We start from the raw sequence: 72,089 nt of genomic DNA on the forward strand, positions 1-72,089 counted from the left end.
AATTGCACTAATTCTTTAATTTCCTGCTTAAATTTTTCAAAGTTCTGATTCACAATCTCATCCCTTCTTACAATCTCCTCCAAAAGAAATTCAATTATGTTAAAATCAGTTTTCTGAGACTGGAGATTTAGAACTTGTTCACGTAATTTATTAATGGGGGAATCCCCCCCCCCCACTGCTTGTTTGTCCGGCTTTGTAAGTTTTAATGCCATGTTTCCACACAGACAAACTTTTTTAGAAAAGAAAAGAGAGGCAAAGAAGAGAAAAAAAAAAACTTCTTTCCAACCAAGATCACTATCAGATCTCCAGGAAAAAGAAAACACAAAAGTAGAGCTTTATCTTCAATTGTAGCCAAAGGTATTTATTCCGCTACTTTGTATCTTAGTAGGAAACGGAAGGACTCTCCCTTTCAGCCCCTTCTCAAGCCTCGGCAGTTGCCATTTTTAAAAATTCTTTTTTCCTTTTCCTTTTCTTTCTTCAATAACTGTTATAAAATAAATGAAATACTTGCGATTCAGGGTCACAGGTCCAGCTCACATCCTTTTTAATTATTCTGTTAATTTTGTAGGCTTGTTCTTGTCGCCTAGCTCTGCATAAGCAGAGGTCTCCCAAAGCCTGGAGCGGCGGCGAGGGAAATAGGGAGCTTCATCTGCTTCGTCCCCAAAAGTAAAAAAAAACTTTTGGGGCTATGCAGAGAGCTCTACCTGCCCCCGCCGGCTCTATCTCCATTTCCACATGGAAACAGAGTTTTTTCGAGCCGGCTTTCAGTTATAAAGGCGGCTCTTTACAGGCAATGGGGCTGGCGGTCCCGAGGGATCGTCTGGCGGCAGCGAGAAGCAAACCGGAAGTCCGGCGCCATCAACTAATGATGACTATTGGGGGCGAGTCGTTGGCCCCCACGGATGGGGTTCGCAACTTGTGCGTCCTCCTGGACTCACGGCTGTCTTTAGAAGAGCATATGATGGCCATGGCCGGGAGGATTTTTCATCAGGTTTGCCTGATTCGCCAGTTGCGTCCCTTTCTGGATCAGGACTTGTTACACACAGTCACTCACACTCTTGTCACCTCACGCCTGGACTACTGCAATGCTCTCTACATGGGGCTCCCCTTGAGGAGCACCCAGAGGCTCCAACTGGTCCAGAATGCGGCCGTGCAGATGGTGATGGGAGCGACGTGGCGCTCCCATGTGACCCCCCTCCTGTGCGAGCTGCACTGGCTCCCAGTGGTCTTCCGGGTGTATTTTTATCTTGGCTGTTCACCGCCATGAGTCCCCTGGGAGTAGGGCGGTATATAAATATGATAAAATAAATAAAATAAATAAAATAGTTTCTATTCCCTTAAGAATTTTCAAGGAAAAGTATCTCTTGAATTGCTGGTTAAATATCAATATGGCATTATATCACTGCATCTCAAAGCAAATTAAACAGAACTATTTTTAAAAACAACAATAACACAGATTAAGTATAATGTTTGATTCAATAAGGGTAGAAGGGGGAAAGAGCATTAAAACAAACCAATTGTAGCTAAGATTCATGGATGTATGAAGTTCCCAAAAGGTTTTCAGAAGTATTCAAAGGTTGTGTGAATTTCATGGAGTGGCCATTGCGTAGAGTGATCCAGAGCAAGATGACAATTTTGCCAGATGCTTCAACAGGTCAACTGACGTCCCAGTAGACATATTTTCAGAACCATCTCAGTTTCCTCCATGTTGTAGCCTGAATCCAGTTATAGAAAGAAACTTGACTCAGTTCATTGTAACTCTGATTTATGTTACAATGGCTTAGCATTCTATATGATCCTGCCACATGTTTAGCTTGCCATTTGTTGCACTGAACTGCTTGTTGTTTGAAACAAGCTTTGCTCAACTTTAACACACAGAACAGAACTCAACGTGGTCTAAAATTCATGAAATTGTGGTGTGTTGATTTTTTTTGCCTCAAAGCATAAAGTATAGACCTCTATGTCCATTGAAGCCAGGAATCAGGGCAGGCACTGTGAGGAAAACAAATTCTTAGAGGAGTAGAGAGTATTAGCAATTTCTGAAAGTTTCTTTTCATTCAGCTTCTTCCCTATTTGAGAAACATCCAGTTCAACAACAGTGCTGGAGATGAAGTCTCCTTCTCAGAAAATGGCCTGGGATCTGCTCGTTATGATCTTTTCAACTGGGTTCTGCTCCCCAACAAATCTTTTGTCCCTGTGAAAGTTGGAGAGATAGATCCCGGGGCTCCTGCAGGACAGGATTTCACCATTAACTCTGATGCAATTGTCTGGGCAAAAAAGGTGAGCTGTAAGGTAAAATAAGTGCAGCAAAAGAGTCATTCCCTTCCAGGGATTCAAAATATCTCCCTTACTGGAGAACGGGTTACTGAAGCAAAAATTTGGCAACCGTTTGATGAAAAAGCTGTTTTGCATGCAACGTATTTGAGATCTGATTTGTGACGGAGCAAAAAGAATTGAGATCAGGAAGAAATTCTGCCTGAAACCCAGGATGCAGATAGAGCAGCCAAGAGTGGTTTCCATGGACCATTCCCATTCAGTTGGATCTCCATCGCTGTTTGCTTCAGAAAAGCTATAGCTCAATTCACGGCCTTTCTTTTGCATGCCAAGCCCCAGTTCCAAGCCCCAGAATCCATTGGTGGTTTAGAATAGCACAAGCCTTAATCCCCCCAGCAGCTTTTCCTGATTTGTGGTACATTAGAGTTAATCGTTGCTCTTGAAGATATTCTAATGATGGAAAGAGAAATATAGAAAAGAATAAGTGAAGCACATTCATTGCTGAAGACATCTCATGCATTTCTCTTTTCTCTTGTAGAAGGTGCCCTTTGCCAGGTGTGGCATGAAGAGGTGCCAGGCAGGAGAGAGGAAAAGAGTTCCAGAGGGCGAACAGGTGTGCTGCTACCAATGTGACCCTTGTCCAGAAGGGACCATTTCTAACCAGACAGGTAGAGCACACTTTCAGTGTAGATCTTCCTGGGTCAAGGAAACCAGACAGAGACAGAGACAGAGACAGAGACAGAGACAGAGACAGAGACAGAGACAGATACAGATACAGATACAGATACAGATACAGATACAGATACAGATACAGATACAGATACAGATACAGATACAGATACAGATACAGATAGAGGGAGGGAGGGAGGGAGGGAGGGATGGATGTAGGTAGGTAGTTACGTAGGTAGATACTGTATTTTGCATCGGCTCATTCAGACTCATGAGTCGATGCAAAATACAACGTAGAGAACTTAATCCCCAAAGGTGGAAACATCCTTGTCTCAGACTAGCCTATTACCAGAATATTCAATATTGAAGAATTATTTCTTCTTTTTGATATTCCGTGATGTGAAAAGTACTCTTGATTTCAGATTCTGCAAGCTGTGATCCCTGCCCAGAAGACCAATATCCCAACAAGGACAAGGACCACTGCATTGCCAAGAAGATCCACTTCCTTGCCTATGAAGATGCCCTGGGATATGCTTTAGCTTTGCTCACACTTTCTTTCTCTGCAATCACATTGGGAGTCCTGGCAATTTTCCTTAAACATCGTGACACACCAATTGTCAAGGCTAACAATCGAGATCTCACCTACATCCTTCTGGTCTCCCTCCTGCTCTGCTTCCTCTGCTCCTTCCTCTTCATTGGTCGACCAGGGAAGATCACCTGTCTCTTCCGACAAACTGCCTTTGCCATTCTCTTTTCCCTTGCAGTTTCCTCCATTTTGGCAAAAACTGTCATGGTGGTTCTGGCCTTCATGGCTACCAAACCAGGAAACCAAACTAGGAAACTCTTAGGAAAACCACTGACCAACTCCATTGTTGTAGCCTGTCCCCTGGTCCAAGTAGTTCTTTGTGCCACCTGGCTGGTAACCTCTCCCCCATTTCCCAATTTGGATTTCCATGCCTTGACTGGGGAGGCCATTTTGGAATGTAATGAAGGCTCAGCTTCAATGTTTTACGCTGTCCTCTCATACCTGGGTTTCCTGGCCTTTGTGAGTTTCACAGTAGCTTTCCTGGCTAGGAAATTGCCCGACAGCTTTAATGAAGCCAAGTTCATTACTTTTAGCATGCTGGTCTTTTGCAGTGTTTGGATCTCCTTCCTCCCCACCTACCTGAGCACCAAAGGGAAGTCCATGGTGGTTGTGGAGATCTTCTCCATCTTGGCCTCTGGGGCTGGTCTCTTGGCTTGCATCTTTTCCCCTAAATGCTTCATTATCCTATTCAGACCCCATCTTAACTGTAGGGAGAATATGATAAGAACCAAAAATCTCTAACTGATGCATGCCTGGGAATGTTTTAAAATTTTTCTTTGCGGCATATTTAGTATCTTATGTCATTTTAAAAACGTGATGACCAGAAAAAGAGGAACACGTTCATTAAATAACACCTTATCAAGTGGTATAAGTGATTACAATAAGAATCACTTGTCTGAGGTGGGCAGATATAGAAATTGAATGAATCAGTCAATGAATGAATAAAGGGACCTGCTATCATCAGTAATAATGCAGCTTTTTTATCCCATATCCCAGTTTTCCACATTGATGCCCAGTGAGCTATGTAGAAAGAACACTTGCTGTTACATATAAATTCATTATTCCAAGAAGGATATTCTCTAATTTTTATTTCTTTTAATTAGATCTTTCACTATATTAGTCTTTTAAAAGGTTAGATTCCATATCAATGTTTCTCTGTGTATATAATTGTTACCATAGTCTTCTGAAACTTTGTAGAATTTCCTGTTTCGATTCCTTTCTTTTTTCATAGTAAAGATTAAATTCTCAACTTCCTACCCAAATCTGCTCATCAATGTGGTGGAGTTTTGTGGTTGCAATTAGAAAATAATATCACTACTTCCTGGAGGAAAATTAAGGGTAAATTTTATTCTTCAATCCCCTCTTGGCTGGTCCCACTCGAAGCTATAACGTATAGGCCTCTATATAACAAAGAAAATCATCTCTCTTACCGGGAACTTTTGGACCCCCATGGTAGTCTGAAATCAAGAAAGGAGTTGGAGTTGCAGGGAAGACAACTGGATTGGTGGGCTTATGCCCAAGTTTGCTCGAAATTTAAAAAAGATAGGGAACAAGATGGTATTAATTTGAATCAGCATGATCTGGACAATATCATTCTAGGAAAAGAGGACAAAATGTTATCAAGGATATATAAACTTTTAATAGACTATTGGATAGGGGATGAAATAGTTAAAGACTCTATGATTGCCTGGGGGAGAAATATTGTCTATCCAATTGATTTGACAAAATGGGAAGAAATCTGGCTTAAACATATGAAATTCCTGTGGGCAACATCATACAAAGAAAATGTGTACAAGATGCTGTATAGATGGCACCTTCCACCTGCTCGTCTTTCTAAAATGTATTCAAATCTCTCACCAAACTGTTGGAAGTGTGGGGAGATTGGCACCTATTCCCACATGTGGTGGACCTGCTCCAGGACGACTGAATTCTGGAAAATTATACAGGCACGGATCATGGAAATCACAGGTTATAACCTAATTCTGAAACCAGAGTACTATCTACTGAACATCAGGCCAGACAACATAGGCACAAATATATGGTGTCTGTGTGTATTTATCACCACGTCAGCAAGAATATGTTTCGCTCAACATTGGAAGGGGAAAGACCTGCCGGCTGAAGATTTGATTTTGGAGAAAATTTTGGATTATGTGGAAGCCGACAGACTGACTAAAGCATTGAGAGATCAAAAGGACTCCGTATATTTCCAATGTTGGGACAAATGGTACATTTGGTTGAACAACAGATGCCCAAAAAGTCAAGTATAACCAGGATTATGTTTAATATATGTTAAATCTGACTGAAACCTACGTACCGTAGAAAGTGTAAATATCATGTAAAGTTCCTGTCGCGATCATTTGTTTGACTATTTCTTTTTTGTGATGTATTGTTTTAAATAAATAAATAAATAAATAAAAAGAAAAAAAAGAAAATAATATCACTACACACATGTTATTTTAACAATCCCTTTTGCCATGTCATATCTCAGAGCTTCTCAGTAAAGATTATGTTTTATGATAACTGGGTCCCCTGAGAGAACAAAGAGATGCACTGATATTTATACATTTCAGAAAGGAGAAAATGATGTAAGAATGATTCATTCTTGAAATGATTCAAGCATGTATATTCATAAGTAATACTGTAATGGATTTCAGGTTTCTTCCTACTCTTTTGTTACCTACCGAGAATTTAGTTAAAATAAACATATGCATCCGGGGATTCAGAGGCTGCTGTAGGGATGTTCTGAGAAGAATTACAATGGGCCTCAGGGAGATGCAAGAACACTTTTTTAAAAAATTCTCAGCTTGTATATTACCTCACTGTATGGCATGCTGGCTTGACAGCAGCAGATAGAAAAACATTACAGAGGGTGCTGAGCACGGCACAAAACATTGTGGGCTTTTCCCTGATACCACTAGATGAGATCGCTAGGGCTCACTGCCTTAGAAGAGAGAGGAAAATTCTCAGGGACGACTCTCACCCGGGTCATCACTTCTTTACCCTCCTACCGTCGGGAAGAACCGTTTTTATCTGTGGGCTGTCAGACTCCTGGATGCGAAATAACATCATAACTACGTAGTACGATGGACTTGCAGGGCCAGTGCAGCATGAAACATGTTCACACTGGTGCAATAGGACTTGGTGTTTTGTTAATATGATTTATTGGCTTAGGGATTTTCTGTTTTCACTGTGAGTTGTATTGTGTTTGAGGGGTTAACTAAGGGAGCTCCACCAATCTCATTGTACATATGTTGTGCAGTGACAATAAAGGTTATTATTATTATTACCTACTCCCATCAAACTGAAAACTGATTTTCCCCACCGTCTGTTTTTCCTTTTGACCTCTTAGAGGTCAACTTCCTCATAGCCGTAGCCCATTTTAAATAAGGCAAAGTCAACGACCAGCTAATTTTGCCAAATTGCCATTCTTGGATATTTTTGCTGCTCATTGAAGAGAGTTGTCGTCTTTGAAGTCTTAGGTATACATTCTGTAACTATAAAAACCGTATTTTTTATATATTACGAAAAGCACGGGCTGCAAAAGCTGGTGCACCAACTATGGAAATAGCAGGCCCATAAATACCTTTGACATTTAACATTCCTATGAGGTAATCATATCTACTGTGAAGTGGGGAGCTTTCAGTGGGGTACCGACTTTTGGGCACTGCCTTGGACTTGTGTTATGTGTAGCTTTGGACAACTGGAACTGCATGAAATCTAGTTAAATGCCTAATTGCAGAGGGCCCTCCTGAGGCTGGAAAGTATGAAGAGACACTCTCCACACAATAAATAGCATCTCTTTGGTAACTACCCTGTTTCCCCGAAAATAAGACATCTCCTGATAATAAGTCCAAATGGGCTTTTGAGCGCATGCGATAAAATAAGCCTCCCCGAAAAAATAAGCCCTCCATATCTTGTTCCATGTGCCCCAAAATAATAAGACCTCTCCGAAAATAAGGCCAAGCGCTTATTTTGGGGTTCAAAAAAAATATCAGACAGGGTCTTATTTTGGGGGAAACATGGTACTTGGGGAGTTGGAACATAGCCAAGCTCGAACTGTTGCTCTGTCCCAGTCTTCTCCATCTTCTTCAATGTTTACTTCAGCCTTGACTGGCTTCGGGATTTCGGAATTGATTAGGCTGAAGTGTTAGGCAGTTAGCAGCCCAACAGTCCTCCTTTCCACATCAGAAGCAGGCCTGTGTGGAGCGACACTGGCCCTCTCTAGTGGCCGACGGAGGGCTTCCTCCCTCTCTGCGCATTGACAGGTGCCTTTCCTTGCCTCAGCAGGGGTGGCTCTCTTGCATTGTGTGCTGCCTGTATTCCAACAGGTCCAGTTCTACCGTGGTAGCCAGCTGATACCACACATGGAGGTCAGATACCCCTCCCCACATCTCCATCCCACTGTTGCTCGACCGAAGGGCTGCGAGCCATGGTTGGAGACTTCCACTCTATCAGCTCTTCCCACTTGGCAACCCTCCTGGCATTCCATTTGGTTCCCCAGGTTATCGCTACTTCCAGTGGAATCAGGGGAAACTCCATCTTGGCAGCCTTTCCCATGCTGCTCATCCATTAGGCTTTTGGGATCGGGTAGAGGAACCTGGCCACAAATCCTTCACCTTGTGTCGGTGGCTGCTCCAACTGCTTGGCTCTCACCTTGGACCGGATCATTAGTAGCTTCATTCCGGAGTCCACTGGGATCATTGCCAGAGCTTCCTGGGGAAGAACTGCTTCAGTGTGGCCTCAGCTTTTTCTCCGTTCCTGACGTCACCATGCTACAACTCTCTTGGAAGTGCCCAGATGGGCTGCATTCATAATGTGAAGGTTAAGGAGAGTTGGTTTAATGGCAACAATCTTACTAGTGAACCCAACAAAAGGAGTCCTTAAGGCAATTAAGTCCCAGCAAAATGAACTCTGAGGTTTCCTGCACAAAAGTTTGCTTAGTTAAACATTAGATTCCCATTCCCCCACCCACAAAGTCTTCACATTGTCCAATAGTAATATTTATTTCTGTTATGGGAACAGTTTACTTCTCCATCGAGCACCTGTGTCAATGACCTTGGTATGGTACAGGCTCCTGCGGTCTGTGAATGGCTTCTTGGCATTCCATTCCCTCCCCACTTTTCTTTGGGAAGATGATGAAGCTAACAAGCATTGTCGCAATAAAATCTTGACAATAACTAAAGCAGTTATTGCATCTATTGGTATGATTGCTCACACTTCCTAAGGTACAGCTCACTGCCACCATGCCCCATTAGCACCCATTCTACCCGAAGATACCATGGCACAGGTCAAACTCCACCTTGTGTGCAGGTGTTAACTTTCAGTTATTTCAAAAGTCAACTTCACCTTGATTCCCAAGTCCATCTGCTCTGTGGATTAGCAACAAGAGATACAAGCATGTTTTTCCCTGTCTGGTGTACAAACAACATCTATTGCCCAATGGATAGGACAATTGCTTTCCCTTCCAATTATAGAATAACAGTAATTCTTAATATATTCCCTATGGATTTCAACCCACAAAAATATTCCAAGGTTAAACCTGCTTTAAAAGATATTCTCTGAGTTGTCCCAGTGGTGGAGGATTTTGCCTGGTCTTCCAAAGAGCTAACTGCAGAGTTTGGTGAGGCTCAGCTGGCCTTTGTGTCAAAGCCCAAACACAGGTAAGAGAAAGCATGATTGATACAGTATTTTATTGAGGGATTAGTCTTGTGACCTTATTAAAATTCATATAAAGAATGGTTGCTGGAACTGGGTATGTCGAGTCTGATGAAAAGAAGGATTAGGAGTGACATGAGAGCAGTTTTCCAATATCTCAGGCGCTTCCCCAAAGAAGAGGGAGTCAAGCTACTCTCCAAAGTACCTGATGGCAGGACAAGAAGCAATGGGTGGAAACTAATCAAGGAGAGAAGCAACTTAGAACTAAGGAGAAATTTCCTGACAGTGAGAACAATTCATTAGTGAAACGACTTGCCTCCAGAAGTTGTGAATGCTCCACCACTGGAAGTTTTTAAAAAGAGGTTGGATAACCATTTGTCTGAAGTGGTGTAGGGTTTCCTGCCTAAGGAGGGGGTTGAACTAGAAGACCTCCAAGGCCCCTTCCAACTCTGTTATTCTATAAAATAAAACACCACACCTACTCTAATTTCAGAATAGGACAGATAGGAAGAAATAAAGTGATAAAGTACAAATGTGTTCATACAAAGTGACATCAGATAAATTTGACTTGAGGCCATCCAGAAGGCACGGAAGCTGTCTGTTGTGCTACAGCTCTGATGGTATTTCAAATACTCCCTGCCATTCAGCTTCTGCCCAAATCTTGATTTCTGATCTAGGAGGGAAGGTGAGAAGAATGACTGGGCTGCCTCTCCTGCTGCTGCTGCTCTTCTGTCTCCTGCCTCCAGTTACCGCTAAGAAGATTCATTCCGTATGTCCATTGCAGAAACATGTAAAGTTTCGAAATCAGTGGGAATTTTACAGGCCTGGTGATCTGATCATTGGAGGGAATTTGCCCCTGGAAACTTTTGTGGAGTCCAAATCACCAGATTTTCAAAGGGACCCATTGCGGCTTACTCATAAATTCGCGTAAGTTTCACCTGGAGGGAAAAAATGTAGGTGATTGTTTCCTTTTCTTTGGATTCAGAGCCTCTTTTAAGAAATTCTAGGGATCCTCAGATCTTTGTCCCTTTCTCAATAAAGAGGAAAGCTCAGGAAATAATCTAGAATTCCTTGTCTTTCCAGAACTGATCCTGAGGACAGAGAAGAACAATAGTATATACCCAAAGTATATGCAGGGGGCAGGACCTGCTTTTCCAGATGTTTTCATCAGGATGATTATCAACCATATAAAAGTTGGGAGGGGAAAAATCTTGGAAACCTTGCTGGTTTAGTGACGAAGTTGACTTATAATATTAATTTGGACATAGTCATATTAAAAAAAAAACTCATTTTTTTTAATCTTTTTCCAATGTGGATATTGTCAAAACAAACAAACAAACATCCTTCTCAGCTTTGGAATCAGCAGAGCTCTTGAATAATGGCCCTTAGTAAATCTGGGCTGTGGCCCCCACTGGAGTCTTCTCCTCAGACCTGTAGAAGCTGCTTCAAGGGTGAAACAAACTGAGTAGGGAGGAAGAGGAGCAATTGAGGAGTAGTTCAGCCACTGGAGGAAAGTGAAGAAAGGAGGGAGGATAGAGGGGTATAAAATGATGTGGGAAATGGACGGCCTGGCTTTTCTCCTTTCTTGGAAATCCATCCAAATGCAATCAAGGAACATCCTTAAAAAAGCCAAAACAACCCAATGGAACTTGTCACTTAATGCTGCAAGAACACATAAGAAAGACTAGGCCAACTCCGCCGACACACAAGATCTTTCCTATAATGTTCCCCAATCTTTTTCTCACTATAGATCCCTAGTCAAAGAGTACCATCAGTTCCTGGCCTTGATGTTTGCTGTCAGGGAGGTGAATAAGCATCTAGTTCTCCTCCCCAACATCACCCTTGGCTTCCGCATCTATGAAAATAAGAAGATGGAGAGGAATATTTTCTTAAACAGCCTCTCCCTGCTCTCCACACGGCACCAAATGGTTCCAGGTTACAAATGTGACAGGCAGGACCCTCTGCTCTCTGTCATTGGAGGTCACAACTCCGAATCCTCAAGGCAGATGGCCTCCATCTTCAGCATCCTCAAAGTCCCATAGGTAAGGAAGCTGCACTGGATGCAGTATGGATCACACAAACAACCAAACCACACACAGAAGCCAAGGATGTAAGCAAAGGTATTTGGGGGTGGGGGACACACCAGGGGTATATAACTTGGATAATTCACCCTAAAATTGAATTGATTTTTCTATGTGTGGGAAGTTAGCACCCACCCCTCTTCTAGAAGAATGAAATATTCTGGGGAATATTAAATAGGCAGAATATTATATTTCCCTCAATGAGAAAAGGAGAAACATATTTTTAAAAAGAAAGCAGCTTCCTGCGACTCCCAGCCCCCTACCTTTCACCTCCAGGGTGATGGGATTAAGACATGGCCCTCACAATATGACAGGATTATCTCTCTACTCATCTCACCACATGGCACCTGGGAAGATTACATCACCCAGCAAGGCTCAACCAACCCTGTGACAGAGGGAGCCTTCAAAGTTAGCTAAGACCCCTGCCCCCTGGGAGTCTGACAGCCAATCAGAATACAAGCTCAAATTCAAAGCCGAACAGAGGGTATAAATCTCTCGCTCGCTCTCTCAACCATATACTTTTTGCCCAGGATCTCAAACCATGTGGTTCTGTCCACCATTAAAAACCATCTTTCCAATCAGCCACCATGTTTCCAGTGATTTTCTCCCCACTTGGAACTGAACCCAGAAGGATATTTCTTCCAACCAATGTTATATGTCAAGATACATGTTTATACAACTGCAAAAAGATACCAACATAATTTTGAAAAGCTATATTTGCCAAGAGGCATTGCTCCCTGACTTTCATAAAAGTTTATCATCTTTCTGCACCTGTCGGTGAAGAATCAGGTAGAGGTTTTGTTCCTTTGACTTATGATCTATCGCAACCAAGCAAAACAGGTAGGCTCTTCCTAAGAAGGGAGGAAGGTGAAGCTTGTCACTCAAACTACACAATGGTGAGCTTTAAAGTTACCATAAAACTTAACTTTGTTTTTGAAAGAAGATTCTCACTTTCTCTAGCTTGGTGTTGGCTTTGAGTTCACTCAAGGAGACAGAAGAGTTTATCCTTCCTTCTTCCGGATCAATCCCAGTGAATCTGCTCAGCATGAGGGTTTAGTCCAGCTGCTCCTGTATTTCCACTGGAACTGGGTTGGGCTGGTGGCCAACAAAGATGACAATGCGGAACATTTCGTCTCATCTCTGATACCAAAGCTCAAGGAGAAGGAGATCTGCCTGGCCTTCACTGAAATAATGAAATTTGATTTTTACACTGATCAAGATCCAAATTTATATTATATTTTCAACATTTGGTCTAAAGGTGAAGTGATTATTTTCTTTGGAGACTACAGTAGTATTACATATGTACATATAGTTTTGTTTGCTTATAAAAAACAGAAATACGCATCATTACTGAAAGTTTGGATCTTCACATCCAATTGGAAACTTAATGTGATGAGCTCTGAATATATATTGCATGTTATAAAGCCCTACCATGGGGCTTTGCATTTTAGGGACCACAGCAGGGATGTCTCAGAATTCAGCCATTTTCTCATGTCTTTAGACCCTTTGAAACCACAAGGAGACATCTTTCTCCCTCTATGGTGGGGAAGGATCTTTGGCTGCAACATTTACGAACCAGGAGAGATCCCTTCAAAGGAGGTAAAACCATGTACTGGAGAGGAGAATTTACAGAATGTGCCAACTTACATGTTTGAAACAAGCATGACAGGTGAAAGTTACAATATCTATAATGCCATTTATGCTGTGGCACACGCACTACATGCAATGCATGGATCAGGAGCACGACCAGCTATGATGAGACTTGGAAAGAGGATCTTAGATGTCCAGTCATGGCAGGTAATCTATGCTTTTTAATCCAGTCCACAGATCCTTAGAGCCAACATAGAGAGGAAGTACCCCATGTGTAGAACATAGAATAATAGAGTTGGAAGGGACCTCGGAGGTCTTCTAACCAACCCCCTGCTCAAGCAGGAGAGTTTATATCATTTCAGACAAATGGATGTCCAGCCTCTTTTTGAAAGCCTCCAGTGATGGAGCACCCACAACTTCTGAAAGCAAGCTATTCCATTGGTTGACTGCTCTCATTGTTATGAAATTTCTCCTTAGTTCCCGGTTCCTTCTCTTTGGTTAATTTCCAACCATTGTTTCTTCTCTTGCCTTTTGGTGCTTTGGAAAATAGTTTGACTCCCTCATCTTCGTAGGAGCCTTTCAAGTATGGGAACACTGCTATCTCCTCACCCCAAGTTTTTCTTTTCATTAGACTAGATGTAGCAAATTCCTGTAACCATTCTTCTTATGTCTTAGCCTCCAATCATTTTTTTGCTCTTCCCTGCACTCTTTCAAGAGTCTCAACATCTTTTTTATATTGTGGTAACCAGAATTGGATGCAGTATTCCCAAGTGTGGCCTTACTAAGGCTTTGTAAAGCGGTATTAGAACTTCACGTGATTTTGATTCTATCCCTCTTTTAATTCAGGCTAGGATTGCATTGGCTTTTTTTGGCTGTTGCCACACATTGTTGTTCCCTCCATGTAGATGTTGTTCTGTTGTGGAGTACATGTTGAACACAATTTGTCAGCCAGTAAAAACCCACCTACTGGTTATGCTATCTATCTCACATTTTATTAGTTTGCCAAGAAATAGATTGTGGTCTACTTTATCAAATGCTTTATTGAAATTGAAGTATCCACAGCATTTTGCTGATCTACTAATTTGAAATACTTTGGCCACCTAATGAGAAGGAAGGACTCACTGGATAAGAGCTCCAGTTTTGAATCATTTCTAAAATACTTTGCTCCCTTATTGGATGTTGGTCTTTTGTTGGAAGTATAGATGAAAACACCACTTGTGTTCCTAATTCTTTAACTTGCTTCTTTAGCTTGCTATTGTTTTTAGATTCATTGTTCTATTATTGGTGCCCCCGCATGTAGAAGAAGGAGAAGAAATGTGTATTAATCCATGGGGTTGATTATTTTAGCAAGGTTCTCAGTGGTATCTTTGATTTTTGTTCCAGGGAGACAACATACCTGCCTAGATTGACTGTTCAGTCTGTAGACTATAGCTTCATTTTCAAGGAAAAAATAGAATTTTCAAGGAAAAGTATCTCTTGAATTATTGGTTAAATATCAATATGGCATTATATCACTGCATCTCAAAGAAGATTAAAGCAGAACTATTTTTAAAAACAACAATAATACAGATTAAGTATAATGTTTGATTCAATAGGGGTAGAAGGGGAAGGACAAATAAAACAAACCAATTGTAGCTAAGATTCATGGATGTATGACGTTCCCAAAAGGTTTTCAGAAGTATTCAAAGGTTGTGTGAATTTCATGGAGTGGCCATTGTGTAGAGTGGTCCAGAGCAAGATGACAAGTCTGCCAGATGCTTCAACGGGTCAACTGAAGTCCCAGTAGACACATTCTCAGAACCACCTCAGTTTCCTCCATGTTGTAGCCTGAATCCAGTTATAGAAAAACACTTGACTCGATTCATTGTAACTCTGATTTATGTTACTATGGCTTAGCATTCTATGTGATCCTATCCCACATTTTTCGCTTGTCATTTGTTGCACTGAACTGCTTGTTGTGTGAAAGCAGCCTTGGTCAACTTTAGCACACAGAACAGGACTCAACGTGGTCTATAATTCATGAAATTGTGGTGTTTTGTTTTTTTTTGCCTCAAAGCATAAACCCTCCATGTCCATTGAAGTCAGGAATCAGGGCAGGCACTGTGAGGAAAACAAATTCTTAGAGGAGTAGAGAGTATTAGCAATTTCTGAAAGTTTCTTTTCATTCAGCTTCTTCCCTATTTGAGGAACGTTCGGTTCAACAACAGTGCTGGAGATGAAGTCTCCTTCTCAGAAAATGGCCTGGGATCTGCTCGTTATGATCTTTTCAACTGGGTTCTGCTCCCCAATGAATCTTTTGTCCCTGTGAAAGTTGGACAAATAGATCCCGGGGCTCCCGCAGGACAGGATTTCACCATTAACTCTGATGCAATTGTCTGGGCAAAAAAGGTGAGCTGGAAGGTAAAATAAGTGCAGCAAAAGAGTCATTCTCTTACGGGGATTCAAAATATCTCCCTTACTGAAGAACGGGTTACTGAAGCAAAAATTTGGCAACCGTTTGATGAAAAAGCTGTTTTGTATGCAACGTATTTGAGATCTGATTTGTGACAGATCAAAAAGAATTAAGATCAGGAAGAAATTCTGCCTGAAATCCAGGATGCAGTTAGAGCAGCCAAGAGAGGTTTCCATCAACCATTCCCATTCAGTTGGATCTCCATCGCTGTTTGCTTCAGAAAAGCTATAGCTCAATTCATGGCCCTTCTTTTGCATGCCAAGCCCCAGTTCCAAGCCCCAGAATCCATTGGTGGTTTAGAATAGCACAAGCCTTAATCCCCAGAGCAGCTTTTCCTGATTTGTGCTACACTAGAGTTAACCATTGCTTTTGAAGATATTCTAATGATGGAAAGAGAAATATAGAAAAGAATAAGTGAAGCACATTCATTGATGAAGACATCTCATGCATTTCTCTTTTCTCTTGTAGAAGGTGCCCTTTGCCAGGTGTGGCATGAAGAGGTGCCAGGCAGGAGAGAGGAAAAGAGTTCCAGAGGGCGAGCAGGTTTGCTGCTACCAATGTGACCCTTGTCCAGAAGGGACCATTTCTAATCAGACAGGTAGAGCACACTTTCAATGTAGATCTTCCTGGGTCAAGGAAACCATTCAGTTGAGAGAAATATCAATTTTGTTGTCATTTTTTGTAGATTGACATTCTTCAACATAGTCATGATTTTCAGGAGAACCTCTCTATTCCTGGATCTAAACTGGCCTCCCCTCCTCCCCGCACCAAGCCCCCTTTCCTGCTCCTCAGCAATTTAGTGCAGGGCAGTTTCAGAGCACAATTCATAAGTTACCCACTGGGCTTTCTAGTCCTACTCTTACAACTAACTACGTCCAGGAAAACCAGATACCAAACTTTTCAGGAAGCAATGGGCTCGAGGTTGAGGCTTTGCTTTTCATTATTTAGGGTGTGTTTTTCTGTCAGTGCTATCAGTCTCCCAGGAGAGAGACAGATCTGTTGGAGAAGAGGGAGATCCATCTAACTCAGTCTGCCTACCCTTCCCTGCAAAGATATAGAGATAGAGATAGAGATAGAGATAGATAGAGAGAGAGAGAGAGAGAGAGAGAGAGAGAGAGAGAGAGAAAGATGGAGAGATAGAGAGAAAGAGATAGAGATAGATAAATAGATAGATAGACAGAGATAGAGATAGATAGATAGATAGATAGATAGATAGATAGATAGATAGATAGATGATAGATAGATAGATAGATGATAGATAGATAGATAGATAGATAGATAGATAGATAGATAGAGATAGAGACAGAGATGATAGATAGATAGACAGACAGACATACTGTATAGATAGATAGATACTGTATTTTGCATTCTCATTTAGAATGTGTGTTTGTGTGTGTGTGTGTGTGTGTGTGTGTGTGTAAAGAAAGAATCAGACATTCTGCAAAGTCCAGAACTAAAATAATTAAAAATTTATTCTACTAAGCTTTCGTCAGCCATCTGCTGACATCGTCAGAGTATTAAACTACCATTACAGAGAGATCTACGACCCATGCAATGGCCAAATTGATTAATGACATATAAAAGCAGAGATCTCTGTAATGGTAGTTTAATACTCTGACGATATCAGCAGATGGCTGACGAAAGCTTAGTAGAATAAAATTTTAATTATTTTAGTACTGGAGTTCACAGAATGTCTATTTCTTTCTTTACAAATATACCTGGAATTCGTATTTTTAGAATAGTTAGTAATATATATGTATATGTATATGTATATGTATATGTATATGTATATGTATATGTATATGTATATGTACATTATGTATTCTGAATGAGTCGATGCAAAATACAAAGTAGAGAACTTGATCCCAAAAGATGGAAACATCCTTGTCTCAGACTAGCCTATTATCAGAATAATCAATATTGAAGTATGATTTGTTCTTTTTGATATTCCATGATATGCAAAGTATTCTTGATTTCAGATTCTGCAAGCTGTGATCCCTGCCCAAAAGACCAATATCCCAACAAGGACAAGGACCACTGCATTGCCAAGAAGATCCACTTCCTTTCCTATCAAGAGACCTTGGGATACACTTTAGTTTCTCTCACTCTTTTTCTCTCCATGATCACATTGGCAGTGCTGGCAATTTTCCTTAAACATCGTGACACACCAATCGTCAAGGCCAACAACCGAGATCTCACCTACATCCTCTTGGTCTCCCTCCTCCTCTGCTTCCTCTGCTCTTTCCTCTTCATTGGTCAACCTGGGAAGCTCACTTGCTTCTTCCAACAAACTGCCTTTGCCATTCTCTTTTCCCTTGCAGTTTCCTCTGTGTTGGCAAAAACTGTCATGGTGGTTCTGGCCTTCATGGCCACCAAGCCAGGGAACAGGTCAAGGAAACTCTTAGGAAAACCACTTACTAACTCCATTGTCTTAGCCTGTCCTCTGGTCCAAGCAGTACTTTGTGCCATCTGGCTGGTAACCTCTCCCCCGTTTCCCAACTTGGACTTCCATGCCTTGACTAGGGAGACCATTTTGGAATGTCAGGAAGGCTCAGTTTCAATGTTTTATGCTGTCCTCTCCTACCTGGGTTTCCTGGCCCTTGTCAGTTTCACAGTGGCCTTTTTGGCTAGGAAATTGCCTGACAGCTTTAACGAAGCCAAGTTCATCACTTTCAGCATGCTGGTCTTTTGCAGTGTTTGGATCTCATTCCTCCCCACCTACCTGAGCACCAAAGGGAAGTCCATGGTGGCCGTGGAGATCTTCTCCATCTTGGCCTCTGGGGCTGGTCTCTTGGCCTGCATCTTTTTCCCCAAATGCTACATTATCCTACTGAGGCCCCATCTGAATTGTAGAGAAAATATAATGAGGCACAAGAATCTCTGATTTGTCCTGGGATTGGGAAATTTTACTTGGATTGGGGGATTTTGGACAGTTGTCCCTCATAAGGTCCCAATGATCATCTGAGTAATATACATTGATATCAAAGGTGTGCATATTTATTAATTAAACAAATTTATATCTAGTCATTCAACTCACACACAGCTGTGACTCTGGGCAGCTGAAAACAAATTTTGTTAAAATCCATCATATAATAAATCCATCATATAATACATCCATGATATTTTTTAAAAAACCCGTAACCCACCAATTTACAGCAGGAAAGTTTCCCACTTTAATCACAGTGTCTAAAATGTGCTGGATTGTGTTGGGTGCCTAGGGAGCAGGAGGGCAAGACTTTTATTTTACAAAAGGAAAGGTTGCTAATTAAAAAAAAAAGAGAGAATGAAATTGTAAATTGTGAATATCTTCAAGTAGTGCACAAATTAAATCTGTACTAAAAATAATATAGTTTATATTAAAACTATTTAAATAGAAAACAGTATTTCCTATAACCCCTTAATTTACCCTATCTACTTTTTAAGTGCAATTTCACTATATATTCACATCTTTATATTATATATCTCAATAAATTTATTCATTGTTGACTTCTATGTTTCTGCTGTCTTAATTATAGTTTATCATTGTCACTCTCCAAGGAGCTACCCTCCTTTTTCTATGGAACTCAATCTGCCTTTTATTTTATTTTTATTTTCTGCTTTTTCTTTCAGGTTTGTCTTTAGTTTTTCTTTGCCTCTTCTGTTTGTTCCTTGAGGGCCTTCTTCAGCCTTCTCTTCTGGCTCTCAGCTCCATCTGAGAAAGCATCTGGAACAACATTTACCTCAGTCAGTTGCCCAATTGATAGACCAAGAGACACAATTGTGGTTTTAGAAATAGATTTTCCTCCTGTCAAAATGACAAAATTACTCCAGTGTTATGGGGATAATGGACATTTCCCTCTCCTGAGATTCATCAAAGACTAGTAATCATTACTTCATCTCAGTGGATTTCCACAAATTAATCCACCTTAACCCTAAACAGGTTACATGGTGAAAACATGTTTATCTACAAGCTCCAAATCCTATATCTGGGTCCTTTTACAGTTGGAGCTTAGATGAATGCTTATGTGAAGATTGAAAACTCCACTTGAACTCTCTGAAGTCACCAGAGCATCACAGTTCCTGAAAGACCCTCCTTTGACTTCCTGTAGTCTCTTTCTGTATCCAATGAGTTGGCTTTTAGTATGGCTATGGCTCTTGCCTGCATCTGTCCAGATGGACCTGAGGCCAAACTGCTTCTGGAAGAGAACTTTCCAAGAACAAAAAGACTATTATAGACCCGGAGATCTCATTATCGGTGGAAACCTACCTCTCTCCCTTACTAAAGTTCTACAGCTCCCACGTGAGCCTCCTGCTGATTGGGATACCTATTCTTTGTAAGTGTTTCTTGATTGTCTTTTTTCTTGGGGCAATGTGAAAAGGATAGTTTTGAACATAGGACATACTTAAATCCCACTCAGCCTCCGTTGACGTAGGACCTTCCTAGTTAGAAGACATTGATTCTCTTTGATGAATCAATCTGCCTCTAGTCCCCTTTTCAAGCCCTCTGACTCTTCAGTGATAAAGAATAACTTGTCACACAAGGGAGTCAACCTTTTCTCCATGTTTCTGTAGGTAAGGTGCACATTGCAAAGAAACCAGTATGGACTAAACTTGGGGAGAAATAATATTAGGTCCTTCTGTCTTATTTCTGCATCGAATTCATCTTCCTGTCTCATTATTCTGATGATTTGTAATGCCACCCTTCATGCTTGCATTGCATTCTATGTAGTGAAGGTCTGACTTTTATCCCATCAAGCCTGGCTTCCCACCAATCACCTGTTAATCCTGGGCACTTCTGGTCAGTGGAGCAAGCTCTTTGGAGAATCCCCAACAGAAAGAGTTCCACATTCTGACTAATTGAAAGGGCTTTTTCTACATGGGGGGGGATACATCTTCATATCAGACATTAATACAATTGAGAGAGACCAGAGATATTTCACGAGAAGAGTCCCCCACTCCTCTGCTCACAACAGAATACCTTATACCCCCAGGCTTGAAATTTTGGGCTTAGACAATTTTGAACTTTGCCCCCTTTGGTCTGACTTAAGGATAGTACATAAAATTATCTGCTACAATGTCCTACCTGTCAATGACTACTTCAGCTTCAACCGCAATAATATACGAGCACACAAAAGATACAAACTTAATTCACACAATAGATACAAACTCGATTGCAGGAAATACAACTTCAGCAACAGTGTGGTCAATGCCTGGAATGCACTACCTGATTCTGTGGTTTCTTCCCCAAATTACCAAAACTTTAACCTTAGACTATCTACAGTTGACCTCACCCCATTCCTAAGTGGTCTGTAAGGGGCGTGCATAAGCGCACCAGCGTGCCCACCGTCCCTGTCGTAATGTCCCTTTTTATTTGTATCCATTTCATGTTTATACATCCATTTCATGTATTCATAATCATGTATATACTTTTATCTGTAATCTTATATATGCTTGACAATAAATTAATTAATTAATTAATTAATTAATCATTTCTAGCCAGCAAAAGTCAACCTGGTCAGAGATTCATTCGATTTATAAAGCCTCCTAATTCAAAAGGACTCTGAGAACATGATAGGGTGCCAGATTGTGAAAAAGTGCTTGAGAACATAGGACAGAAGATGACATGACTGGAGATAACAAAATGTGTAGTTTTGTCAAGATAGCAATAGCAATAGCATTTAGACTTACATACTGCTTCACAGTGCTTCACAGCCCTCTTTAAGTGGTTTACAGAGTCAGCATATCACCCCCAACAATCTGGGTCCTCCTTTTACCCATCTTGGAAGGATGGAAGGATGAGTCAATCTTGAGCCTGGTGAAATTCAAACTGCCAAATTGCAGGCATCTGGCAGTCAGCAGAAGTAGCCTGCAGTACTGCACTCTAACCACTGTGCCATCATGGCTCAGCCACATTTCCTTAACTGGACTGAAAAGTTCATTTTGGAAAAGTCAATACTGACTTGAACTGAGCTCATGATGTAAATTATTTATTTATTTATTTATTGGTTCAATTTATATGCCGCCCTTCTCTGGAGACTCAGGGCAGCTTACAATGCATTAAGCAATAGCCTTCATACTTTTGTATATACCTGCTTAGTAGGGCTTTCGCCCCCCCCCCCAAGCGGTGTTCTTTTTTATACAAAGTCAGCTTATTGCCCCCACAATCCGGGTCCTCATTTTACCTACCTCGAAAGGATGGAAGGCTGAGTCAACCTTGAGCCTGGTGAGATTCGAACTTGCAGTAATTGCAGGCAGCTGGTGTTACTTAACAGCACTTTAATCTGCTGCACCACCAAGGCTCATAAATGATAATTTATGGACCAATTTACTTAAATTTGCTGTGGAGAGAGGGAAAGGAAGCTTTGTCATACACTGTTGACAATAATAAAAAAAAATAACTTACTGATTGACAGTAACCCTGTATTCCGACAGCAGTAAAACAAATCAACCAATTTGTATTGATCTGTTCTATGATTAACTCCTAGAATCCTGGTAATGCTTTCTTAACCAAATAAACAGTACATCTCCCTCCTGCTCCTGTCTAATTTTTGTCATCTAACACTTGTGACAAAGACCTGTTCCTAAGAACTACCAACACATTCTGGCTTTGGCATTTGCCATTCAGGAGATCAACAGAGACCCATATCTCCTCCCCAACATCACTCTGGGCTTCCGCATCTATGAAGAGAACCAGTATGCAAGCATGGTCCAAGATGTCAGCCTGTCTCTGCTCTCCAGTGGGGGAAAAGTGTTTCCTAACTATAAGTGTGACACACTGAACCTTCTCTCTGTCCTTGGGGGTCTCAACTCCAGAACCTCATACCAGATGGCAACCATATTTGGCAATTTCAAGATTTCTCAGGTACTTGGACACACAACATGATGAAAAGGTGAATGCTGTAAGATCTGCCCTTGTATGGTTATTGCCAACAATTCCCAGTCATTTCTGTGACCAGAAGAAAACATCTCATGAAGGTGCAAAGTTGTGGAGATGAAGGTCCAGAATAGGATACCTGGCTAGTCTAAATAATCTGAGGTTAGTAACAAAAAATACAGGTTCCATTTTCCTTGCTTAACCCCTTCCTTTTTCTTCCATCTCCACCCTCCCTTCAGCTAGGATACCGCTTCTCTGACCCTGTTCTGGGGGATAAGACTCAGTTCCCCACCTTCTACCAGATCGATCCCCAGTATGACCTACAGAATGCAGCCATTGTCCAGCTCCTTCTCTATTTCCAGTGGAACTGGATTGGGATTGTCGTTCAGAAGTCAGAGAGCAGTGACCATTTCATCTGGATTTTTGATGCAACACTCGCCCTGAATGACATTTGCATACAATTTGTAAAACAGATCTTGCCCCGAATCTCAATATTCAATGAATTGAACAGCGAACAAATAGATCTGCTTTGGACAATTTTGAGCAATGATGCTCAGGCTGTGATTGTCGCAGGGGATTCAAATACTCTGCAGAGCCTTATATTATCTCTCTACTTTTATGAAGAAGTGAAGCACACCGCTTTTGGGAAGGTCTGGATCCTGACCACCCAATGGGAATTTTCAGCTATTGGCTATCACTACGAGTGGGGGAAACTAAAATCCTTCCATGGTGCTTTGTCTTTCACAGTCCACACAAACCCGGTGCCAGGATTCAAAGATTATCTCTGGGCTCTGAATCCACACGAACCCCACGGAGACGTCTTTCTCCCTGAATGGTGGGAAGTTGTATTTGACTGTCAGGTTTTGAAGGCAGGTCTGGCCTCACCTGATGGCCGAAGGGTTTGCACAGGGGAGGAGAACCTGGACACCCTCCCGGCCTCCGTCTTTGATGGAAAGATGACCGGTTTCAGCTACAGTGTCTACAATGCTGCCTATTCTGTGGCACATGCATTACACACTGTGTATATGTTGGAATCACAACGGGCATTGAAGAGGGGCAGAAAGAAGCCACATCTTCACCTCTCTATGAAGTCCTGGCAGGTAACTGTTCAGATCTTCTCTGCTGGTTTGTAAGTCCATGCTTAAACTTCAAAGACAAGACTGGATTTATTAAGAAAGCATCTGAACTGAAATAGTCAAGGTAAATAAATGAACAAATAAATAAAGAGGAGACTGTACTTTGATTGTAAGATTGGTGATCAAGACAAGGGTCAGGGTTAGGCCCAAAACCTATAGTAAAGGGAATGCATACATGTATTAACTGCGGCTAGAATTGTATTTGCACAAAACTGCAAGAGTGAAGAGATCCCGACTGACAAGAATGTTATTAGGAAAATGTTGGAATGTGCAGAAATGAATAGGTTAACCTTAGCTATACAGGAGAAAGAGCAAACTGAATATTATATGACGTGGGAACTATTTTATGGATGGCTGGAGAACAAAAACAGAAACTAGAAATAAATAGAAATGAGTGAAATATAGAAAATATGTAAAGACAAAGATGTAAACAATATGATGACTTTTACTAATATTTTTGATAAGACTCTTGTGTTTAATATTACTATTATATTCTTACTGGAAGATATTTTAAGAGGGAGAAATGAATAGGTTTATTATGCTTATTATTATTAGTGTAAGATTAGAGAATCAATATCAGAGAACTAGAGATTAGAGAACTCATCAAATTTGTAGGTGACACCAAGCTGGCAGAAATAGCCAACACTCCAGATAGACTCAAGATACAGAAGGATCTTGACAGATTTGAACATTGGGTGCTATCTAACAAAATGAAATTCAACAGTGAAAAAAGCAAGGTTCTACATTTAGGGAAGAAAAACAAAATGCACAGGTACTGTATATGTGGTACCTTGCTCAATAATAGTAACTGTGAGAGGGATCTTGGAGTCCTAGTGGACAACTATTTAGATATGAGCCAGCTGTGTGTAGCAGCTGCCAAAAAAGCCAAAAAGCTGTGTGTTCTGGGCTGCATCAACAGAGGGATAGAATCAAGTGTTAATACCACTTTATAATGCCTTGGTAAGGCCATACTTGGAATATTGCATTCAGTTTTGGTCGCCACGATGTAAAAAAGATGTGGAGACTCTAGAAAGAGTGCAGAGAAGAGCAACAAAGATGATTAGGGGACTGGAAGCTAAAACATATGAAGAACGATTGCAGGAACTGGGTATGTCTAGTTTAATGAAGAGAAGGACCAGGGGAGACATGATAGCAGTGTTCCAATATCTCAGGGGTTGCCACAAAGAAGAGGGAGTCAAACTATTCTTCAAAGCACCTGAGGGTAGAACAAGAAGCAATGGATGGAAACTAATCAAGGAGAGAAGCAATTTAGAGCTAAGGAGAAATGTCCTGATAGTTAGAACAATTAATCAGTGGAACAACTTGCCTGCAGAAGTTGTGAGTGCTCCAACACTGGAAATTTTTAAGAAGATGTTGGATAACCATTTGTCTGAAGTGGTGTAGGGTTTCCTGCCTGGGCAGGGGGTTGGACTAGAAGACCCCCAAGATCCCTTCCAACTCTGTTATTCTATTCTAATATCAATGTAATGAATATTGTGAATTTTGTTTGCCATTGCATAGAGATATTTTCACCCAGAAGACATACTGTTTAATGGAAGATGAAATGTTCAAAATAAAAAATATATAGCAAAAAAAAAGAAAAAAGAAAAAAGACAAAGGTCAGGGGTTTGGGTTAGGGGCAAGAAAAATAATGAAGGACATCAATGCCTCTTGCAAGAACTGGAGGAACATGCAATATCAGTGCATCTCATTCATTACTTCATTAATGAAGTTATTCATTAACGATTTAACCAAAAACATTTTGCAGAGAAGTCATTTGGAACCAGAGTTTGACTCATTTATATTTCCAAGCACCTTGTTTTCCTTTGGGAATAATTTGTAGTTTCAGTCCTTGAAGCTGAATATCCAGCAGCTCCAGAAATAGAACTTTCCCTCAATCTACAGCTTAGTTGTAACTTTGATATAACCAGATATCATATTTTACAAAGTTAATTAAATCTCCTTTCAGCAAGATATTCTTCTCTCCCTTCAAACTTCCATTTATGGGGAAAATTAATTTTAGTTTTTTAATGTTTGCCCATTTATTCATCAAAGGTGATTCTCTCCATCAGCCAACAGCACACTTGCAATTGTGTGTCTGCAGCAGTGCGTAATAAACTCACAATGTTGTAGTGGTGGTGGGAAATAGGAAGAAACAATAAGAAATATTATCTATGTTCACCACACTGAGTTACTTGTAAAGTAATAAAGACTGGATAAAAAGTAATTACTACATAAAAGAAATGAAGAGATTGCATGTAAAAATCTTTTGGGGAATTGCTGAGTTCATCAACTTTAACAATGGCTGGCTTTTATCTTTCTTTCCTTTCTGGGATACAGAAAAACATTTATTATGCATATTGCAATTTAAAATCTCTTTATATAAAGTCATGGACTTTTTGGTTGTCTGTTGCTTGTTTTGCCATTCCAGATGCATGTCTTCTTGAGAAAGGTCCTTTTCAATAACACCGCTGGGGAGGAAGTCTCCTTTTCAGAAACTGGGATGAAATACGCAGGATTTGATATCCTCAACTGGGTCGTCTTTGCAAATATGACGATCCTTCGAGAGAAAGTCGGATGGGCCAATCCGGAGGCTCCTTCAGCTGAAGGTTTCAGCATCAACCCTGACGCCATTGTACGGGCCAATCAGGTAGGGAGTAGATGTTGTTTCCAGGGTTCAGGAAAGCTGAGAGGAAGGACCAGGTTGTTGTGACTCAAATTCTATTCAGGGGAAGGAAGAGGAGGGCTGTATTTATGCACACGTCGAAGCCAAGCTGAACATTTCTAAGCTCTCCGTCTCAAAGCTAATCTCACTCTCCTTTCAGACGAAGCCTTTCTCCCGATGTGTGAAGAGCTGCCTTCCAGGACAAGCCAGGAAAGTTGCAGAGGAGAAGCCCACTTGTTGCTATGGATGTGTTTCTTGCCCAGAAGGGACCATTTCTAATCAAACAGGCAAGTTGCTTGAGGAGGCCCTCAAGCAGGAATGAGGAGGTCTGGTGTGGCTGCCTGGGGAGGAGTGATTTAGATTTAGATTTTTAGATTTTATTAAAGTTCTATACCGCCCTTCTCTCAAAGGACTCAGGGCGGTGTACAGCCATATTTAAAACACATATAAACCACAAAATTTAAGAACAATTTAAAAACAGATATATAAAATTTGGCCCACGAAATTAAAAACTAACAAACACCCCAATTAAGAATTCCTATTAGGCGAGCCCGGCTTGTTGGGATAAAAGGGTCTTCAGGGCATGGCGGAAGGTATGCAGGTCAGGGATCATACAAACCTCTAGGGGCAGCTCATTCCAGAGGGCTGGTGCCCCCACAGAGAACGCTCTCCCCCTGGGTGTCGCCAATCAACATTGTTTGGCCGACGGCACCCTGAGGAGCCCCTCTCTGTGGGAGCGTATTGGCCGGTGGGAAGCTATCAGCGGCAAAAGGCGATCTCGTATATATCCTGGTCCTAAGCCATGGAGCGCTTTAAAGGTGGTAACCAACACCTTGAATCGCCCCCGGAAGACCACCGTGAGCCAGTGCAGTTCGTGCAGGAGAGGTGTTACATGTCGCCCCCATAATCACCCCTGCACCCGCATTCTGGACTAGTTGGAGCCTCCGAGTGCTCTTCAAGGGGAACCCCATGTAGAGAGTGAGAGAGAATATGAGGTGGCAAATCAGTTGAACAAATCAACATGAAAGTCATTCAGAACTTTTAAGAGTGGTATGTTGAATGGATCTTTTAAGTTGTTAGCAGTTTTCTATGTGTATTTTAATATTTTATTAAACACTGACCAGAGTCAGAATAACAGATTTACAGAGTTGGAAGGGACCTTGTAAATCATCTAGTCCAAAGCCCACCCAAGCAGGAGACCCTATACCATTCCTGAAAGATGGCAGTCCAGTCTCTTCTTGAAAGCTTCCAGTGATGAAGCTCCCACAACTTCCAAAGGCAACTTCTGTAACATGGGTTGATTGTTCTCACTGTCAGAAAATTTCTCCTTATTTCCAGGTTGATCTCTCCTTGTTCAGTTTCCATCTATTATTCCTTGCTGGTCTTCAGGTGCTTTGGAAAATCGGTTGACCTCTCCTCTCTGTGGCAGCCCCTCAAATATTGGAACACTGCTATCATGTCTCCACTGATCCTTCTCTTTCCTCAACTAGTTCCTGTAACCATTCTTCATATGTTTTAGCCTCCAGTCCCCTAATTATCTTGGTTGCTCTTCTCTGCACTCTTTCTAGAGTCCCAACAACTTTTTTATAGTGTGGTGACCAAAGCTGGATGCTGTATTCTAGGTGTGGTCTTACTAAGGCTTTATAGAGTGATATTAGTACCTCACTTGATCTTGATTGTATCCCTCTCTTAATTCAATTTAGGATTGCATTGGCTTTTTTAGCTGCCGCCCCATATTTAATTGGTTGTCCACTAAGACTCCAAGATCCCTCTCATGGTTACTGCTATTAAGCCTGGTTTCACCCAGTCTATATGTGTACTTTTGGTTTTTCTTGCCTAAGTATAAGACTTTACTTTTCTCTACATTGAATTTCATTTTGTTAGGTAGGGCCCAGGATTCAACTCTGCCAAGATCCATCTGGATCTTGATCCTATCTTCTAGGGTGTTGGCTATTCCTGACAGCCTAATATCATCTGCAAATTTGGTAAATTCCCCTTCTATTCCCTCATCTAAGTCATTTATGAAGATATTGAAGAGTACTGGGCCTAGGACAAAACCTTGTGGTACTCCACTGCTTACTTCCCTTCATGTAGACGTAGACCCATTAAGGACTACTCGCTGAGTATGGTTTGTCAGCCAGTTATGAATCCATCTGATGGTGATGCTATCTATCCCACCTTTTTCTAGCTTACCAAGTAGTAGTTGCGGTCTACTTTGTCGAATGCCTCGAATCCCTCAGTGTGGGAGATGGGAATTTCAAAATGTAATAATAAAACAAAACAAATCAATTAATTCATTATAGTCATTCAGAACTTTTAAGTGTGGTACGTTGAATGAATCCTTTAAGTTATTAGAAGCAATTTTAACTTTTATGTGCTGTTTATGTTTTAATATTTTATTGAACACTGCCCAGAGTCCCTCGGTGTGGGAGATGGGAATTTCAAAATATAATAATGAAATAAAACAAATCAATTAATTCATTATATAATTACTCCTGAGAAGTTTTTAGCTGCTGATTCTTCTGGATCCTTCTGTGTTGTGTGCAGCAGAAGTAAAGAGATGGGGAGCATGGGGCATTTCAGTTCTTTCATTGGGAAAACTTTTCCCCTCAAGGATAATTCCAGGTTCTCTGTCTAATGTCAGCTGATGCCTGTTCTTCCAGATGCGGCTCAGTGCACCCCCTGCCCAGAAGACCAACACCCAAACAAGAACCACGTCCTGTGCATTCCGAAGACCATGAACTTTCTCTCCTATGAGGATACACTCGGCTTCATTTTAGTTTCCCTAGCTCTTTTCTTCTCTTTGACCATAATCCTTGTGTTGGCAGCCTTCATCAAACACTGCAACACACCCATCGTCAAGGCCAACAACCGCAACCTCACCTACCTTCTCCTGGTCTCCCTTCTGCTCTGCTTCCTCTGCTCCTTCCTCTTCATCGGGCAGCCAAGGAACCTCACCTGTCTCCTCCGACAAACCACTTTCGGCATCATCTTCTCCACTGCCCTTTCATCTGTCTTGGCAAAAACTCTGACTGTATTTCTGGCCTTCATGGCTACTAAGCCAGGAAACAGGGCAAGAAAACTCTTGGGGAAGCAGCTGATCTTAGTCCTGGCCTGTCCCCTCGTGCAAACAGCTCTTTGTGCCTCCTGGCTGGCAATCTCCCCCCCATTTACTAATTTGGACTTTCATTCTGTGAAGGGAGAAATTGTGTTGGAATGCAATGAAGGTTCAACCGCCATGTTTTATGCTGTTCTGAGCTACATGGGTTTCCTGAGTCTCATCAGCTTCATAGTGGCTTTTCTGGCCAGGAAGCTACCAGACAGTTTTAACGAAGCCAAGTTCATTACTTTCAGCATGCTGGTCTTTTGCAGTGTCTGGGTCTCCTTTCTCCCCAGCTATCTGAGCACCAAAGGGAGGTCCATGGTGGCCGTAGAGATCTTCTCCATCTTGGCCTCTGCGGCTGGTCTGCTGAGTTTTATCTTTCTCCCCAAATGCTATGTTATAGTGCTGAGGCCAGAACTGAACAATAGAAGTCACCTCATGAGGAAAATTAAGTAGGAAAGCAAGAAAACACATAGTCACATCTGTGCTGGTTAATATAGAGGTTTCCACTCCAACTACGTCCAGACACAACAAGCACATGCTAGCTAAAATAACATTATGGTTATTTTATTCTATTTGCTGACTCATTTTGCTGATTCCAACTCATAGTTAGAGTCTTGACTTAACTATCTGGCCTAGTTAGAAGGGTCTGCAAGAAGCCTTTCAGTTTTATTCAAACATACAAATACTTTAACCAGAAGGAAGTCTGTTTAGCTTTATACCTCCCTCCCTTTTATCATGAAAAGCTCAGCTTTTAATTATTGTGCTTGTAGTATTGCATAACTTTTCATTGTTTGCAATAATTTGCATTACCTTGAGCAACCGAGCTGAAATTGTTACCACTTAATGTCAGATGCTGTTAACAGTTCCCATCACAGGCTGTTAGAATTGATCATTGAATAAAGAAAATATTTATATCTTCTACCAATGTCAACCACATTTTCCCCCAGGATCCCAGATTGGACATCCAGACCCACCTTTTCCAGTCTTTATTTTTTAATGAAGTCAGCCAAACTGCACACCAGTTCCATCTTAGGTACTGTGACCCCATCCAGAACAAAGGATAGAAAATCAGTGGATCTTCTTATGAGTTAACTGAAAAGTTAAAGATTCAGCCTATGAGTTCTTTCTATGTATATTGTCTCATATTTCTATCACTATTGATAATATATTACTATTATCTCAATGCTATCACTAGTACATAATTGCTACTATGCTACTATACTACTACTACTACTATACTACTATACTACTACTACTACTACTACTACTACTACTACTTGTCAGGGTTCTGACCGGTGCCCTCATGAGCCTCAAGCCAAACTTCAAAAGAAATCCAGTTATTTATTAGGGAGCTTCATGTCGGCACGTTCCAAGTGAAGCCAACTCTGACCCCATGTAATTTACGTTCTGGCTCTGACTCTGTTTCCCCCCTCTGACTGATAACAAGGTGTGTCATCAGTCACATTCTCCAACGAAGCAATTTTGCGGGTTGTAGAGCTCACTCCCCTCTGGCCACTCTGGGTAACTGCGGAGAGAGCCTTGACAGAGATATGGCTGGAATGTGCTTTTGTTTTGACTGATGTTCTGCCTCGCTGCAGCTGCAAAGTTTGTTTTCCCATCCACCCCTGCCTATGGCAACTCATAGAGCAGGCCAGGAATGCTTTGCAAGTTGGCGCTACTATTGATACACAACAGGGTTTTCACTCAGATCTGTTCTCTCTTTCCAAAGTGGAACTTTGGGGGCATTGTACTACCGTGTTCCCCCAAAATAAATCCCAGTTAAGATTGTCAATCAGATGGATGTATTTCCCTGAATTTTCCGTATTTCCCTGAAAAGAAGCCCTATGAGGAAGGGAGGGAGGAAGGGAGTGGTCTGTACATCTGTTTCCTGCATTACTTTGTTAATCTCTATATGAAGTTTCTGTTTCTTGCATTATGGTGTTAATCTCTATATGAAGTTTCCGTTTCCCTGCAATGATGTAGTGTGGGAGGGGTTTGGTTAGCATTGCTTTAAATAGCTGATTTTAAGTGAGAAGCTTCAGTTCTTGCCTAGGTCTCTTGTTATCACAAACCTTCCAATAAAAGCTCCTTTTGGAACCACTGCAGTTTCAAGAGTCCTGCTTTCTTGGGAAAGATTGGAGAGGCAAGACCTTACACCTCATGGAGAAATGGGCTTCTAATTTCATCCCTTACCATACAAGAATAAATAAACCAGTACTTCCACACAAACACCTACATCATTGCTTCCTTTATTTGAATCACCACACTAGAACCTTGCCCCTGCAGTGGTGAAATGCTACTGGTTCAGGCCAGTTCTCACGAACCAGTAGTAAAAAATGCTTTAAAAAGTAAAAAAAAAAAAGTTTCAATGATCGCGCGTCACACAGCTGATCTTCAGAACTCTGGGTTTTTTTTTACTTTTTAAGTATTTTTTTACTACCGATTCTCTGGAACCAGTAGTTAAAAATGCTTTAAAAAGAACAAAAACCGTTCTGATGATCGCGCTGATCTTTGGAACTTTTTTTTACTGTATTTTCCGGCGTATAAGATGACTTTTTAACACAGGAAAATCTTCTCAAAAGTCGGGGGTCGTCTTATATGCTGGGTATAAGCCTACCCGGGTTGGTTTGACAGACTGACGGAAGCGGTAAGAGCAGCTACTACCATCTCTAGTCATTGCTAGAGATTTCTAACCCGAATCTGAGTTGCCAGCGCTGACTGATGACACTACGGGAGCGCCGACAACATTGAGGGGAAGCTGTGTCGATCTCCTCAAGGCTGCATGCCACTGAATACTGGACCCAGCTGGTTGCTGTGCGGAGCTTCCCCCACCGTCCCAGGCATCCAGGTGGATATTACCGACGCTCCAACTTCCCCAGACAGCTGGGGCTCACCATCACTGGGGGTCTGGGGAAGTCAGAGCATCGGTAATATCCACCTGGATGCCTGGGTCGGTGGGGGAAGCTCCACGCAGCAACCAGCTGGGTCCAGCATTCAGCGGCATGCAGCCTTGAGGAGATCGGCACAGCTTCCCCTTAATGTTGTCGGCACTCCCGTAGCATCATCAGTCAGCACTGGCAACTCAGATTCGGGAAGCTGTGCCGATCTCATCAAGGCTGCATGCCGCTGAATGGTGGACCCAGCTGGTTGCTGCGCCGAGCTTCCCCCACCGTCCCAGGCATCCAGGTGGATATTACTGATGCTCCGACTTCCCCAGACCCCCAGTGATGGCGAGCCCCAGCTATCTGGGGAAGTCGGATGGTGGGGGAAGCTCCGCGCAGCAACCAGCTGGGTCCAGCATTGAGCGGCATGCAGCCTTGACGAGATCGGCACAGCTTCCGACAACATTGAGGGAAACTGTGCTGATCTCCTCAAGGCTGCATGGGTGACAGGACATGGGTGACAGGACAGGGTGACAGGAAAAAAACCTGGTATGAAATAGCCCTCTTGCCGCTACACGTGGCCCGTTACCTTGACAGATGGGCAGCCTGGCTCGTAGATATCTGTACCAGATCTGTTAAGAAAACAAACAGCATGGCAGCTCCCATGGGTTTATTGTCTTATCCTTCCTTTCAGCTTTAGAGTGAATTAGGAAAAGTTTAATCCAATTGCACTGTTTTATGTTTACATGTTTGATGACAAACAGTGTGACAGTGACAGTGCTAAGTACCTGCATGTCATAAGCATTTGAATTAAAATTACCATATTGAAATCAAATCTGATATTTTTTTAATTTTTATTTGGTGTGCGTTGGAAGAGGGGTAGTCTTATAAGGCGAGTATAGCCCAAACCCTATATTTTAACAGGAAAAGTAGAGGGCCGTCTTATACGCCCATTCGTCTTATACGCCAGAAAATACGGTATTTTTTAAGCATTTTTTTACTACCGGTAGTAAAAAAATGCTTTAAAAAGTTTTTTAAAAAAGTTTGACAATCAGCTGTGCTGTGTGATTTATATTTGCTAGAAAGCAGGAAATCTAAATCGTGCGGCACAGCTGTCCCCCCTCCTTCACTCTTCTACTTACCTTTGCAGACTCAAAAAAGGCTTCTTAGTGCCTGTGGTGCGCATGCGTGCAAAGTGTGAGTTTGGCACGCATGCCTGCAAAGCACACATGCGCACGCGAAGAAAACCAGTAGCAGACTTAGGAGCATTTCACCCCTGCCCTTAGCCCTTCATCTCTCTGAATAATCTATGGTACAGATTCCATCTTGGATGCAGGTGCTCACTTTCAGATAGGCTGAATACTAACTGCACCATGATCCTCAACTCCATCTTCTTCTTTGGTGAGCAACAAAGGAAACAAACATATTTTTTTTTCTCCTTCTGGTTGTATGAAGAGATGCTATTGTTAAGTGGGTAGGAAGTTATTCTTCCTTGCGATTACTGGAAGAACAGTAATTCTTAATGTATCCCCCATAGATTTAAACCCGCAAAACTCTTTCAAGATAAAATCCGCTTAAATAAAATAGGATTTGTGTCAGAGTTCCAAGTAACCCTCCCAACAGAATCAGAACTCCAAGGCTGGCAAATTCCTCAAAGTACAGATTTATTAACTAGGTCCAGTGATGGGATTCAGCCAGTTCGGGCTGGTTCGGACGAACTGGTAGTTAAATTTCTGGCTGGCCCCTCCCTTCCCTGCCCCTTCCAAGAGTCACCACTCATCCCATTTTGGCTCTCAGGTAAGTGCAGGGAGGCCTACTAGGGCCAAAATGGGGCACGGGGGTGTGCAGTGCAACCCCACCCTGCCCCCCATGGTCCATTTTCACTTCCAGGATGCTGCAGGGAGGCCTCCTATGCCCAAAACTGGGCACCCGGTATGCCATGCGCCCCCCCATGGTCCATTTTCGCTCCCAGGAGGCCTACTAGGCCCAAAACGGGGCATGCGGGGTGCATTGCCCCCCCCATGGTCTGTTTTCACTCCCAGGAGGCTGCAGGGAGGCCTACTAGGCCCAAAACGGGGCATGCGGGGTGCATTGCCCCCCCCATGGTCTGTTTTCACTCCCAGGAGGCTGCAGGGAGGCCTACTAGGCCCAAAACGGGGCATGCGGGGTGCATTGCCCCCCCCATGGTCTGTTTTCACTCCCAGGAGGCTGCAGGGAGGCCTACTAGGCCCAAAACGGGGCATGCGGGGTGCATTGCCCCCCCCATGGTCTGTTTTCACTCCCAGGAGGCTGCAAGGAGGCCTACTAGGCCCAAAACGGGGCATGCGGGGTGCATTGCCCCCCCCATGGTCTGTTTTCACTCCCAGGAGGCTGCAGGGAGGCCTACTAGGCCCAAAACGGGGCATGCGGGGTGCATTGCCCCCCCCATGGTCTGTTTTCACTCCCAGGAGGCTGCAGGGAGGCCTACTAGGCCCAAAACGGGGTATGGGGGTGCAGCACGGCCCTCCACAACCCATTTTCACTCCCAGGAGGCTGCGGGGAGGCCTACTAGGCTCCCTGCGGCCCCGTTTTTGCTCCCAGGGGGGTGCAGGAGGCCGAGCGCTCCTGTCACACCCCCTGGCCACCCCCACCATGGCCCCGCCCATGCAGGCAGTCATTAGGGCAGAGAACCGGTTGTTAAATTATTTGAATCTCACCACTGGCTAGGTCATATTGGCACATATGGGGAAACCCGACTCTGAAAACCCCCTCAGTTAAAATTTCCCCTGTAGTTAAAATTGCAAATTTTCCTCCCCCTGCCCCCTGCAGTCCATCACATGGGCCCCATCAGGTCACATTTCAAAGTTCATCAGGCCTCACACCCCCCGCCTTCTTGCACCTGGTGGGAACGTCCTTGGCTCTCAGAGGAAAGAATTTTATTTTGGTTACAATCCCTTTGCTATCTCTACCTCCCCCCTCCTTCCATTCCCACAGCTCACCCAGCCTCTGCTGTGGCAGCCCTGAAGATGCCAGGAGAAAAATGGCTCCGGGGCTGACAATTTGAGCGTTCCCAAGGGAGGTTGGATGTACCCCCTTAGCTGTTCATACAACAAGACAATTTCTAGGGACCAATGAAACTTAACTGGCATAAACTTTCTCTCTCTCTCTCTCTCTCTCTCTCTCTCTCTTTTTTTTTTTTGTTAAAAAAAAAACATAAAACATGAAATACATATTTTTAGAGCAAGGATTTATATAGAGTAAATACAATTACTCACATTCCCTCAACCAATTTTGTTCCAAATTTTATCCATTTACATCTTAAAAAAAGAAAAGAAAAAAAAATCTTGTTCTAAACTTTTATCATTCTACTATGTCGCCCTAAATTCTAAACAATTATTTCCAAATAGACATCATTCCAAATCTTTGTCATTTTAACAATCAATATTTCACATATATTCCTCATTTCTAAGACCCATTACATGGCATCTATATTGTACCTCTCTTAGATGGCAGCTACTGTAGTACCCATCATCTTAACAAAGAATATTTTCCTCCTCTCTTAATCGTTTCTAAATTAATCGACATTGCCATCTAAAATTTTCTTAAACTTTCTCTTTTGTGGCAACTCAAAGCGGGTTAGCAAAAACATTCTTTATATTAAATTGTCCCAAGGTGTTCCAAAATGATACAGCTTGATTTTTTTGATTTTATTTATTTGTCAAGCATATATAAGATAACAGGTAAAAGTATAAACATAATTTGAATACATGAAAAGAGTAAGTAAAAACTAATATTAGGACAGGGACGGTAGGCACGCTGGTGCACTTATGCACGCCCCTTACAGACCTCTTAGGAGTGGAGTGAGGTCAACAGTAGACAGTCTAAGGTTAAAGTTTTGGGGGTTTGGGGAAGAGCCTTAGTAGTACAGGGGTTTAAGTCACCCTGTTATTAAGCTGGTTATTAAGACCAGCTGCCTGCAATTACTGCAGGGTTCGAATCTCGCCAAGGATCAAGGTTGACTCAGCCTTCCATCCTTTCTAAGGTAGGTAAATTGAGGACCCAGATTGTGGGGGCAATAAACTGACTTTGTATAAAATATACAAAAGGATGAAGGCTATTGCTGAGCACATTGTAAGCCGCCCTGAGTCTTCGGAGAAGGGCGGCATATAAATCAAATTTAAAAAAAAAAAAGAAAAGAAACCACAGAATCAGGTAGTGCATTCCAGGCATTGACCACTCTGTTGCTGAAGTCGTATTTCCTGTGTTAGGAAATGGTTATTTGTCTAACTAGTTGGTCAGGCAATATCTAAACCAACAGTGTATGTTTGCAGTCAGAAAGGTATTATATTGCTTTAAGACTGTATTGCATCATCCTGTATCCTGATTGGCTAAGCTCTGTAGCCAATGTACTTAAGGGAAGTCAGGATCATGGCTTGTGTGGATACTACACCATTTTACCTGCTTATTTGCTGTAACTCTCTACCTGATCTCTCTGCATGATCACTGTTTGATCATAGCTACATGTTGCTTTCTACTATTTATTGAATGTTTTGATATTGAACTTGTTCCTGTTTTGGAACTCAAGAAGAACTGTTTTATTGTGTATGACTACAACTGGTAAGAAGATTTTGTACTTGAAATATCCCTGGATTGATCTTTTAACTCTCATCTTATCTGTGTATGACTTGGATTGTTTTTGGACTTTGCTTTACTTTTTCTAAAAGTAAAAGACTACAACAACTCAGTGTGTTTGTATGTTGACTGTGATTGTTCACAACCACTCCCAGTCGCTTTTTCATGCATTTACTCAAAGGGTACTCTGCTCAATAACCTACAACATCGGTTATGAGCCAAGAGTATCCTTAACATCCTGCAATCAAGTTTGGAGCGGTTTACCTTATTATTAGCTTGCTGATTTACTCCTAAAGTATTATTATTAGCTTGCTGATTTACTCCTAAAGGTGAGATTTTTTTTTTTTTTGAGAGCTACCAACAGTTCAGGTCCTCAATAAACATTGATATTTTTTTTGGTCTAGGAGGGAAGGTGAGAATAATGAATAGGCTGCTTCTCCTGCCGCTTCTCTTTTGGCTCTTGCCTTCAACAACTCACAAGATATTGCAAACCGTTTGTGCACCGAGGAACCCTTTGAGAACTGTGAAGGACTACTACAGGTCTGAGGATCTCATTATTGGAGGGAATTTGCTCCTGGAAAAGTTTTCTCTCTTTCAAGCATTGAAATTTGACCGCCAGCCATCAATGTTACCAACTGCAAGAAGGTACGTTTCACATGGAAGGGAATGGACTAGAGGGTTGTCTATTTGGTTTGGGATTCAGAGACTCCTTTCAGAAATTCTTGTTCTAGTGATGCTTCCAAAATCTCCTCTGGTTCAGAAGCCTTGATGCTTTCCTAGATAAAGAACCATCCATGTCTCAGTTTCATCAGGAGGATGATAAACAGCTGAAACAGTGAAGAAGACTGTACATGTTCTGGATTACAGGAACTGGGCATGGCTGGTCTAGTGAAGAGAAGGACCAGGGGAGACATGATAGCAGTGTTCCAATATTTGAGGGGCTGCCACAGAGAGGAGGAGGTCAACCTGTTTTCCAAGGCACCTGAAGGCCAGACAAGGAATAATGGATGGAAACTGATCCAAGAGAGATTCAATCTAGAAATAAGGAGAAATTTTCTGACAGTGAGAACAATGGAACAGAAGTTGCCTTCGGAAGTTGTGGGAGCTTCATCACTGGAGGCTTTCAAGAAGAGATTGGACTGCCATCGGTCAGAAATGGTGTAGGGTCTCCTGCTCGGGGGGAAGGGGGTTGGATTAGATGATTTACAAGGTCCCTTCCAACTATGTAAATCTAATCTAATCTTGTGGATTTAGGGAAGAAGTTGACATATTAATTTGGACAGAAATCATGAGAAAGTCTATCTATTTACAATGTGTGAATTAAAAAAAAAACGGCAAATCCAGTTTTGGAAATTAGTGTTCTTTTCTAAGGGACTTTAGCAAATCTATTTTGTGAAGTCCCAAAGGCGCTTTTACAGAAGGCAACTGGACTTTCTGGTTTTTTTTTTCTTTTGAAGATGTTCTGCTTTTCATCCAAGAAGCTTCTTCAGCTCTGACAGGATAGTGGGGGAAGGGAAGGATTTATATTCCTTGCAGACAGCTGGTCATCTGCATCCTTTTAGAGGGTTGTTGAAGGATTTGGAGGTTTGTCTGTGTCCTCAGGATCACCTGAGTAGTACTCCTACTCCTATCTCATGGAGTATTGTGGACAGCAGTGGTTCCCAAAGCTGAGAGAGTTTTTCCAAAGGACAATCAAACTGCTAATGCTTCCTTAGATATGTCTCCCATGGATGAGCCATGCCTGTTTAGGGTTGCAAATGTGGTGTTTCTCAGCCCGTCTCTACATTGACCAGGGTTTCAGTCTGATACCATCAATATAATCTTCTCCTTCTACTTTTTCTTGTCCAAAGGCTCGCAACAAATGGATTCAACTCCTCAAAGTCTAGGAGAACACACACACACACACACACACACACACACAAACACACTCAAGGAAAGCAACCTCCAGCAGCACATACTGTAAGAATAGATTAGAGCTGGAAGGGACCTTGGAGGTCTTCTAATCCAGCCCCCTTCTCAAGCAGGAGACCCTATACCATTTCAGACAAGCAGCTGTCCGGTCTCTTCTTAAAAACCTCCAGTGATGAATCACCCACAACTTCCGGTGGCAAGCTGTTCCACTGGTTAATTGTTCTCACTGTTAGGAAGTTTCTCCTTAATTCCAGGTTGCTTCTCTCTTTGGTTAGTTTCCAACCATTGTTTCTTGCCCTGCCTTCTGGTGCTTTGGGAAATAATTTGACCCCTTCTTCTTTGTAGCAGCTCCTCAAATACTGGAATCCTGCTACCATGTCCCCCCGTGTCCTTCTTTTCTCAAGACTGGACATACCCAAATCCTGCAACTGTTCTTCATATGTTTTTTTTTTGTCTCCAGCTCTTTAATCATCTTAGTTGCCCTTCTCTGAACTTTTTCCAAAGTCTCAGCATCTTTTTTGTAGTGTGGTGACCAAAATTGGTGGCAGTATGGTCTTACTAAGGCTTTATAAAGTGGTACTAATACTTCACATGAATACTTCACATTCAATGCCTCTGTTTCTACAACCCAGAATTGTATTCGCTTTTTTGGCTTAAAAGCTTCCCTATAATCTAACCAAATGTTTTCTCATTATAGCACTACATTCAAGAATTATCAGCTCTTTCTGGCTTTGGTACTTGCAGTAACAAAAATCAACAAGGATTTGGTTCTGCTGCCCAACATCACACTCGGCTTCCATATTTATGACAATAAGGAGACTTTTAGGAGGATTTCCTGGAACAGCCTCTCTCTTCTGTCCACACGAAGCCGGATGGTTCCAGCTTACAAATGTGACAAGCAGGAAAGACTTCTTTCTGTCATTGGAGGTCTCAACTCCCAACACTCAAGGCAGATGGCCTCCATCTTCAGCATCTTCAAGGTCCCACAGGTAAGGGGGTTCCATAGGATACCAGTATAGAGCAAGTAAACACACACAGAAGCCAGCAAGGATGCTAAAGTTACTTGGGCAAAATCAGGAATACATGATTTAGAGAATTCATTCATTTATATCTTGTGTGTTGGGATCTATTTCTTTATACCCGCATTGCAAAGAGATAAACAATAAGGAATTTATGAAATGCTTTCCTGGATGAATTCCTTCCTAACCGATTCTGTGTAAATGTAACCACGCTTCAGTGTGGTTTATTGTGTGAATCGGGGGTGATGGCTTCTCACTTGCCAGTGCCAGGTGACCTATGTCAGTGGTGGTTTTTCGTAAGGGGAAAGGAAGATTATCTTTGCCACATCTGGAAGGTTTAACAGGTTTAACAGATTAACAGAGTTGGAAGGGACTTTGTAGGTCATCTAATCCAATCCTCCACCCAACACCATTTCTGACAAATGGCAGTCCAATCTCTTCTTGAAAGTCTCAAGTGATGAGACAAGGAAAGATTCAAGACTGGTCCAGAAAGCAGCGTGGCGCTCCCATGTGGCCCCCCTCCTGCGCGAGCTGCACTGGCTCCCGGTGGTCTTCTGGGTGCGCTTCAAGGTTTTGGTTACCACCTTTAGAGCGCTCCATGGCATCGGACCGGAGTATCTATGAGACCGCCTTCTGCTACCAATAGCCTCTCACCGACCAGTACGGTCCCACAGAGAGGGGCTTCTCAGGGTGCCGTCGGCCAAACAGTGTCGACTGGTGGCCCCCAGGGGGAGAGCCCTCTCTGTGGGGGCACCTACCATCTGGAACGAGCTCCCCCCAGAGATACGGAGGATCCCGGATCTGTGCACGTTTCGTCGTGCTCTCAAAACATTTTTATTTCAACAGGCTGGCCTGGCCTAACTCTCCCTTTTAAATTTTTAAATCGTTTGATTTGTTCTATAAATTGGGTGTTTTAATTTGTGTTTCGGCCAAAATATTTAATAATTTTAAGGGACTTTTAATCCCTTTTATCTTGGCTGTTCACCGCCCTGAGTCCTCCGGGAGTAGGGCGGTATAGAAATTTGATAAATAAAATAAAATAAAATAATAAATAAGGCTGCTGATGTGAGTTTTTCTTGCTCCTGGATTGTGTTCCTTGGGTCTTTATTTCTTGTTCTGTCTTCCAGTGCTTTGGTGAATAGCTTGACTCCCTCTTCTTTGTGGCAGCCACTCAAGTACTGGAATACTGCCATCATGTCCCCCCCTAGTCCTTCTTTTCTTTGGACTAGCCAAAACCTGCAGCCATTCTTCATATGGTTTAGTCTCCAGGCCTTTGATCCTCTTAGTTGCTCTTCTGTGAACTTCTTCCAAAGTCTCGACATCTTTTTTTGTAGTATGGTGACCAAAATTAGTTGCAGTATTCCAGGGGTGGCCTTACTAGGGTTTTATAAAGCGGTGCATTAGGCAAAGATGAAAAGCCCATTAACAGCGTATAAGGTAAAGGTAAAGGTTCCCCTTGCACATGTGTGCTAGTCGTTCCTGATTCTAGGGGGTGATGCTCATCTGTGTTTCAAAGCTGAAGAGCCAGCGCTGTCCGAAGACGTCTCTGTGGTCATGTGGCCGGCATGAAAAAATGCCAAAGGTGCATGGAACACTGTTACCTTCCCACCAAATATGGTCCCTATTTTTCTACTTGCATTTTTTACGTGCTTTCGAACTGCTAGGTTGGCAGAAGCTGGGACAAGTAACTGGAGCTCACCCCAATATGCAGCACTAGGGATTCAAACCACTGAACTGCCGACCTTTCGATCGACAAGTTCAACATCTTAGCCACTGAGCCACCACATCCCTTAACAGAGTATACTTTATAGAATAAACCCATCTTGTTCATACATAGCAAAGGAAAAGCATTCAGAGGTCTGGTCCTCAGTTCGTATTTCAAATGACCCTTACTCCACTCAGATTGAATTGACCAGGTTTTTTGGGCCAAAAGCCACAGGATTGGAACCCTTAACCTCAACATAAAATATGACCTTGTGATGAAAAATTCATTTGTAAAACCAGATTCTCCTTTTCTGCAGCTCGGTTTTCACTTCCTCAAGTTCACTCAGGGAGACAGAACTGTTTTTCCTTCCTTTTTCCGGATCAGCCCCAATGAACTTCCTCAGTATGTGGGTTTAGTCCGTCTGCTGCTGTATTTCCAGTGGAACTGGGTTGGGCTTCTGGCCCCTGAAGATGACAATGGAGAACATTTCATCTCAACTCTGATGCCAATGCTCAAGGAGAAGGAGATCTGCCTGGCCTTCACTCAAATGGTGAAACATGAACTTTATTTTACACGGTCAAAATATATTCCTCTAATCAAAAGTTGGTTTAAAGCAGAAGTTATCATTTTGTTTGGAGAATACAAGTGCCTTTCAACTATATACATCTCTCTGCATTTGTTTGAAACATGGACTGATATTGCATTTAGAAACGTTTGGATCCTGACTTCCCATTGGGAAATCAGCATATATCACCAGACTTTGAAACTCAAAAAGCCCTTCCATGGTGCTTTGCATTTCAGGGATCATAGCCACGATGTCCCAGAATTCCGGCACTTTCTTCTTTCTTTAGACCCCTTGAATCCCCAAGGAGATGTCTTTCTCCCTCCATGGTGGGAAGATGTCTTTGAGTGCAAGATCCACAAACCAGAAGTGATCCTTCAAAAGGAGGAAAAACAATGTACTGGAAAGGAGAGTTTACAGAACCTGCCATCTTATATATTTGAAACAAGCATGACAGGTGAAAGTTACATTATCTACAATGCCGTTTATGCTATGGCACACGGACTACACACAATGCATGGATCGGGAGCACAATCAGTCATGCTGAGGCTTGGAAAGAGGATCTCAAATCTCCAGTCATGGCAGGTACTTTCTGTGAACAATGTCAACTCACAAAGCATCCCTGATCTGCTATTGAGTTGCCATAGGCAAGGGGGGATGGGAAACCAGCGAAATGGCATGGCAGCCAAAGAGAGATGCACATTCCAGATTTATCTCTCTCAAGGCTGTATCCCAGGGTTACCCACAGCGGCCGGATGGGAGTGATCTCTATAACCCATGAAATTGCTCCATTGGCGAATGTGATTGATGACACACCCTGGGGGAGGGGGAAAACATGGTCATGATTGGGGCACAAATTATATAGGGTCAGAGGTGGCTTCACTTGGGAACATGCCGACATGAAGCTCCTAATAAATAACTGGATTTCTTTTGAAGTTTGGCTCGAGGCTCATGATTTAATTAGGGCATCCATCTGAATCCTGACAGCCAGTCCACAGGTTCTTCAAAATTCCCATGGATGTTTCTTGGTTAATTTATGAAACATTTCCATGCCACTCATCTAACTGCATCTGAAAAATAAAGTAAACCATTAACATACAATAAAATAAGTATGACGATTTGATTAAAAAAAGAAAGGGGAAGGGTAACCAAATCAGTTGTCAAAAAGTTCCAGAATGGAAAGTTCTTCATACAAGATCTTCAGTGGTGGCTTGAGTTTCAGGGGATCAAACATCGTTCCAAGGAACAGGTGTCAACCCATTAGAAGGTGACAAAGTGGGGACCTTTGTGAATCTTCTGCAGGTCAGTCAAAGTCCTACTGGTCACCTTTGCGGCACCACCAGAGTTTCTTTTAGCAAATATTGATTTATTTTAACTTGCTTTTTTTGTAATGGATAAGCAGCCTGGCATTTGTTGAACATAGCGTTTGTTGTACTGCTCAAACATAGTATTTTAGACAAATTGTTGTCCAATCTCTTCTTAAAACCTACATTGATGGAGCACCCACCCTTCTGGAGGGAAGCCATTCCAGTGATCAATTGTTCTCACTGTCAGGAAATTTCTCCTTAATTCCAGGTTGCTTCTCTCCTTGATGAGTTTCCACCTTTTGTTTCTCATCATGTGCTTTGAAGAATAGGCTGACCACTCTTCTATGTGGAACCCACTTAAATTTTGGAACACTGCTATCATGTTGCCCCTTCTTTCCTCTTCACTAGGCTAGACATACCCAATTCCTGCAAATTTTCTTCATATGTTTTAACCTACAGTCCCTTAATCATCTTTGCTGCTTTGTTGGTTAGAGTCTAACGGGGTTCGTGCAGAAATTATCTGCAAGTAGTCCTTCAGTTACAATTGGAACCAGGATGGCTGATCCTGTGAGCTAGTCATTTTCTGTGAGGTGATGGAATGAGGGCATGGGTGTGTTCATTTGTGCAACTGTGAAGCCAAGGAAAGTGAGTGTTCTAGGTGTGGTCGTACTGAGGATTTATACCACTCTATGTGGCATGTCGCAAAAAGGGGATTGAGGGGTTTTCTGGGGAAATTTTTAGATAGACTTTTAAGGGGTTCTAGGGGGCGGGAGGGTTGTGTGGGTTTGGGGGTTTACCCACGGGGGGAGGGGTCTGGCCCGGCTGCCAGTTGGGCCACGGGGGGTGCAGATTCCGGGGGTAAGGGGGGCATTAGAGTTCATTCTGCTGAGGGCTTTTCTATCAATACGCTGAGTGGGAGAGGCAGATATGGTGGGACAAGGGGGCCATATCATGTGGTGGGAGTGCGCACTTGCTATCTTCGAGTGGTGGCACGCTCCGGTCCCCATAGCCCTTCTCGTTCCCCAGGTTGCTCAGACTCTCAGGGCCCGAGCCTTCGGCTGTTGTTGTGCAATGCCAGGTCCGTGGTAAATAAAGGCCCCCTCATTTGCGATCTTATTCAGGAGGGGGGAGCGGACCTGGCAGGTATTACGGAGACCTGGTTGGGCCAGGAGGGGGGAGTTCCCCTCGTAGATATGTGCCCACCAGGCTTCCGTGCATTCCATCAGCTGAGAGCTCAGGGCAGGGGCGGGGGGTGGCGGTTATTATAAAGGAAGGTCTTGATCCAAGGGAGACCACTGTTCCACAGATAGCCGGATGTGAGTCCCTTCTTGTGAAGTGGGGCTGTGGAGTGCAGATGGGCTTGTTGATCACATACCTGGCTTCCTGCCACATGGCAACGGCCCTGCCCGAGCTGCTCAACATCATAGCTGAGGTGGCGGTTGATACCCCCAGACTTTTGGTCATGGGGGATTTCAACCTGCCATCTATCGGCGAAACGTCTAAGGTGGCTCGGGAGTTCATGGCTTCCATGACAGCCATGGACCTGACTCAGTTAATTCATGGCCCTACTCACACGGGCGGGCACACTCTGGACTTAGTTTTCATCTCTGATCAGTGGTTGAGTGGCCTTGATACAGGGGATATAGTCATCGAACCCTTGTCATGGTCTGACCACTCGCTCCTTCGACTTGACTTTCTAACCACTACACCCCAGGGAGGTGGGACCGACTAGGTGGTTCCACCCCAGGTGACTGATGGATCCTGATAGGTTCCAGATGGAGCTTGGGCCATTTCCTGAGACTCTGGCTCATGACTCGGCTGAAGACTTGGTGGCCGCCTGGGACAGTGTGGCCGCCGGGGCTTTGGACGGCATCGTGCCTTTGCGGCCTCTGACCCGGCACCAAACTCACATAGCTCCTTGGTTCTCCGAGGAGCTGAGGGAGATGAAGCACCAGAAAAGACACCTGGAGAGCGGTTGGAGGACCAGCCATTCCAAATCCAACCGAACACTGGTGAGGTCTTATATTAAGACCTACCTAGTGGCAATAAAAGCGGCAAAATCTAGCTATTTTGCCACTCTTATTGCATCATCAGATAATCGCCCAGCCGCCCTGTTTAGGGTGACCCGTTCACTCCTCCATCTGGGAGCGTGGGATGATCCCTTGCAGGATCGAGCTGAGGATTTTGTGCAGTATCTGTATGATAAAATCGCTCAGATTCAGGAAGGCTTGGCCTCTGACTGGGTAAGTCCGGACGGAATGATTGAGGCAGGTCTTGAACACGACCACATGTTTATTGGACCCGCGTCCCTCCTGGTTGGTGCTGGCTTCCCGGGAGGTTACACAAGGCTGGCTCCAGAGGATTATTAATGCTTCTTATTAATTAATTATTATTATTAATTAATGTGTCCTGCTGGCTGCCTTGAAAGAAGCGGTGGTGAGGACCCTCCTCAAGAAGCCCTCTCTGGATCCAGCTGTTTTGGCTAACTATCGTCCAGTCTCCAACCTTCGTTTTATTGCAAAGGTTATTGAGAGTGTGGTGGCGTGGCAGCTTCCACAGTACCTGGATGAAGCTGTCTATCTAGATCCGCTCCAGTCCGGCTTCAGGCCTGGGCACAGCACGGAAACGGCATTGGTCGTGTTGGTGGATGATCTCTGGAGGGCTCAAGATAGGGTTTGCTCCTCTATCTTGGTCCTGTTAGATCTCTCAACGGCTTTTAATACCATCGGCCATGGTATCATATTGCACCGGTTGGAGGGGTTGGGAGTGGGGAGCACTGTTTTGCGGTGGTTCTCCTCCTACCTCTCTGACTGGTCGCAATCTGTGTTGGCAGGAGGCAGCGGTCGACCCTGAGGCGCCTTGTTTGTGGGGTGCCGCAAGGGTCAATCCTCTTGCCCCATCTGTTCAACATTTATGTAAAGCCGCTGGGTGAGATCATCTGTGGCTTTGGGGTGGAGTTCCATCAGTACGCTGATGACACCCAGCTGTACATCTCCACCCCAGACCACCCCAACGATACCCTTGAAGTGATGTCCTGGTGCCTGGAGGCCGTGCGGGCCTGGATGGGGAGAAACAGGCTCTGACTCAACCCTTCCAAGACTGAGTGTCTATGGTTCCCGGCGTCCCGATATAGCCAGCTGGTGCCATCGCTGGTTATCGGGGGCGAATCATTGGCCCCCACAGAGAGGGCGCGTAACTTGGGCATCCTCCTGGATGCCCGGCTGTCTTTAGAAGAGCGTATGACGGCCGTGGCCAGGGGGGGCTTTTTATCAGGTTCACCTGATAGGCCAGTTGCGTCACTTTCTGGATCGGGACTCCCTACGCACGGTCACTCAGGCACTCGTCACTTCCTGCCTGGACTACTGCAATGCTCTCTACATGGGACTCCCCTTGGGGTGCACCCGGAGGCTCCAGCTGGTCTAGAATGCGGCCACGTGGGAGATTATGGGAGCAACAGGGCGCTCCCATGTTCCACCTCTGCTGTGCAAGCGGCACTGGCTCCCAGTGCTCTTCCGGGTGCACTTCAAGGTGTTGGTGACCACCTTTAAAGCACTCCATGGCTTAGGGCCAGGGTATCTATGAGACCGCCTTCTGCCGCCAATAGCCTCCCACCAGCCAGTATGCTCGCCCAGAGAGGACCTCCTTAGGGTGCCATCGGCCAGACAATGTCGGCTGGTGACCTCCAGGGGGATAGCCTTCTCTGTGGCGGCACCTGCCCTTTGGAATGACCTACCCCCAGAGATACGCACGATACCAGACCTCCGGACTTTTTGTCGGGCCCTGAAAACTCATTTATTTCATCTAGCCAGGCTGGCTTGATCTCATCCTTTTGGTTTTAATTTGAAATCGGTTTTAACTGGGTTGTTTTAAATTGTGAGCCAAAATTATTTAATATCTTTTAAACTGTTTTTAAATTTTATGTTTTATGCTATGTTTTATCTCGGCTGTTCACCGCCCTGAGTCCTGTTGGAAAAGGGCGGTATAAAAATCAAATAAATAAATAAATAAATAAATAAATAAATAAATAAATAAATAAATAATAGATAAATAGATAAATAGATAAATAGATAATAAGAAAGAAAGAAAGAAAGAAAGAAAGAAAGAAAGAAAGAAAGAAAGAAAGAAAGAAAGAAAGAAAGAAAGAAAGAAAGAAAGAGTGGAGTCCTGCATCCAGTTTTGGTCACCACACTATAAAAAAGATGTTGAGACTCTAGAAAGAGTGCAGAGAAGAGCAACCAGGATGATTCGAGGACTGGAGGCTAAAACATACAATAAATAGATTCTAGAAGCATCTCTTCACTAGTCTAGTGAAGAGAAGGACAAGAGGAGACATGATAGAAGTCTTCCAGTATTTGAGGGGCTGCCACAGAGAGGAAGGGGTCAAGCTATTTTCCAAAGGCCAGACAAAATCTTTTTATGTAAGAATTATTCTATTAAAAGTGGAGTTGATGAAGTCATGATAGAAACACCAGATAGTAGAATCATTTTGCTATTTTGGGGTCCATCTCTAATGCTCCATGAGAGATTCCTGTCAACCCTTGAAGCTGACCTAACTGTGGCCATTTTCTTTTTGTAGCTTTTCTCTAAGGAGGTTTCTCTTCGCTTAGCTTCAGGGCCGGCACAGCCTGGAGCAAGAGGCCATGGGGGGGGGGAGCGTGTAGAGATAGCTGGGGTGTCGTAGCCTAAATAAAATTATTTCCCCTGGGAATCAAGGACGTGCACGCAGGTGTTCGAAAGGTGGAGACCGAGGTTACCTAGCAAGTGGACTACATGCTGATTGGATCATGTCACCTGGAACTCTGGGAGGAAGTGACAAAGTTTTACTTTTAATTGGGTGTAAAACCAGTGGGAACTAGAGCTGGTTTTCCACTGAGACTCTGCCAATTTGGTATGTCCCAATAAAATGTTATTTGAGGAAAATGCCTGCCTCAGAGTTCTCATTGAAGGGGATGTATTACGTGGAACCCAGACATTCCTATGATTTGATGCTGCATCTGATCACTCAACTAACATGTCTAGCTATCAATATTTGTAATTATCTTCTAAGATGATGGTCACCAGGGAACGATAGAAGCCATGATGTCTTATTTCTAATCACCCCACTTTCTAAGGGTCTCTTTTCTTTCAGCTTTTTCCCTATTTGAAGACTGTCCAGTTCAACAACAGTGCTGGAGAGGAAGTCTCCTTCTCAGAAGAGGGACTGGTGTCTGCTCGTTATGATCTTCTCAACTGGATTTTCCTCGCCAATCAGTCTTTTATCCCTGTGAAAGTTGGGCAACTAGATCCCAGGGCTCCCCCAGGCCAGGATTTTATCATCAACTCACATGCAATCATCTGGGCCAGAAAGGTAGGCTGGAAGGAAATTTTCTGAAACCAGGGAGAGGTTCATTCTCTCCTAGGGATGCATAATGTCCTTCTCCCTGAAGAAAAGGTGGATTGAATCAGAAAAGATGAAAGCTGTCCAGTGACAGATCTATTTTTCCATACAATAGATTCAAGTTTGATTTGTGCCATGTCTGCAAAGTATGAGGATTGGGAAAATATCCTGGTTGAAACCCAGAGTGCAATTAGAGAAGGCAAAAGTTATCACCATGGATCATTCCTGTTTAGTCTGAACATTATGATTCTTTAAGAAAAAGCTGTAGCTCAGAGCCAGAGAGTGAGAATATAATTTCAGGTATTCCTCACTTAGAATAGAATAGATTAATAGAGTTGGACGGGACCTTGGAGGTCTTCTAGTCCAACCTCCTGCTTAGGCAAATGGTTATCCAATCTCTTCTTAAAAACCTCCAGTGTTGGAGCATTCACAACTTCTGGAGGCAAATTGTTCTACTGATTAATTGTTCTAACTGTCAGGAAATTTCTCCTTAGTTGTAAGTTGCTTCTCTCCTTGATTAGTCTGCACCCGTTGCTTCTTGTCCTACCCTCAGGTGCTTTGGAGAATAGCTTGACTCCCTCTTCTTTGTGGCATCCCCTGAGATATTGGAAGACTGCTATCATCTCTCCCCTAGTCCTTCTCTTCATTAAACTAGACATACCCAGTTCCTAAAACCATTCTTCATATGTTTTAGCCTCCAGTCCCCTAATTATCTTTGTTGCTCTTTTCTGCACTCTTATTAGAGACTTAATGGCCATCAACAATCATTTGAAGCTCTTATGGCACTGAATGAATGATACTTACCCCTAGTCTTCAAAGTTATGGCTATTGGTGCCCCTTGGCTCACATTATCAAAATCACTGCCTCCACCATCTCTGTTCTTTTGGCTTCCTGTGCTACTTGGCCCTGGCTATTGCCTGCTACATCAGCTGTCCATTGGTATCTTCTTGCTCCTATTGGTGGTGATGTATGTCTGGACTGACCCTTCAAAAGGCAGCTTCTGGCCACACAAAGGCTTCTTGCCTAGGTTGTACCCTGTTTCCCCCAAAATAAGACCCAACTGGAAAATAAGGCCTAGCATGATTTTTCAGGATGCTCATAATATAAGCCCCACCCCCAAAATTAAGCCCCAGTTAAGATTGTCAGCAGATGGAGGCGTTTAGTACTGTATTTCCCCCAAAATAAGACCTGGCCAGAAAATAAGTATCCTTTCGAGCAAAAATGAATATAAGACCCAGACTTATTTTGGAGAAAACATGGTACATAGTGGCTTACTCACAAGACCTTGGAAAATCACTTCATGCAGACAGCAGTTTCTCCAAAGAGCCTGGCTGGACATGCCTCATCAGGATCAAAATGATGGAGAAAGTCAGATGAAGTGGTGATGAAGGTGGCTGCAGCTGGGTCTCTGCTTTGTGTCATGCAGATGGGTTTCAGCCACTGGAGGTTTTTTGCTCTATGTGGCTATGCGTCATGCTGTGGTCCTGGGGTAGCTGAGGTTTCCTGCAGTTCAGGAGTTAGGGTCTCAGTTAGAATAACAGAGTTGGAAGGAACCTTGCAGATTTGCTAGTACAACCCCTTGCAGGAGACCTTATACCAGTGATGGCGAACCTTTTCAGCGCCGAGTGCCGAAAAGGGAACGTGCACACGTCTGGGCCCTAACCCAGAAGAGGAGCTGCCCAGGTGCATGAGCGCGTCTGAAAATGAACTTTTGGTTTCAGCTACTTAACTTCTGGTTTCAGCCAGCTACTCTTCCAGGTTTCTGGTGCGCATGCGCACGCGACAATCAGCTAGCTGGCGTGCATGCACACATAGGAAAACGGAAGAACAGCTCGTCTAGTTTCTGGCACTGCCGCATGCAAAAAGATCAGCTGATCGTCACACGCGCATATGCGCCAGAAACCCAGAAGAGGAAATGGGCAATGCCACTCATGCCAAGCAACATGGCTCCACATGCCACTTTGGGCATCCCATCACGGCCTTATACCATTCCAGACAAATGTTCATCCAATCTCTTCTTGAAAGCCTCCAATAATGGAGCACCCACAACTTCTGAAGTCACAAAGTTTCTCCTTTCAATCTCTCTTTGATATGTTTCTGTAGTAGAATGACCAGGATGAGCCCTAGGGTGGAGTCAAATAAATCAGTTTGGGGTCACCACACTCCTGTAAGAGACCTCAGTCCAGTTCCCCTGGAGTTTGGATGACTCTTATCTGATGCCAATTTGCCTTGACTTTTAGTAGATCAGATTCTTGTGAGTAGACAGTATGAAATAAACTAGCAGTGCTTCTATCCTGACTTCTGCTTTCCTGCACCTGACAGTTCCTGTCCATTACTTCTTGTCCTGCCCTCAGGTGCTTAGGAGAACAGGTTGACCCCCCTTTTCAAATATTGGAATACTGCTATGACAACATCCTTGTTAGACTACACATTCCCAGTTCTTGCAACTGTTCATGTTTTAGCCTCCAGTCCCCTAATCCTATTTGTTGCTCTCCTCTGCACTTTTATTAAAATTAAAATGACATATTGAAATTTTCATTACAATTAAAAATAGGTCCTTTAAGTGGGGACCACCTGTAGCTGCTTACGTTAGAGAAGTTCCCATCCCAAACACCTATTGTTTACCTGGCAATGTTATTGCTCTCAATTCCCCATGTGATCTTTCCAGGTGAGGTTACAGTGAACCAATTCTTCTAATCTTCTTATGAAGATGGAGATTTCCTGTCACCCCGAATACATCAGTTTTATTATCTCTATGTCTGTCTGTCTGTCTGTCTGTCTGTCTGTCTGTCTGTCTGTCTCTTTCTCTCTCTCTCTCTCTCTCTCTCTCTCTCTCTATCTATCTATCTATCTATCTATCTATCTATCTATCTATCTATCTATCTATCTACCTACCTACCTACCTACCTACCTACCTACCTACCAATCTATCTATCTACTTATCTAGTCCACTGCCATTCTAAGGGCGGGGGCAGGTGGAGAGAGAAGGTTTTGTGGGTTGAATGTTTTGTATGCTTTCTCTTTTGCTGTAACTGCTTGGGAGTTTGAGGGGGGAGAATTAGCCATCAGCATAGGCTCCCTCTCAACCAGTTCCAGCCTGGCATTCAAGGTTGTGGCATTCTGAGGACAACTTCTTCTCACCTTTGTGGCATTTTATTAGTTAGTGGTGGACACGGGATATTGGGGTGGGGGTGGAAGGGGAAAGTTAGCCTAATGCTTCATGCATGAATTTCAGACTCTGCCTGACTTCTCTGCAATCACTATCTTCAGTAAAAGTTCCTTTTGAAATGCAAACCGTTTCAAGAGTCTTACTTTCTTGAGAAGGTAGCTGAGGCAGGTCCTTACAGAGATGTCAATGTGGAAATTAAATGATGCATGACCATTGCTTAGGTCATCTCAAACATTTCTCTTTTCTTTTTTAGAAGGTGCCCTTTGCCAGGTGTGAAAGGAAAAGGTGCCATGCAGGAGAGAGGAGAAGAGTTCCAGAGGGCAAGCAGGTTTGCTGCTATCAGTGTGACGCTTGTCCAGAAGGGACCATTTCTAACAAGACAGGTAGAGCAGACTTCAAATATAGATCTTCCAGGATCAACCATTAAATAGATCAAAATAATAAGGTTTTTTTGGTTATTTGTGGTAGGTTGGACAGTGTAATCTCCAACTTCCAAGGAACAAGGACTGGCAGCTCTCCTGATCAAACTTATCACAGGCTGCATTAAAGGCAGAACTCTGTAGATTTCTTGCTGTCCTTTCCATTCCTTCTATCATGCACCAATGAGAAAACCAAATACTATGGCTGCAAGACCCTCCCTGCAAAAAAAAATTCTGACAGAACGATGGGAGAAACTGATTTCCCTCTCCCACTTCCCATGACACTTAGGTGTGTCTATATGTGAGTGTGTGGATTTGTGCAGGTGTGTGTCAAATTATCATTTTATAAAACACCAAATAATAATAAAACTAAGAAGCAACAAGCAGGCTTCCTGGCTGAGAAATCGGTCAAACTTCTTTGGCTTAAAATAAAAATATGTGCCAAACCTTCTCTCACAAAAAAAGCCAGTGATTGGAGAAAGGGAGGGAGGGAGGGAGCGAGGGAGCGAGCGAGTGCTAGGGAGGGAGGGAGAGAGAAGAGAGAAAGAGTTAGGGAGGGAGCGAGCGAGCGAGCGAGCGAGCGAGTGCTAGGGAGGGAGGGAGAGAGAAGAGAGAAAGAGTTAGGGAGGGAGGGAGGGAGAGAGAGAGAGATAGGGAGGCGGGAGGGGGAGGGGAGAGGGGGAGGGGGAGAGAGCTAGGGAGGGAGAGAGAGAGAGCTAGGGAGGGAGGGAGAGAGAGAGGGAGGGAGGGAGGGAGAGAGAGAGAGAGAGAGAGAGAGAGAGAGAGAGAGAGAGAGAGAGAGAGAGAGAGAGAGAGATCTGAGCAATTGATCCTGGACACATTTTGAACCAAGGATGATTTGCCCTTTTTGGTGCACATAAACTTCTCAGGGGTCCTTCCATCACTTTCTTTTTGAGTTGGCCCCTGTAGAAAGGAGCCATACCTGAGACTCTAGGTAGGAGAGATAATGCTCACTGTAGATGCCCCTGAATACTTAGACAAAAATTCTTGATTACAGAAGCAGACCACTGTGACCATTGTCCAGAAGACATGTATCCCAACAAGGACAAGGACCACTGCATTGCCAAGAAGATCCACTTCCTTGCCTATCATGACACCCTGGGATATGTTTTAGCATCTCTCACTCTTTCTCTGTCTGTGATCACATTGGCAGTTCTGGCAATTTTCCTTAAGCATCGTGAGACACCGATTGTCAAGGCCAACAATCGAGATCTCACCTACATCCTCCTGGTCTCCCTCCTGCTCTGCTTCCTCTGCTCCTTCCTCTTCATTGGTCGACCCAGGAAGTTCACCTGTCTCTTCCAACAAACTATCTTTGCCATTCTCTTTTCCTTTGCAGTTTCTTCTGTCTTGGCAAAAACTGTCATGGTGGTTCTGGCCTTCATGGCTACCAAACCAGGCAACAGAGGACGGAAACTCCTAGGAAAACCTCTGACCAACTCCATTGTCTTAGGCTGTCCCCTGGTCCAAGCACTTCTTTGTGCCACCTGGCTGGCAAACTCTCCCCCATTTCCAAACTTGGACTTCCACTCCTTGTTTGGAGAGACCATCTTGGAATGTAATGTAGGCTCAGCTTTAATGTTTTATGCTGTCCTTGCCTATCTGGGTTTCTTAGCCCTCATCAGTTTCACGGTGGCCTTTCTGGCTAGGAAATTACCAGACAGCTTTAATGAAGCCAAGTTCATTACTTTTAGCATGCTGGTTTTTTGCAGTGTTTGGATCACCTTCCTCCCCACCTATCTGAGCACCAAAGGGAAGTCCATGGTGGCTGTGGAGATCTTCTCCATCTTGGCCTCTGGGGCTGGTCTCTTGGCTTGCATCTTTTTCCCAAAAAGCTTCATTATCCTGCTAAGGCCCCACCTTAACTGTAGGGAAAATATGATAAGGAACAAAAATTTCTAACATGCATGCATGAGAAATATTGAAATTTTTCATTGAGGCATGTTTCTTGTGACATTTTAAAAACATGGTAATAGAGAAAGAGCACCTTATCAAGTGCTATAACTGGTTATAATAAGGGTCACTTGTTTGAGCTGGGCAGATACAGAATTTTAAAGAATAAATAAATAAATAAATAAATAAATAAATAAATAAATAAATAAATAAATAAACCTGCTATCAGCAACAATCATGCAACCCCTTTCATCCCACCTCTTCCAGGGGTCCACACTGAGGCCCAAGGCCCTATGTAGAAAGAAAGCTGTTGAAGATATGTTCATTATTGAAAGATGGATATTTTCTAATTGTATTCCTGTTAATTGTACTATTTTTATGTTTTGAAAGGTTGGTTCCCTATCAATGTTTCTGTCTCATATATTTGTTTCCACAGTCTTCTAACACTTTGTAGAATTTTTTGCTTCTATTTCTTTTCTTTTTTTTCCTTTTTTTTTTTTAAATGGTAGAAATTAAACTCCCAACTTCCTACCCAATTCTGCTGTGTGGCCTCATCAATGTGGTGGAGTTTTGTGGCTGGGATTAGAAGATAATATCACTATGCACACATGATTCTAACAATCCCTTGTGACATGTCATATCTCAGAGCTTCAGAGTAAACGTTATGTTTTATGATAATTAAGTCCCCTCAGAGGACAAAGAAATGCACTGATATTTTTACATTACAGAAAAGAGAAAATAGTGTAAGAAAGGAAGGGGAAATGATTCGTGCATACATATTCAAAAGTAATATGTAAGTAATTTTACCTACAGAGAATAATGGCCTTAGTTAAAACAATCATTTGCATCGTGGGATTCAGAGGCTGCTGTAGGAATGTTCTGAGAAAAATTACAATGGGCCTCAGGGAGATGCAGGAACACAATTTTTTTTTATTTCTCAATTTGTATATTGCCTACTCCTATTAAACTAAAAACTAATTTTCCCAACCATCTTTTTGTTTCATTTAACCCCTCAGAAGTCAAATTCCTCATAGCTGTGGCCCATTTTAAATAATGCAAAGTCAATGACCCATTAGATTTGCAAGATTGATGTTCCTGGATATTCCTGCTCTTCACTTAAGAGAGTTATAGTCTTGGAAGTTTTATGTATACATTTTGTAACTATACAAGCCAGATTGATTGAGTTAGATAGATAGATGATAGATAGATAGATAGATAGATAGATAGATAGATAGATAGATATAGATAGATAGATAGATAGATACATAGATAGATAGATAGATAGATAGATAGATAGATAGATAGATATAAATAGATGAGAGATGAGAGATAGATAGATAGATATAAATAGATGATATAGATAGATAGATAGATAGATAGATAGATAGATAGATAGATAGATAAATAGATGATATAGATAGATAGATAGATAGATAGATAGATAGATAGATAGATATAAATAGATGAGAGATGAAAGATAGATAGATAGATATAAATAGATGATATAGATAGATAGATAGATAGATAGATAGATAGATAGATAGATAGATATAAATAGATGAGAGATGAGAGATAGATAGATAGATATAAATAGATGATATAGATAGGTAGATAGATAGATTGATAGATAGATAGATAGATAGATAGATAGATAGATAGATAGATAGATAGACAGATACATATAAATAGATGAGAGATAGATAGATAGATAGATATAAATAGATGAGAGATGAGAGATAGATAAATAGATAGATAGATAGATAGATAGATAGATGATAGATAGATAGATGAGAGATGAGAGATAGATAGATAGATAAATAGATGAGAGATAGATAGATATAAATAGATGAGAGATGAGAGATAGATAGATTGATAGATAGATAGATAGATAGATAGATAGATAGATAGAGAGAGAGAGAGAGAGAGAGATGGGAGGGGAGAGAGAGAGAGAGAGAGAGAAAAGAGAGAGAGAGAGAGAGAAAGAAAGAGGGAGAGAGGGGGGGCATATGCTGCAAAATTAAGCAAAATTACTTTTAGCATGCTGGTCTTTTGCAATGTTTGGATCAGCTTCCTCCCCACTTATCTAAGCACCAAAGGGAAGTCCATGGTGGCCGTGGAGATCTTCTCCATCTTGGCCTCTGGGACTGGTCTCTTAGCTTGTATCTTTTTCCCCAAATGCTACATTATCCTACTTAGGCCCAGTCTGAATTGTAGAGAAAATATTATAAGAAAGAAGAATCTTGAAGTAATGCAGAGATGGACCTGATTTATATTTATTGAGGCATCATTAGAATGTAATAATATTTGTAAAAAAAATAATAGCACAAAGGAGGAACTTGTCAAACAATTCCTTATCAATTCCAACATGTTGTCACAATATAGCAGTTGTCAACAATAATTCCCACATTTTTTCCCCTATGTCTTCCAGTTGTCCCCATTGAGGCCCAGTGCTCTACATGATAATAAAGCTGACATTGAAGATATTTTTATCATTTCAAGGAGGACATTTTCTCATTTTATTCACTTTTTATTGAATTTTGTAATAATGTTTGTTCTTTTAAGCATTTGATTCCATATCTGTGTTTTTTAAGCATATATTTTCATTTCTATAGTCTCCAGAGCTATTGTAGAATTCCTTACTACTTTTCAATGGTTTTGGGGGGAGTGAAACTGTAGACAAACATGTGTCTAAACAACATATATTGCCCAACAGATAGGACAATTGCTTTTCCTTGCAATTATCAAAAGAACAGTAATTCTCAATGCATCCCCTGTGGATTTCCACCCACAAAAATCTTCCAAGATAAAACCTGCTTTAGAAAATATGCATCAGTTTTCCTGTTGGGGCAGGATATGTTGTGTTACTTTGTCTTACAAACAGCTAACTCCTTGGTTTAGCTTGACTCAACTGGCCTTAATTTTCTGTTCGGCCATAGCACAAACATATGTAAGAGGAAGCCTGGTTGAGATAAATTTCCCCTAAGGCTATCCAGGTTGCAGGCTCTGTTCTGCTAAAGCTCTGGTGAGATTTCAGGTGCTACCTGCAATTCTGTTTTTGCACAAATCTTGATTTCTCAGCTAAATGGGAAGGGGACAAGAATGACTGGGCTGCCTCTCCTCCTTCTGCTGCTGCTCTTCTGGCTCCTGCCTCCAACTTCTGCAAAGAGGATTCCAGTCACATGTGTACTGGCAAACACTTTCCAGATTCAGCAAGACTATTACACGCCTGGCGATTTCATGATTGGTGGGGATTTGCTCCTGGCAAACATTCTTTATGTCAATGACATAGACTTTAAAAAAGACCCATCCAAGATTCCTTATACACTGGTGTAAGTTTCACCTGGGGCGGGAAAATATAGATGATGGTTTGCTTTGTTTTAGATTCAAGGTCTGCTTTCAGAAATGTTGTAGTGATCTTTGCAAGTCTCATTGTAGCTCAAATCTTTGTGCTTTTCACAATAAAGAGCCAAACTCAGAACATATTGTCACCTTGATGGTGAGATGGAGGACATGTAAATGTAGTCAATAATTTTTTTAAAAAAAATACTCTACAATTCTTGATCTTTTTGAAACTCATCTTCAGGAAGATGATAAACCACATAAAAAATTAGGAGGGCGACAGATTTGAAACTGTGCTGGCCTTGAGAAGAAGTTGACCTATAATATTAATCAGGACAGAAAGTCATGATGAAAAGCTATAATAAAAGCTCATTCCTTTCCCAGTGTGGGAGACTGGAAAAAAAAATAAAACTCAGTTTTGGAATCGGCAGTGCTCATGACTGATGGCCTTTTTTTTTTTAATTTTATTTTATTTTATTGAAAAGACAGTGTCATGTCAGGATAACAATGCAAATAAAGCAAAGCCAGAGAGAGATCAATGGTAAATCTTGACATACATGCTAATAACTATAACTATACTATGTTAACAGTAATTGCAACAATACAAAAAAAAAAGGAAATTAAAGAAAACTTCAACTAAGTTTCTACTTATATTAACTTATTTAAAAATTTTTCCATATTATATCCATAGTTTTATACATCTTTGTTGTACTGACATTCATAAACTTCCCTCTCATTTTTACCTCTTGTCTCTATCCATTTGTAAAAAATATTCCATGTCCTGTAATATTTCGAATCTTCTTTATCTTTAATTTTTAAAGTTAATCTGTCCATTTCTGTACAATCCCAAATTTTCCTAATTATGTCATCATCCGGTGGGGTGTTCACATTTTTCCAATATTTAGCATACATAATTCTAGCTGCCGTCAATATATGTAACAGTAAGTAAATGGTTGCTTTGTCATAACTTTCCAACAATATACCTAAGAGGCATGTTTCTGGTTTGAACTCAATATGTTGCTCATCATTTCTAGCCATTTATGGATTTTCTCCCAATAGCTCCTTGCTTTCTTACATGTCCACCACATGTGGTAGTATGTTCCTGGAGTTTACATTTACTACAATTGGCGGACAAATTCTTATATATTTTGGCCAATCTTGCTGGTGGCGAGTGCCACTGATTTATTTATTTATTTTATTTTATTGAATTTATATACCGCCCTACTCCCAAAGGACTCAGGGCGGTGAACAGCCATAGAATACAACATATAAATACAAAATTTAAAATAAGATAAAATGAATTAAATAATTTGGCTGAACAAATTTAAAACCCCAATAATTTTAAACCAAATTTAAAATTTCCATTTAAAAAGGGGAAAGACTTAGGTCAGGCCAGCTTGATGAAATAAGAAAGTCTTGAGCGCGCGACGGAAGGTACACAGATCCGGGATCCTCCGTATCTCCGGGGGGAGCTCGCTCCAGATAGTAGGTGCCCCCACAGAGAAAGCTCTCCCCCTGGGGGCTGCCAGTTGACATTGTTTGGCCGACGGCACCCGGAGGAGTCCCTCTCTATGGGAGCGTACTGGCCGGTGGGAGGCTATTGGTGGTAGCAGGCGGTCCCGTAAATTACAAGGCAGTCCTTGTAAAACATTTTGTAAAGATTTTCTTTATATGCCGCAGCCAATGACTGATGGCCTTCAGTAAATCTATGCTGTCACACCCACACCCACACACCAGAGTTTTGTGTTCAGCAGGCCCACAGAAGCTGCTCAAAGAGACGACCAAATTGATTTGGGTTACAGAAGAGCAACTGGGAGGGATTACAGTCACTAGAGGAAAGCGATGAGGGAAGGATGGCAGAGGGGTGTAGCATGGTCCACAATATGGACAGATAGGCTTTGCTCCTTTCTTGCAAAGCCATCCAAGGTCTTTCATTTATATTTTTAAAAAGCTGACCTATGCGACTTGCAGCTCTAAGGAACAGCAAAATCAGACAAGGCAAACTGCACCACACGTAGAAGGACACAGGACAAACTGATCAAAAAAAATTACGATTACTTACGAGGATATAAATTAGAAGAAGAGGTAGTGAAAGAAAATATGATAACCTGGGCAAAAAAAATCGGTTATAGTATTCAATTAGACAAATGGGAAAAACTATGGAAAATAAATTATAAATTGACAATGTCTGTACCCTATAAAGAAAATCTCTATAAAATGTTTTATAGGTGGCACTTGCCACCAGCCAGATTGGCAAGAATGTTCCCTGGCACGCCATCAACATGTTGGAAATGCAACCACCACAAAGGCACCTATTACCATATGTGGTGGACCTGCCCAATGGCAAAACAATATTGGCAAAGGATCAAAATACAAATAGAGGAAATAACACACCAAAAGATAGAACTAAGACCAGAAAGCTTCTTACTAGGCATAGTGAATGGATACTATGAAAAAGAAACAACCTATTTAATTATACATATGATAACAGCAGCACGAATACTATACGCGCAACACTGGAAGAGTAGTGATATACCAACACCAGATAAAGTAATCAATAAAATTATGGAATGTGCGGAATTAGATAGACTCACAAAGGAATTACAAAATAGGGAAGAACATGACTTTTACTTAGTATGGGAAAAGTGGTAAAGTTGGTTGAAAGATAGGAAAGAGATGAAGCAATAGGAAGTAAACAAAATGACCAAATATAATATGATGGAAACAAAGAACAGAAATAGGTCAACAAAGATCAATATTAGATAGATAAAAGGGAAGGACCAAATAAGGAAGAGTCAAAATACAAAGAGAAATGTATATTACAGTTGCGACAAACTGGACATGTATTGAAATGGATGTTTATATGTTTTTATGTTTTGTACGTTTCATTGTTCTGTTTAGTTTATACTTATAAATAAAAATTGGAAAAAAAAAGAAGTTTTTTTCGTAACGTTCCCCAATGATTTTTCTCACTGTAGGCACCTAAGCAAGAACTACCAGCAGCTCCTGTCCTTGAAGTTTGCCATCACTGAGGTGAACAGGAATCTGATTCTGCTCCCAAACATCACACTTGGTTTGCAGATTTATGACAATCATGACACTGAGAGGAATATTTACCTCATCAACCTCTCCCTGCTCGCCACACGAGGCCAAATGTTTCCAGGTTATAAATGTGGCAACCAGGACCATCTGCTCTCTGTCATTGGAGGTGGCAACCCCAAATCCTCAAGGCAGATGGCCTCCATCTTCAGCATCTTCAAGGTCCCACAGGTAAGGGGGCTCCTCTAGATACAACATGAGGTAGTGAAGGCCAAATATGGCTTTTTCCGGCTCGTGCCTGCATATTTTCCAATGAGACAAACTGAGACAGGAAGATCATTCCAATGAGGGTAGAACAAGAAGCAATGGGTGGAAACTAATCAAGGAGAGAAGCAACTTAGAACTAAGGAGAAATTTCCTGACAATTAGAACAATTAATCAATGGAACAACTTAACTCCAGAAGTTGTGAATGCTTCAACACTGGAAGTTTTAAAGAAGAGATTGAACAACCATTTGTCTGAAATGGTGTAGGGTTTCCTGCCTAAGCAGGGGGTTGGATTAGAAGGCCTCCAAGGTCCCTTCCAACTCTGTTATTCTAGTCTAGTCTAGTCTAATCTATTCTTCTGGTCACAGAATTGCTCTGCGAGTTGTTGGCTATAACCACAGAAGACAGAATTTACAGCATTCCCCCTTTCATCATGTTGCGTGTCCAAGTACCTGAGAAACCTTGAAATTGCCAAACACGGTTGCCATCTGGTATGAAGTTCTGGAGCTGAGACCTCCAAGGACAGAGACAAGGTTGTCCTCTGTGTCACACACAGAGAGGGAGATGATAGATAGATAGATGATAGATAGATAGATAGATAGATAGATAGATAGATAGATAGATAGATAGATGATAGATAGACAGACAGACAGATATTATAGATAGAAGGTGAAGAGAGATTAGATAGATAGATAGATAGATAGATAGATAGATAGATAGATAGAGAAGGTGAAGAGAGATATCATAGATAAATAAATAGATAGATAGATGATAGATAGATAGATAGATAGATAGATAGATAGATGATAGATAGACAGACAGACAGATATTATAGATAGAAGGTGAAGAGAGATTAGCTAGATAGATAGATAGATAGATAGATAGATAGATAGATAGAGAAGGTGAAGAGAGATATCATAGATAAATAAATAGATAGATAGATGATAGATAGATAGATAGATAGATAGATAGATAGATAGATATTGTAGATAGACAGAAGAGAGAGAGAGAGAGAGAGAAGGTGAAGAGAGATATGATAGGTAGGTAGATAGGTAGGTAGGTAGGTAGGTAGGTAGGTAGATAGATAGATAGATAGATAGATAGATAGATAGATAGATAGATAGATAGATAGATATTGTAGATAGACAGAAGATAGAGATAGATAGAGAGATAGATGATAGATAGATGATAGTTAGCAAGAGCACTTAGACTTCTACACTGTTTCACAGTGCTTTACAGTCCTCTCTAAGCAGTCAGCAGAGTCAGCCTATTACCCCAACAAACTGGGTCCTCAGAAGCATGGAAGGCTGAGTCAACCTTGAGTCGATGAGAATTGAACTGCTGGTAGCCAGCAGTCAGCAGAAATAGCCAGCAGTACTGTATTCTAACCACTGTGCCACCAGGGCACAAAAGAGAGAGAGAGAAAGAGAGAAAGAGAGTAGGTAGGTAGGTAGATAGATAGATAGATAGATAGATAGATAGATAGATAGATAGATAGATAGATAGATAGATAGATAGATAGATATTGTAGATAGACAGAAGAGAGAGAGAGAGAGAGAGAAGGTGAAGAGAGATATGATAGGTAGGTAGGTAGGTAGGTAGGTAGGTAGGTAGGTAGGTAGGTAGGTAGATAGATAGATAGATAGATAGATAGATAGATAGATAGATAGATAGATAGATATTGTAGATAGACAGAAGATAGAGATAGATAGAGAGATAGATGATAGATAGATGATAGTTAGCAAGAGCACTTAGACTTCTACACTGTTTCACAGTGCTTTACAGTCCTCTCTAAGCAGTCAGCAGAGTCAGCCTATTACCCCAACAAACTGGGTCCTCGGAAGCATGGAAGGCTGAGTCAACCTTGAGTCGATGAGAATTGAACTGCTGGTAGCCAGCAGTCAGCAGAAATAGCCAGCAGTACTGTATTCTAACCACTGTGCCACCAGGGCACAAAAGAGAGAGAGAGAAAGAGAGAAAGAGAGTAGGTAGGTAGGTAGGTAGGTAGGTAGGTAGGTAGATAGATAGATAGATAGATAGATAGATAGATAGATAGATAGATATTGTTAATAGACAGAAGAAAGAGAGAGATAGAGAGCGATATGACGGATCGATGATAGTTAGCAAGAGCACTTAGACTTATATACCACTTCACAGTCCTTTACTGCCCTCTCTAAGTGGTAAGCAGAGTCAGCATATTGCCCCAAGAATCTCAGTATTCATTTTATCGACGTCAGAAGCGGGAAGGCTGAGTCAACCTTGAGACAGTGAGAATCAAACTGCTGGTAGCAGTCTTGCAGTCCTGCATTCTAAACACTGTACCATTATGGCTCTTTCAAACCTTTGCTTTCAAAAAAGAATTTCTCACTTTCTTCAGCTCAGTGTTGGTTTTGAGATCCCTCTGGAATACAGATCAGTTCACCCTTCCTTCTTCCGGATTAATCCCAAGAAATTTCCCGAGTATATGGCTTTAGTCCAGCTCCTCCTGTATTTCCAGTGGAACTGGGTTGGGCTTCTGATCTCTAAAGATGACAGTGGAGAACTTTTCATCTCATCTCTGATGCCAATGCTGAAGGAGAAGGAGATCTGCCTGGCCTTCCCTGAAATATTAAATTCTGCTATTAATGTGTTGGGATAACAATTTATTATCCAGATTTTGCTTGAAGTTGAAGTGATTATCCTGTTTGGAGACTCCACTACTATGACATTGGTAGGGTTTGCTCTATTTCATTATAGGAAATCTAAATCATTTTGGAAAGTTTGGATCCTGCCTTCCTTTTGTGATCTTAGCATAGTGGGATCTCAAGATGTATTGCCATTTAGAAAGTACTTCCATGGGGCTTTGCATTTTAGGGACCACACTAGGGATGTCTCAGAATTCAGACATTTTCTCCTGTCTTTAGACCTTTTGAAGCCAGAAGGAGATGACTTCCTCCCGCTATGATGGGAAGAAATCTTTAAATGCCAAATTTACAAACCAGGAATGATCTCTAAAATGTGGAAAAAACAATGTACGGAAAAAGAGAAAGTAAAGAATCTGCCATCATACGTATTTGAAACAAGCATGACGGGTGAAAGTTACAATATCTACAATGCCGTTTATGCTGTGGCACATGCATTACATGCAATGCATGGATCAGGAGCACAAAGAACCATGATGAGGCTTGGAAAGAGGATCTCAAACATCCAGGCGTGGCAGGTAATCTCTGGAACTTTTTAGTCAATCCACAAATCCTTAGAGTTTAGTTTAGTTTTCTTTATTGTCATTGCACCTCGTACAATGAAATTAAATGCCATCTTCAGTGCACATTATAACTATAAAAATAAAACACAAACACACATCCTTCACATTCTATACAACTGAATTGAAAACCCCTGATACTGCGCTAATATTGCACTATACAGTAGAGTTCAATATAGTTACTGCCCTGGGATAGAAGCTGTTTTTCAGCCTATTTGTCCTTGTTTTTATTGTCCTGTACCGTCTGCCAGATGGTAATAGTTCAAAGAAAGGGTGTCCGCATGCTACCATATCAATGAATTTGAATGCAGGTTAAAACAGCATTTATTAAGAAAATGAATTGTATATATAAGTATTTGTTGAGAAGGAACAGAGGGAGGAAAGAGAAGTAAAGATGCCCGTAAGATCCATAAAGAAAACAACTTCCTATAAGGTCTTCAAAAAATGTTTCAGGAAGTGGCCATTTCAGGAAGGAGGTTTCAGCCCAGAACAAGATGGCAATCGGGATATTTTTATGAATGATATTTATGCAAATCAGTTGAAATCCTAGTCAAAATTCATGCAGAACTATCTCAGTTTCAGTCACCAGGTACCCTGAATCCAAGCTATAAAGAGACAATCTATTCATTTTAACCTTACAATCAAGATCAAGGGAGGTACTAAGACCACTCTATAAAGCCTTAGTAAGGCCACACCTAGAGTACTGCATCCAGTTTTGGTCACCATACTATAAAAAAGATGTTGAGACTCTAGAAAGAGTGCAGAGAAGAGCAACAAAGAGGATTAGGGGACTGGAGGCTAAAACATACAATAAATAGATTATAGAATTGTCTCTTCACTAGTCTAGTGAAGAGAAGGACCAGGGGAGACATGATAGAGGTTTTTATGAAGATATTGGACAACCACTTGTCTAAAATGGCATAGGGTCTCCTACTTGAGCAGAGGGTTGGACTAGAAGACCTCCAAGGTCCCTTCCAACTCTGTTCTTCTATTATTCCTGACATTAAGAACAGTAAATCAGTGGAACGGCTTTCCTCCAGAAGTTGTGGGAGCGTCATCACTGGAGGATTTCAGGAAGGGATTGGACTGCCATTTGTTGGAAATGGTGTAAGGTCCCTTGGGCGAGGGGTTGGACTAGATGACCTACAAGGTCCCTTCCAACTCTGTTAATCTAGTCTAATGTTTATTAATGCGTAAAATTTATACACTGCCCATCTTACCCCATGGTAACTCTTTCTGTGTTTCTATGGCTTAATGTCATAGTCATCCAGAGCCTGGATAGCTCTGCAGACTAAAGCACTGTAATTTAACACCAACTGTCTGCAATTAAAGTAAGTTCGAATCTCGCCAAGGCTCAAAGTTGACTCAGCCTTCCATCCTTTCTAAGGTAGGTAAATTGAGGACCCAGTTTGTGGGGGCAATAAGCTGACTTTGTAAAAATATACAAAAGTATGAAGGCTATTGCTTAACGCATTGTAAACCGCCCTGAGTCTCCGGAGAAGGGCGCCATATAAATCATTTTTTTTAAAAAAAATGTCCTACCTGACCCTACTCCATCTATTTCATTTGTCATTTGTTATACAGTTCAGCGTGTTGTGTAAAAGCAGCCTCTGTAAGCTTCAGAACACAGAGCAGGACTCCAAGTGATCTGATCCTAATGGGTTTCTGGTCTGAAATAGATCAGATTTTTTTCTGCATCAGTGGATAAATGTTGGACTTTCCTGGGTAGCGAAGTGACAAACCAGGACAGGTGATTCTTTCCATATGAACACATTGGTTCAAACCTGGTTCCTCCATAAACAGAGGGATAGAATCAAGATCACGTGAAGTGTTAATACTACTTTATAAGGCCTTGGGAAGGCCACACTTGGAATCCTGCATCCAGTTTTGGTCGCCACAATATATAAAAGATGTGGAGACTCTAGAAAGAGTGCAGAGAAGAGCAACAAAGAGGATTAGGGGACTGGAGGCTAAAACATATAAAGAACGGTTGCTGGAATTGGGTATGTCTAGTTTGATGAAAAGAAGGACTAGGGGAGACATGATAGCAGTCTTCCGGCATCTCAGGGGCTGCCACAAAGAAGAGGAAGTCAAGCTATTCTCCAAAGCACCTGAGGGTAGGACAAGAAGCAATGGGTGGAAACTAATCAAAGAGAGAAGCAATTTAGAACTAAGGAGAAATCTCCCGATAGTGAAAACAATTAACCAATGGAACAACTTGCCACCAGAAGTTGTAAATGCTCCAACACTGGAAGTTTTTAAGAAGAGGTTGGATAACCATTTGTCTGAAATGATGTGGGGTTTCCTGCTTAGGCAGGGAGTTGGATTAGAAGACCTCCAGGATTCCTTCCAGTTTATTCTATTCTATTCTATTCTATTCTATTCTATTCTATTCTATTCTATTCTATTCTACTCTACTCTACTCTACTCTACTCTACTCTACTCTACTCTATTCTACTCTACTCTACTCTACTCTATTCTATTCTATTCTATTCTATTCTATTCTGCTTCCACTGAAGTCAGTGGAATTATACAGTATTGTGATAGAAATAATTTAATAATTCTTCAAATGTATTTCAGCCTTTTTGGTCCATATGGATAAATTCATTTAATAGTCTCTTTAACCTATTCGCCATTCAATAATGGCGAAGAGAGACTATTAAATGAATTTATCCATATGGACCAAAGTGGCTTCTTACCTGAAGGAAATGTATTTCAGCCTTCAGGTTGACTCAACCTTCCATCCTTCCTAGGTGGGTAAAATGAAGACCCAAATTGTTGGGGGCAAGAGGCTGACTCTGTAAACCACTTAGAGAGGGCTATAAAGTACTGTGGAGCAGTGTATAAGTTTTAAGTGCTAAGTATTTGTTATTTTTATCACTTTGGGCTGAAGAAAACATTTAAAATGTATATAGTCAAGTAATAAAAGAGCAGAGCTATACAATGAAATTTCGTAGGTGGCATGCAATTTTTTTGTAGATACCAGTAGGTATCATTCTCATAAACCTGGAATTGAAATAGGCATGACATAAATTCCCCAAAATGAAAGGAACCTTTTGTCGTCTTGAGAAAGAAGTCAAATATTTGGTGTTATTCCTGATTGCTCAGGTCTCCACCAAGAAAACTCCTCTAGCTTTTCAGACATACTGCTAACTTTTAAGATGACAACCCTCACAGAATGATCGAAGCCACGATGTCTCTCATAGCTTTCAGCTAAGGACTCCAATTTTTGAAGGTCTCTTTTCTTTCAGCTTCTTCCCTATTTGAGGAATGTTCAGTTCAACAACACTGTTGAAGATGAAGTCTCCTTCTCAGAAAATGGACTGGGATCTCCTCGTTACGATCTTCTCAACTGGGTTTTCCTCCCCAATCAATCGTTCATTCCCATGAAAGTTGGACAGATAAATCCCGGGGCTCCCCCAGGCCAGGATTTAACCATTAACTCCAATGCAATCTTTTGGGCCACAGAGGTGAGCTGGAAGGAAATACTGTAACTTCAGGGATAAATTCATTCTCTCCTGGAGATGCCCAACATCCTTCTGACTGGAAAGCAGGTCTACTGAATCTGGATATGGCAGATACTTTATGAAAAACCTGCTTCAAATGTAACTCATTTGAGGTATCATTTGGGGCCGGTCCCCTTATTTTATTTATATATATATATTTAATTTATATGTCACCCATCTCATCAATAATGCAATTCTTAACAGCATAGAAACAATAAAATGATAAATACAAACAACAATTTGAATTAAAAGAGAGCCAATCCATGAAACATCAGGATTGGGAAGAACTGCTTGAAATCCAGGATGCCATTAGAGCAGGCAAAAGTGATTTCCATGGACCATTTGTGTTCAGTTCAGTCCTCCTGATTCTTTGTTTTAGAAACGCTGTAGCTCAATGTCAGATGCCTTCCTTTGCATGCTGACATCCGAGATGTTCAGGATCTATCTGTGGGTGAGAAGTGCCACTGGCCTGAGACTAGTGAGACTAGGGTGAGACTGACCCTCAATGTCCTCAATTGGGACATCCATGACCTGCATGACTGAGAATCTCAACACACTTCTTGCTTTCTTATACATCCTGGTTAATCATTACATTTGAATGTCTATGGAGATTCTCAGACATCCAAGTCATGGTTGTCTTTTGGCACCTTTGGGATATTACCTTTGATGTTTCTGAAAAAAAAAAAAAAGATCTGCCAACACCTAGAAGCAAGTAAACTTATAACCAGAACCCCACATGGATTTGTCAGAAACAGATCATGTCAAGCAAATCTTATTTCATTCTTTGACAAAATGAATAAATCAGTGGACCAGAGAAATGCTGTGGATATAGTATATTCCAGTGGTGAAATGTAAAATTTGTTACTACTGGTTCTGTGGGCGTGGCTTGGTGGTGGTGGGGGTAATGTGACTGGGTGGGCGAGGCCAACTTTTTTTTTCTTTTAAAACCATTTTTTCTACAACCTCTTCGAGAGGTTGTAAAAAAATGCTTTTAAAAGCCTCTGACGATCCCAGCTGAATTGCCTGATCATCAGAGGCTTTTTTTTCTTTTAAAAACATTTTTTCTACAACCTCTTCAGCCAAAGAGGTTGTTAAAAAAATGCTTTTAAAAGCCTCGGTGATCCCAGCTGAGTTGCCTGATCATCAGAGGCTTTTTCCTGTTACTTTTAAAAGCATTTTTTTGGCCGAAGAGGTTGTAGAAAAAATACTTTTAATTTTTTTTTAAAAAAAGCCTCTGATGATTGCGCTGCTCAGCTGGGCATGGAGGGGGGGGCAGGGATTTTTGCTACCGGTTCTCCGAACCACCTGCCACCATCACTACCAGATCAGTATATTTGGATTTCAGCAAGGCAATTAACAAAGTAGACTACAACCTAATTCTTGGCAACTAGAAAAATGTGAGATAGAATCACCACCAGATGGATTTGTATCTGGCTAATAAACCACACTCAACTACTTAATGGTACTACATCTACACAGAGGGAAGTAAGCAGTGGGGTACTACAAGGTTCCATTTTAGGCTCATTACTCTTCCATATCTTCATAAATGACTTAGATGAGGGAATAGAAGGGGAATTCATCAAATTTGCAGATGACACTAAGCTGGCAGGAATAGTCACCACCCCAGAAGACAAGCTCAGGATCCAAAAAAATCTTGACATATGGGCCTCGATCCAACAAAGAGTATGTAGGAGAGCAACTAAGATGATTAAGGGACTGGAAAGTAAAACATATGAAGAACGGTTGCAGGAGTCTAGTCTAGAGAAAAGATAGACTAGACTATAGTGTTATGCCAGTATTTGAGGGGCTGCCACAAAGAAGAGGGAGTCAACTCAATTTCTAAAGCACCAGAAGGCAAAACAAGAAACAATGCATGGAAACTAATCAAGGAGACAAGCAATTTGGAATTAAGGAAAAATTTCCTAATCGTGAGAAGAATTAACCAGTGGAACAGCTTGTCTTCAGAGGGTGTTTGCCGTCGCGTGCCAAAAGTGGGGGGGGGAGCGGGGGGGAGCGGATATGTGTGCCCACATCCATAATTCAATGCGCCCCGCCCTTCTGCACATGCGCACGTGACCCCCCCCACTTCCCCCTGCTTTTGGCACGCGATGGCACAGTAGGACCATTTTCCCCCCTCCCCAGGCTCCAGATGCTTTCTAGGAGCCTGGGGAGGGCAAAAACAGCCTTCCCCAACTCCCCGGAGGCCTTCAGGAGGCCAGAAACAGCCAGTTTCCCAACTTCCGGTGGGACCAGAAGGCCTGGAAATCAGTTGGCCGGTGCGCACATGCGCACTGGAGCTGAGCTAGGGCAACACTCGCATGCCCACCAATATGGCTCCGCGTGCCACCTGTAGCACCCATGCCATAGGTTCGCCATCACAGGTATAGGGTCTCCTGCTTGAGTGGGAGGGTGGACAGGAAGACTTCCACGGTCCCTTTCAACTCTATTATTCTGTATTCTGTAAGTCATTCTGAAGATGGAAATAGGAATGTGGAAATGAACTGATGAAGAATGTTCATCACCTAGGTCATTGCATACATTTCCTTTTTCTCTTTTAGAAGGTGCCCTTTGCCAGGTGTGGCATGAAGAGATGCCAGGCAGGAGAGAGGAGGAGAGTTCCAGAGGGTGAGCCAGTTTGCTGCTACCAATGTGACGTTTGTCCAGAAGGGACCATTTCTAATCAAACAGGTAGAACAAACCTGAGAAACCTCCTTCCATTGTAGATCTTCCTGGGATAAAGAAACTATGACTATCGGCTTGGAGATCCTGACTGCAGTGAACATTATGGCATTTTATAGTTTTTTAAAACAACATTTATTATATTTTTATATTTGTATTTATGCAATTTATATGCCGCCCTATCTCCAAGGACTCAGGGTGGCTCACAACCATAAAATGCATAATTCCTATTAAAACGATATAAAGTTAAAACCCAGTTTAAAACAGTTTAAAATTGATTAACCCCCCTCCCACCATCAGTCCAGGCTGCGGAACAACCAGGTCTTCAACTCGCGGTGGAACGAGCGAAGGTCGGGGCCATCCGAAGCTCCAACGGAAGTTGATTCCAGAGGGTGGGTGCGCCCACAGAGAAAGCTCTCCCCCTGGGGGTCACCAGCTGACACTGTCTGGCCGACGGCACCTTGAGGAGGCCCTGTCTGTCAGAACGCACCGGGCAATTGGGGATTGTCACTGGCTGCAGGGGGTCCGACAGGTATCCCGGGCCTAGGCCATGAAGGGCTATATAGGTGATAACCAGCACTTTGAACCTCACCCAAAGGGCAACCAGTAACCAACGCAAACCGCACAGGAGGGGTGTAACATGGGAGTGTCGGGACTCTCCCATCACAACCCGCGCAGCCGCATTCTGCACCAGCTGAAGCGTTCGAGTGGTCTTCAAGGGCAGCCCTAGGTAGAGAGTGTTGCAGTAATCAAGACGGGAGGTGACCAGCGCATGAGTAACAGTGCGTAGGGCATCTTGGTCCAAGTAAGGGTGCAACTGTCGCACAAGGCGAACCTGGGCAAACATCTATTATTAGATGTTTTAGTGCATATGTATTTCTTTCTTTTTTAATTACTTGTTATATGCCATCCAGTCGCACTCTTATAATATGATCATCATCATCATTTAATGACCCCATAATCCCTTGCGGGACAGAGTCTGGCAACTGAATGGAGCTAGCAGAGTGTTTTAATGGCCAGATGCCTTTCCTGTCACCAATCCAGAGTTTTGTTCAGCAGATATATTCTCATTGTGCCCAGAGAGAGAGAAATATCTGCCTCTACCTAGGATCGAACTCACAGCCTCCTGATTGTGAGGCGAGAGCTCCACTTCTAGGCTACCACACCCCTCTCCTTCTTATGAGACTATGATAAATAATAAAATAATAAAATAATAAAATAAAGTAAATACATAGAGCAATCTTCAGATGCTCCCTTCCATCATAGATCTTCCCAAATTGTCTTTGTCACCTTTTGGTAGGGTGGACAGGTTACCAATACTCATTTTTTTTCCACAAGAAATCTTTAGGATACAGACCAAAATTGTCATGCACCCCCCCCCCATAGTATCAGTTCCCCACTCATGAGGAACAAGGATTGGGCAGTTCTGTCCACCCACCACCGAATGCACAATATTTCCAGGGCAGGAATTGGTCAATCCCTGATCACCATTCTACTCCCATCCAATATCAGAAACTAATGAGAAATCTCCTGATTGCTATCCTGAACGAGTGACTTACTGTGTTATTTATGATTTCTAATTTTCTTCCTTTAGTACTGAGAACTAAGATTTCCCAAATAAATTGGTAGACCTTTGGAGAAAGGAAAGATTAATCTCTGCTAACAATTCCCTGACACCCCCACAAGAAAAATCTGACTGAGTGATGGGAAGAACTTAACTTGAAATAGAAAGCTTAGAATTCAAGACACACAATTCTCATTTATATTGGGCCTCTGGATCTTTCTTTCCTTTCTCCCTCCTAAAACCAATTTTTCCTGAGAATCGTTTGTGATCAGCACTTCCCATTCCACATTTATGTCCGTGTGCCTCCCTTGTTATGATGTTCTTAGCAAATACAAAGTAAATAGAGTCTATTGAGATTTTCAGTCATCCAGGTTAGTAGATAATGTATTTCAGTGTTTCTGAACCTCAGCGAATTTCATATGCATGGATTTCAAATCCCAGAATTCCCCAGCTAGCAAGGATTTTAGGAATTAAACTCCAGATATCTGAAAGTTATTGAGATTGAAAAAAAC

The 72,089-nt window shown here is 42.1% G+C and overlaps 2 protein-coding genes across 2 annotated transcripts; both read left to right on the forward strand.

Moving 5' to 3' along the window:
* Positions 1-17,258: 17,258 nt before the first annotated feature.
* LOC132712175 (vomeronasal type-2 receptor 26-like) lies at positions 17,259-18,191 on the forward strand. Its single transcript, XM_087882230.1, has one exon. The coding sequence runs from the start codon at positions 17,259-17,261 to the stop codon at positions 18,189-18,191; it is 933 nt and encodes a 310-aa protein (XP_087738356.1).
* A 1,268-nt stretch (positions 18,192-19,459) lies between these two features.
* LOC132712177 (vomeronasal type-2 receptor 26-like) lies at positions 19,460-54,479 on the forward strand. Its single transcript, XM_087887503.1, has 6 exons — positions 19,460-19,620; positions 21,860-22,148; positions 22,400-23,260; positions 25,728-25,946; positions 26,122-26,248; positions 53,048-54,479. Exons 1-6 carry the CDS (start codon positions 19,460-19,462, stop codon positions 53,950-53,952), a joined length of 2,562 nt encoding a protein of 853 aa, XP_087743629.1. The 3' UTR covers positions 53,953-54,479.
* Positions 54,480-72,089: the final 17,610 nt, after the last annotated feature.

Source organism: Pantherophis guttatus, chromosome 1, assembly GCF_059756535.1.
Source record: "Pantherophis guttatus breed Tessera chromosome 1, ASM5975653v1, whole genome shotgun sequence".
Lineage (NCBI taxonomy): Eukaryota > Metazoa > Chordata > Lepidosauria > Squamata > Colubridae > Pantherophis > Pantherophis guttatus.

What these genes read in the sequence shown, in the direction of transcription:
- LOC132712175 (XM_087882230.1), top strand. Translation starts at nt 17,259, where the DNA reads ATGATATGCAAAGTATTCTTGATTTCAGATTCTGCAAGCTGTGATCCC.
- LOC132712177 (XM_087887503.1), top strand. Translation starts at nt 19,460, where the DNA reads ATGGACCTGAGGCCAAACTGCTTCTGGAAGAGAACTTTCCAAGAACAA. An exon ending in GATTGGGATACCTATTCTTT is followed by an intron (nt 19,621 to 21,859) that starts GTAAGTGTTTCT and finishes CTTGTGACAAAG; the next exon opens with ACCTGTTCCTAAGAACTACC. An exon ending in GACCATTTCTAATCAAACAG is followed by an intron (nt 26,249 to 53,047) that starts GCAAGTTGCTTG and finishes TCTTGATTACAG; the next exon opens with AAGCAGACCACTGTGACCAT.